The sequence below is a fragment of the Zingiber officinale genome, chromosome 6B (assembly GCF_018446385.1).
Source record: "Zingiber officinale cultivar Zhangliang chromosome 6B, Zo_v1.1, whole genome shotgun sequence".
Taxonomy (NCBI): domain Eukaryota; kingdom Viridiplantae; phylum Streptophyta; class Magnoliopsida; order Zingiberales; family Zingiberaceae; genus Zingiber; species Zingiber officinale.
This window is the reverse complement of record NC_055996.1, coordinates 10868960-10941048: the sequence shown is the minus strand read 5'-3', so window position 1 is coordinate 10941048 and position 72089 is coordinate 10868960. Positions and strand designations below refer to the sequence as shown.

General features: G+C 37.1%; 4 protein-coding genes and 1 long non-coding RNA gene across 10 annotated transcripts; 3 read left to right on the top strand and 2 right to left on the bottom strand.

Moving 5' to 3' along the window:
- Positions 1–23866: 23866 nt before the first annotated feature.
- LOC121991955 (putative F-box protein PP2-B12) lies at positions 23867–25444 on the top strand. Its single transcript, XM_042546040.1, has 3 exons — positions 23867–24273; positions 24448–24566; positions 24828–25444. Exons 1-3 carry the CDS (start codon positions 23998–24000, stop codon positions 25282–25284), a joined length of 852 nt encoding a protein of 283 aa, XP_042401974.1. The 5' UTR covers positions 23867–23997; the 3' UTR covers positions 25285–25444.
- A 13262-nt stretch (positions 25445–38706) lies between these two features.
- Positions 38707–39699, bottom strand: LOC121989934 (protein PROTON GRADIENT REGULATION 5, chloroplastic-like). Its single transcript, XM_042544235.1, has 2 exons — positions 39250–39699; positions 38707–39015 (listed from the first exon to the last, which is right to left on the bottom strand). Exons 1-2 carry the CDS (start codon positions 39514–39516, stop codon positions 38911–38913), a joined length of 372 nt encoding a protein of 123 aa, XP_042400169.1. The 5' UTR covers positions 39517–39699; the 3' UTR covers positions 38707–38910.
- Positions 39700–39814: 115 nt separating this feature from the next.
- Positions 39815–46919, bottom strand: LOC121991954. The gene is made up of 23 exons (XM_042546039.1): positions 46496–46919; positions 46316–46421; positions 46124–46225; positions 45924–45983; positions 45772–45850; positions 45476–45623; positions 44654–44777; positions 44332–44512; positions 44055–44083; positions 43801–43949; positions 43243–43345; positions 43053–43148; positions 42922–42962; positions 42676–42799; positions 42480–42542; positions 42309–42368; positions 42070–42231; positions 41435–41508; positions 41277–41370; positions 40893–41029; positions 40735–40815; positions 40101–40206; positions 39815–40006 (listed from the first exon to the last, which is right to left on the bottom strand). The coding sequence occupies exons 1-23, from the start codon at positions 46897–46899 to the stop codon at positions 39932–39934; spliced, it is 2598 nt and encodes an 865-aa protein (XP_042401973.1). The 5' UTR covers positions 46900–46919; the 3' UTR covers positions 39815–39931.
- A 7132-nt stretch (positions 46920–54051) lies between these two features.
- LOC121991953 lies at positions 54052–69382 on the top strand. 6 transcript variants are annotated; one of them, XR_006114781.1, is made up of 4 exons: positions 54052–54162; positions 54250–54310; positions 54436–54517; positions 69349–69379. It is a non-coding gene; the product is annotated as an uncharacterized LOC121991953 (long non-coding RNA). The 6 variants fall into 6 exon arrangements; XR_006114779.1 differs by having other exon boundaries at positions 54054–54162; positions 54455–54517; positions 69349–69371; XR_006114780.1 differs by lacking the exon at positions 54436–54517 and having other exon boundaries at positions 54061–54162; positions 69349–69382.
- On the top strand, positions 68338–69038 carry LOC121991952. Its single transcript, XM_042546037.1, has 3 exons — positions 68338–68436; positions 68508–68609; positions 68699–69038. Exons 1-3 carry the CDS (start codon positions 68386–68388, stop codon positions 68909–68911), a joined length of 366 nt encoding a protein of 121 aa, XP_042401971.1. The 5' UTR covers positions 68338–68385; the 3' UTR covers positions 68912–69038.
- Positions 69383–72089: the final 2707 nt, after the last annotated feature.

The window sequence follows — 72089 nt, the reverse complement described above, 5'->3', positions numbered from 1 at the left end:
AAAATCAGTCATTGATGCTAACAATGACCTTCTGATTTTTAATACTATAAACCTTCTTTTGTTTATCTAGGATAACTTACAAACAAGTGAACTCCTATCCAACTTATCATTGTCTCTCTTTAACATATGTGCTGGATTACCCGAATCCGAATATGCTTCAAAAATAGGTTTTCACCTATTCAGCAATTCTATATGAGTAGAGAGTTCTAACTTGGAAGGTACTATGTTCACTTTCGTTTTCAGAGTTTATCCTTAAAACAAATTTGGTAATTTTCTGAATAACTCATCATCTATCTAATTATTCCATAAGAGTCCTTTACCTTCTTTCTACTACACCATTCTGTTGGGGTGTACCAGATGCAGTTAGTTGGGATTGAAATCCAACTTCTGATAAGTGACTCCTAAAATCTCTCAAGAGGTACTTGCCACTACGATCTTCCATAGTGACTTTTTACTTTAACATTTCTCCGCATCAACCTTGTACTCTTTGAACTAATCAAAGTACTTAGTCTTGCGGTACATTAAGTAAATTTATTTGTATCTTGAATAGTTGTCTATAGACAAAATATTCAATACTACCTCTTGTCTGTATAGTCATAGGATCACACAAATCAGAATGAACCGATTTCAACATATCTTTGACTCCATACCCCTTGGACTTAAAAGCTTCTTGGTTATTTTCCTTCCAAGTAAGACTCGTAGGTTGGAAAGATTTCCACTACTAATGAACCCAAAAGTTCATCAGCTACCAATGAATCCTACTCAAGTATAACCTAGCTTTTAGATGTCAAAGATATAATTGGTTCATTTCCGAAGGTTGCTTTCTCTTAAAATTAGAAGATGTGTTACTAATTTCCATTTGTTGCATCGTGGGAGTTATTGGATTATAAATTGTCAACCACCATACCAGAATAGATAACTTCCCTATTTTTCTTGATAACAACTTTGTTATCAAAATAGACACAATATCTATAATAGTTTAGAAACTGAAGTCAGGTTCTTTCTAAACTTGGTACGTAAAGACAATTACTTAAAATCCATATTTTATTCTTATCAAAGGATAAACATCTCCCACTGCAATAGCTACCACTTTTACAGTAGTGCCCATGTGGACGGTGATTTACCTTTCATTTAGTTGTCGGGTTTCCTGGAACCCTGCAATGAATTGCAGACATGATTAATGACATCTTGTATCTACACTCCAGGTTCTGGTAGATAACACCACTAGACATGTTTCAACTAATGAATTAAATACACCTAAATTGTTCTTAGTTCTAAGAAGACAGTCTACCTTAATGTCCAAGTCCTATTTCCAATCATTACAATTGGGACTACTAAGTCTTTTTCTATAGTATGACTACTAGGGATTGACAAACATCCTAAGAATCATAAAAATATTTGGTCAAGATCAACTTCTTAAAATCTCCATAAATTTTGCGTATACAAAATTGAAGAGGAGATTTCATTAATTTTATTATCTCGTCAACTTTACTTTATGACGAATAAAATTAATAGTTGGTTTATCTTTAATCAAATATTTGGTCAAGACTCTAAATTTAAAATAATATTGATTCCTCTAACAATACTATTTAAATTTACCAACACCTCAAAACACCGTGAATTTTGCATGCCACGTTAGTGTGAACGTATACAAAATCAACATTTGTAAGAGGAAGGTTTTACCCATTAATTATCTTGTCAACGTAACTTTATGACAAATAAAATTATCTCAAACACCGTTAATTTTGTATGCCACGTTAGTGTGGACGTATACAAAATCAATCATTTGTAAGAGGGTTTTAACCCTTTAATTTTATTATCTTGTCAACCTAGTTTTATGACAAATTAATAGTTGGTTTCATTTGGTCACACAAATAATAGCAAGGACTCATGGGAGGATACTATTAGATGTGTCTAAGTGTATACCATTACTTGACACTAAGTCCATTAATAAGATTATGCCCCTTCCGTTGGGGAAGATCACACGCTCTTAATTAACTTCCTATAGTCATCCAAAAATGGAAGTCTGTTCTAGTGATCCACAAACAAGCTCATCCGTTATGGAGGAAGGCACTCAGAGCCAACGCGCAAGCTTGTTTGCATCACTTACAAACCAGTAATGGAGACCATGGGATTTACTTAAAATCCCTCTCCCACTTAGTTATTTATAAATGAGGAATTTTAACTATGCTAGCCTACTAAACTTGTAAACTAACATGCAAACACAGCATAATATAAAAGCAATAAATAGAAAAATCTAATTTTCAACTATTATGACTTTTATCTCTGGTTATCCTCCGTGTGTTGTCATCCCAAGCTGCTGCCATATTTGGCCAACGCCACCGGGTCTAGCTGTCGCATCCATCTTGCTCCTAGTTCCGCTGCGCCTCTGGTCCTTAGAAGGTTCCACGCTTTGCAAGATTCGATCCGCGACATAAATAGAATTTTACATTTTGATCCTATATTCCATAAAAGGAATGTACATGTATCTAGATCAAAAATAAAATCCTAATAAATCTAAATACAGCTCCTGCTGTATTTTAATACAATCATGCACACACATATAAATGCCCTTGACATGTCCAAGGGTCCAATCACACACATAATAACTAAAAGCCATAATAGTTGGATCCTGCATCCACAAAGTTAGCACATCCTACTATTATCCTGTCTAAATTATGTATGACATGTGCATAATTAAACTAATACCAAATACACAGAGGCAAATCCCTAGCTCTGATACCAATTGTTGGTTGCTACTCGGAAAACCTAGAGGTTCCACTGTATAAAAATTTTGTACAAAGGTCTGAACCTTTTCCTAGCTACCATGTGTTCTTTTAAATTAAATTTTGGATCGCCTGCGGAACTTAACACGTTTGATCCAAAACTTAATCTATTCGTTCTTTTAGGTTTTGACTTGGGTCTCCTGCGGAACTTAACACGTTCGACCCAAATCACCTTAAGTTATTAATTCCATTAAATATTAATTTCCATAATTGGTTCCCAGTACTGACGTGGCGAGGCACATGGCCTTCTTGGATATGGGAGCAACCACCACCGACTAGACAAAACCTTTTATAGAAAGGTAATATTTAATTTCCTAAAATAACTTTAGGTTAACCGAAAAGAACAATCAAATCACAAGGAAAAGAAAAAACAAAAGAACACAACATCGAAAAACATATTCGAAATTCTAGAATCGTAAGCCTCTTGTATTTGGTATTATTTCCATAAATAACTAGCATGATGCAGAAAGGAAAAATTACTAGTTATACCTTCTAAAAGACCTCTTGATCTTCTACCGTATTCCTCTTCTAACCTCGGACGTTGTGTGGACAACGATCTTCCGAGATGAGAACCACCAAGCACCTTCTTCTTCCTTACAAGTTTCGGCCACCACAATTCTCCAAGAGAAGTAGAGGTCCGGCCACCACCACCAAGCTCCAAGGGATGCAAGAAACAAAGCCACCTTTCTCTCCTTCTTCTCCTAGCTAGAACCGACCACCATCAAGAGCTCCAAGAGAGGTTGCCGCCGGCCATAAGAAGAAGAGAAGAAGCTAGGGCCGGCCACCAAGGAGGAAAAGAGAGGAGAAGAATAATAGAGTTGATCACCCATGAAGGCACCTCTACCCCCTCTTTTATAATCCTTGGTCTTGGCAAATAAGGAAATTTAATTAAAAACTTCCTTAATTATTTTGTCATGAAAAAGAAAATTTTATTTAATTAAAAATAATTTCCTTTTTACAAATACAATGGCCGGCCACACCATTCCACAAATCAAGGAAAGTTTTAATTAAAACAAAAATTAAAACTTCCTAATTTGTTTCTAGAAATTTATAAAAATTTCTCCAATAATTTTATCCCTTCATGATTGGTTAATAAAAAGGAAATTTTATAAATTAAAATCTTTCTTTTAAACATGTGGATAAAAAGAAAGTTATCTCTAAAAATTAAAATCTCTTTTAATCTACAAATAAGGAAAGATATCAAATCTTTTCTTAATCTTTTGTAGAAACTTATAAAAGAGAATATTTAATTTTAAACTCTCTTTTAAATCATGAACATGATTAAAAAGGAAATTTTTCTTAAAATTTAAAATCCACCTTTAATCAACAAATAAGGAAAGATTTCAAATTTTAAACTCTCTTTTAAACATGTAGATGATTTACAAATAAGGAAAGCTTTTACCAAAAATTAAAACCATCCTTTTAAACTACAAATAAGGAAAGAGATTAATCTCTTCTCTTAATCTTTTGTAGAAAGTTATAAAAGGAAACTTTTAATTTTTAAACTTTCTTTTAAAACCTTGATATCCACATAAGAAATAATTTTAATAAAAATCCATTTTAATATTCTAGTGGCCGACCACCTAAGCTTGGGACCCAAGCTTTGGCCGGCCACCTTCATGGCTCATCCACTTGGTCTTGGCCGGCCCTAGCTTGGGTTCCAAGCTAGCTTGGTCGGCCCCATTGGATGGGTAAGAAGGTGGGTATGCGGTGGGTATAAATCTCTATATACTAGAGGCTACGATAGGGACCGAGAGGAGGAATTGGTTTTGGTCTCCCGATGAAATTAAGCATCCCGTGTTCGCCCCGAACACACAACTTAATTTCATCAATAATAATTCATTCCACTAAAGAACTATTATTGAACTACCGCACCAATCCCAAATTACATTTTGGGCTCCTTCTTATTATGAGTGTGTTAGTCTCCCTGTGTTTAAGATAACAAATGTCCACTAATTAAGTAAGTTACTGACAACTCACTTAATTAATATCTAGCTCCAAGAGTAGTATCACTCAACTTCATCGTCATGTCGGACTATGTCCACCTGCAGGGTTTAACATGACAATCCTTATGAGCTCCTCTTGAGGACATTCTCAACCTATATCACTAGGACACAGTTTCCTTCTATAATCAACAACACACACTATAAGTGATATCATTTCCCAACTTATCGGGCTTATTGATTCATCGAACTAAATCTCACCCATTGATAAATTAAAGAAATAAATATCAAATATATGTGCTTGTTATTATATTAGGATTAAGAGCGCACACTTCCATAATAACTGAGGTCTTTGTTTCTTTATAAAGTCAGTATAAAAGAAACGACCTCTAATGGTCCTACTCAATACACTCCAAGTGTACTAGTGTAATTATATAGTTAAGATAAACTAATACATAATTACACTACGACCTTCCAATGGTTTCTTCCTTTCCATTTTAGTCGTGAGCTACTGTTTATAATTTATAAGGAAACCGATAACATGATCTTCTGCGTGTGACACCACACACCATGTTATCTGCAATATAAATTAATTGAACAACTACATTTATCATAAATGTAGACATTTGACCAATGTGATTCTTATTTCTAGATAAATGTTTATACCAAAAGCTAGGCTTTTAGTATACACTCTAACAGTTAATCAAAAAATTCAGCATGGAAAATTCAAAAATTATAAATACTCCAATGGCAACCAACATAAACATTGACTCTGACCCTGAAGGAAAACCTGTAGACCCAAAATACTATAGAAGTGTCATAGGTAGTTTACTTTATCTAACTGCAAGTCGACCTGACATACTGTTTGCAGTAGGTATGTGTGCAAGATACCAATCATGTGCAAAAGAGTCACACCTAACATATGTTAAAAGAATACTTAGGTATATTAAAGGAACTCTAAATGTAGGACTTTGGTATCCAAGAACTTGCACCTTTAACCTTTATGGATATTCTGATTCAGACTATGTTGGGTGCAAGTTAGATAGGAAAAGTACAAGTGGTAGTTGTCAAATTCTAGGTCAGTGCCTAGTAAGTTGGTCAAGCAGAAAGCAACATTGTGTTGCTTTATCCACGACAGAAGCTGAATACATAGCTCTAGGAGAATGTGCATCTCAATTGTTATGGATGATGCATACACTAAAAGACTATCAACTAGACTATAAAAATACTAAAATCTTTATTGATAACATCAGCTCGATTAATCTGACCAAAAATCCTATTCACCATTCTAGAACCAAACATATAGAGGTAAAACACCACTTTGTAAGGGATCATGTAGCTAAAGGTGAAATTGCACTCAACCATGTTGAGTCCAAATCAAACCTAGCTGACATCTTTACAAAACCATTACCTGAACTTGAGTTCAGTGGACTTAGAAGGCAAATAGGAATGTGTTGGGTAGAGTAGATGTCTTACCATTATTTCTATTATTGTTTTTCAAATTCTAGGAAAAACAGTTTTCAAAACTCCAATTTTTCCTAGATTTTAAAATTCTGGAATTAACCTAGGATTTCCCCCTAGATATCATGTTCCCCTAGAATTAAGCCAGAGCATCTCACAAGCACCTAGGTTTACCTTGATTGTGATTGACAAACATAGAACGGCGTGAGATGCATAGGGTATAGCCTGGACTCAAGAATGCTTATATCTGTGCATCAATATGAGTTTGGGCGTTAAAAATGCAATAAACATTAATCAAGTTAAATTCTCCAGCTCTAGTCAAGTCTATCTGGACCAAAATAATTTAACTTGACTAACCTAGTGAAAGCTACTGTCCTGTAGACAATCAGCAAGTAACTAAAAGTTAGACAGTTGGCAAAAGATACTCGATTTTTTTTGTTAAGAATGTTTTGTTCTCTGTGGCTCTGATACCTAATATATCAATCTAGTGAACATCACTTGTGCTTGGACTTAAGGACCAACTGAACTTAAATGAATAATCTTGTCCTAAAAACTTAAAATACTAATCCAATTAACCTTAACTTTCAAACCCTGTTGAACATTGCTAACCTTAATCATGTACAATTCATTCAAACACATATTATTGCCCATTTTTGAGTTATGGCAAAGGGGGAGAGTAGCAAAAATGTAAACATAAAATTCAAGTTAAAAATTAAGGGGGAGCCCAAGTTAAGGGGGAGCCAAAGTTAAGGGGGAGCATATAGGGCAATTAGGGCAAATCTGCTTTAGTTACCTTGTTCATCTATACTCAGCAGATTTGCCTATGATAAAAATGTCTATCTATTCGTTTATTTACTTAACTTTGAATTTGAGTTGCCATAATCAAAAAGGGGGAGATTGTTGGTGCGGGAAGCATCCGACGATCGAACTCGTGTTTTGATAATGGCAAAGAATTCAAAGTTAAGATGTTTTGTAGTCTAACAAGTCTACTTGAGAATTTCATGAAAGTCCTAGCTGCGGTTAGGCAAAAGGTAAAACCCTAGGGAGTGGTAACCCTAGGTCATAGGGGGTGGTAACCCTATGCGGAAAGTCTTGGTAGGTCGATGTCTTCAGGCAAAAGTCCTAGGGGGCGGTAACCCTAGGTGGAAAGTCCTGGTGTCGCGAACCAGGTGAAAGACTGGACTAGCCGGGGAAGCGGATGTCCAGCAGAAAGTCCGGAAGCATCGAGTGCTGAGCAAAAGTCCAGTTGATCTGGAGGATCGACTGGCAACAGGTAAATCTCCTGAGTGGAGTAGGTGAGGACGCGTTCCCCGTAGAGGGAACAGTAGGCGTCGGGTCGACCTAGGGTTTCCGGTCGGAAACCCGAAGTCCGGAGACTGTCTATACTTCATTTATCATGTTTATTGTGCTAACTTTGTATTGCAGGATATTGTTTGGGACTAACGTATCTTGCAGTGCAAAGGAGCAACCTAAAGCCTCCATGGAACTTGGAGGCGCCTCGGGTGCAAAAGCTGAGCTGGCTGCGAAAGTTCATCGAAGGCGCCTTGAAGGGAGTATAAGGCGCCTTGGAAGGCGCCTTGAGCAGGGTATAAGGCGCCTCCAAGGGATGAAGTTCGACCAGTTCAGATATGATCCACGCGGAAGACTAGGCAGCATGGAGGCGCCTTGAACAGCCTTCAAGGCGCCTTGAACACCCTTTATAAGGGGGTTTCGACCAGCATCTCAATTAATCAAGTTCTGAGCTTTCCTTCTTCAACGTGCTGCTAACAAAGTCATTCCGAAGTGCTGTTGCAACATTCCGACGACCCGGAGCTTCGTTTTTCTCTTCTTTAAGTTGTCGGTACAAAGTTATTCTAATTGATGTTACATTTTGTAATCTGTAATTCTTATCGAGCTTATAGTTGTTGCCCACCGGAAGCGATCAAGGATCACGGGCCTTCGAGTAGGAGTCGCCTTAGGCTCCGAACGAAGTAAATCCCTTTGTGTCTTTGTGTTTATTTTATTCCGCTGCATTTTAATTACTCCGATAGTTTTCCGATAATCGAACAAATAGCCACGAGCGCTATTCACCCCCCCCTCTAGCGCGTCTCGATCCAACAGTATCAAGAAAAGAATCACATCTAATAAAGTCAATAATTGGTACCTCAATGAAATTTTCTGATGTATCACAAAAATTGCTCACCTTGTCTTGTTGAAAAATACCTGGAGTGGTGATTGTTACCTCCTCTTCATCATGATATGGCTCAAACTATGGTTCTGGTGAATGTACATCCTCATATAGTGATTCTTGGGTGCTTGGCTCCATAGCACAAGTCCCTACACTTACATCTTCAACTTCATCAAATCCAGGTGATTCTTGAGGTAATGCTTCCAGTAAGCATTCCCCTACACTTAAATAATCTTCAACAACATATTCAGAACCTGATTCACTAACAACATCTCCAACAACAAAATCGTTAGGATCAGAAATTTGTATAATTACATCATTATCACAAAAAATATTAGAAAAATCATGTGAAGTAATGGGAGTAGGGTCAGGCCTGACAGAATCGCTACTTTCCATCTCTCCACTGGAATTTTATGCTTGTAGCTGATTGATGGATGATGCAATTTGATCTAACTGTAACTGTATGTTCTGTATCCTTGAGATTTGTTGCTCTTGATGCTCACTCATTTGTTGCATAATCTCCTTGAGTCTTCATGTTGACTCATCCATCTGAAGATCATTTTGTTGAAAAGGTTGTGGCATAAAATTTGTTAAAACTTCTTGAAATCCATATGAATTCTGGAAAGCTGGATATGACTCAATAAATGGTCCTTGTGTATTTTCATACCTGAAACATGAATTATCCACCCAATTAGCATTTAAACCATTATGAAATGATTCATACATATTTTGTTGATCCATGTTTGGGTAAAACTGATACTCAGGTTGAAAACACTGATAACTCTCCATTCCACCTCCATAATTCTGAAAATATGGATCCATGCTAAGGAATCTCCTATTCTTCACTACAACACTAAAAATCAAGATTAGAAGACTCTAGAGCATAAAGTTTCAATCACATGAAAACATGAACAGTAAAAGCACTTTAAAATTCAAGAATAAACCAACATGAAAATACAAAAAGAATAAGCAATCAAATCAATCAAGATGCTAACAAAATAAACCAATCAATGCATCAATCTAAAATAAAACACACACTACTAGTTAGTTGCTCCCCGGCAATGGCGCCAAAATTTGGTGTCAGCCATTTTCATATCACGTGACACATCAAATTAATTAAAATTGAAACTCATTAAAATTAATACAAGTGTTGTAGCAACGAGTCCCAAGTCGTATTTTTTCTTTCAAGGGTAACTAATAAATCGTGTGAGTACTCTAGAATTGATTCAACTCAAATTATTACATCAACAAGATTCGTATAGCAATTCCATTTGATTCACATCATAAATTGAATTTATCTAATAAAATCAAGTTCAGAACCAAAGCAGGATGATTCTTTTCTTAACATGATCCAATATCTTCCCATTCATAATTCAATCATAGCATATACAATCACCAATCAAACTTATAGAAGCCAAATTTACATTTCTTTAACACTCGTAATCAAAGTCAACAATTAAACTCAATTGCTCATTCACAATACATTGATCTAAGATAAACAATCAAATCCTCAAGTTAAGCTCTCAACTAGTAAACTAAATCACAGCAACAATTAACCTCAAGAGTTCAACCACAGTGATGTTTAACAAAGACAATACTCAAGAGCTCAAGTTTAATATCCAACATACAAGCAAGTTAATCATCACGAGAATAATTGTATTGAACAAGAAATTGCCAAACTAAATAACCTAACCTACAAACAAACATGCAAAAGTATCAGATCTAAATCAATTCTAATGGATTAGTAAGGTTGGGGTTTCAAAGCATGAAATTGAAATCGGAAATATAAGATTCAAACAAAACTAAATCACAATGTAAAGATCTGAAGATCTGAACAGATTCAAGACAATTCAAAGATAAAAACAAAGAAACCTAAACCCTAATCATTCCACATCCCAAAACCGAAACCAATTCTCTCCAATCTGCTGAAAAACAAATGTGCTATCGGAAACCTCCCCTCAAGCACCCAACAGCTATCTCTAAACTTCCAACTATTACCAGTAGATGCTCATCGTCCTTGGAAACCTCCCCTCAAACTCCTAATCGCCTGATAATCCCAACAACCGAAGAAACAGAGCTTGACTCTGTGAATGTGCAAACCGGATCAAATGGCCAATTCATCCAAGTTTTGCTGCGGAATGGAGAACGGAAACGGATCTAAGACTCAAAGAAACCTCCCTCTAAGCTCAGTTGGATGCGAAAATCGTTGTCCGAGAAACCTCCCTCAAACAAGATCGCGGCGGTGGAACAGAGCCGAGACGCACCGAGAAACCTCCCTCATCACTCTCTGATCACCGGAAGATGGACGCCGGAAGCTCAGGATCGCCGTCGGAGGAGAAGCTTGCTCATCGGATCTGGAATTAAGGAACTGGACTTCGGTGTCGCAGAGAAGAAGAAAGATGCACAGTAGCAAAATCGCGAGATCGCCGAGCCCACTGTAGCTTCTCACGCGAAGCCCTTTTAAACTCCTCAGATCTGATCGGACGGTCCAGGTCGTTTCTGGCTTGATCAACGGCTGTGATGTCTTCAGATCTGGATCAAAACCTCTGGATCCTCATCTATGGCTCAGATCTATCCCTCATTAGGTTGGATGAGCCGTATCTTCAATGGATGGCTCAGATCTGCTCAATCTTGGATGAACGGCCTATAATGCTCCGAGGCTTGATCGACTTCATTAGCCCTTGATTTGAGCCCAAATGTAGCCTGATCAGATCGGATCCATGACCCTTTTGATGCCTACAAAATAAGAATCAAATATTAGCACCAAATACCATGAAAATTAGCTAATTTGCAATTAGGTCCAAAATCAAATGCAATATTGAGATATGATGCTAATGTGAGATTAAACTATGAATAAACCAATAAAAACATGCATTATGATTCAAAATAATATAGCCAAAAGGAAGACTCCGATCGGCCGTCTTCGAGATGAATCTGAACAATGCTGTTATCTGACTGGTCAAGCGTTGTACTTCCCTTAGATTTCTTGGGGGCGGCATGTCTTGTAATGTTTTCACTTTGCTGGGATTGGCCTTGATGCCCCGCTCGGTCACTATATAGCCCAAGAAACGCCCGCATTTTGCCCCGAACATACACTTCTGAGGGTTCAGCTTAACTCCATACTTCCTCAGCGTTCGGAAAGTCTCCTCCATGTCTTTAAAGAGATCGGCCGCTCGGACAGATTTGATGAGAATATCATCCACGTATACTTCCAAATTTCATCCGATCTGCTCCTTGAACACTTTGTTCATCAAGCGATGGTAAGTTGCTCCAGCGTTCTTCAGTCCGAACGACATCACATTGTAGCAGTAAGTGACGTCGGCTGTAACGAAGCTGACCTTCTCTTGATCTTCTCGGGCGAGCGACACTTGATGGTAGCCCTGATAGGCGTCGAGCATGCATATCAACTCGCAGCCGGCTGTGGAGTCCACCAGTTGATCAATCCGGGGTAGAGGATAAAAATCCTTTGGGCATGCTTTATTGAGATCCCGGAAATCGATGCAAACTCTCCACTTGTTGCCCGGCTTGGAAACTAGCACCACGTTCGCCAGCCAGCTCGGGAACTGGACCTCGCGTATGTGGCCGGCCTCCAGGAGCTTCTCAACCTCCGCTCGGATGATGACATTTTGTTCAGCGCTGAAATCCCTCTTCCTTTGCTTCACCGGCCGAGCGTCCGGTCGGACGTGGAGCTCGTGCTACGCTATACTTGGCGAAATTCCGGGCAGCTCATGCGTCGACCAAACGAAGACATCGCAGTTTTTCTGGAGACATTTGATCACTTCCTTTTTCTGGCTTGCCTCCAGATCGGCCGCGATGAAGGTGGTTGCTTCCGGTCGGGTCGGGTGAATCTGCACTTCCTCTTTTTCTTCATAAACCAAAGAGGGTGGGTTTTCGGTTATGGCGTTCACCTCGATCCGTGGCATTTTCCGAGCGGAGTTAGCTTCTGCTCTGACCATCTCGACGTAGCATCGCCGAGCCGCTAGCTGGTCTCCTCGTACTTCTCCTACTTTATCCTCCACCGGGAACTTGATTTTCTGGTGGAAGGTGGAGACGGCCGCTCGGAACTCGCTGAGCGCCGGTCGCCCCAAGATAACATTGTATGCTAAAGGAGAGTCGACCACGACGAAGTTGACAGTCCTCGTCCTTCTGAGCGGCTCCTCTCCCAGCGAAATAGCCAGTCGGACCTGTCCGACTGGCAGAACTTCATTGCCCGTAAACTCGTAGAGGGGGTTGTCATGGGCAGCAGCTCGGCTCGATCAATTTGCAGTTGGTCGAAGACCTTTTTGAATATAATATTGACCGAGCTTCCTGTATCGATGAAAACGCGGTGAATAGTATAGTTAACTATTACCGCTTTGATGAGGAGAGCGTCGTCATGTGGCACTTCGACTCCTTCCAAGTCCCTGGGCCCGAAACTGATTTCGGGACCGCTCGCCCGTTCTTGGCTGCAGCCGACCGCATGGATTTGAAGCTGCCTGACGCTCGCCTTCCTTGCTCTGTTGGAGTTGCCTCCGGTCGGCCCGCCAGCGATGATGTTGATTTCACCTCGGGAAGTGTTACTTCTATTTTCTTCTTCCCGAGCGGACGACCTAGGCCGCTCCCTAGACACCCGGGGATTGTTCTTGTGCCTCTGAGGGTGATACCGCTCAGGAGACTGGCGTCGATCGGCTTCATGGTGTCGTTGTCGCCTGTCAGACGATGGGGATCGACGGTGGCCACCCCGGGGCACGGGGTGGGCGATCAGGGGAAGACTCCGGCAATCTCTTGTATTATGCGTGTCTGTCCGGTGGAATGAGCAAAACATTGGGGGTCCATACCTTCTTTTTAGGTTTGGGTCGCTCGGCGGATACTTCTTGAATGGCGTGAGATCTTGCATGTTGCTGGGGGCGGGCTACTTCAGCTCGCGGTCCTCTGGGCAGCTGATGAGCAGTGTGCGGCTTCCGCTCGGCAGGGGGTGGACGCTCGGTTGGAGCTTCCTTCCTCCGGGCCGCCTGGGCTTCCTCCACATTGATATATTCATTAGCCCAGTGTAACATATGATCATAGTCTCGGGGCGGCTTTCGAATAAGTGAACGGAAGAAGTCACCGTCCACGAGGCCCTGTGTAAACGCATTCATCATCGTTTCTGAGGTGGCCGTTGGAATATCCATGGCCACTCGGTTGAACCGTTGGATATAAGCTCTGAGCGGCTCCATGGGCTCTTGCTTGATGGCAAATAGGCTAACGTTAGTCTTCTGATAACGCCGACTGCTTACAAAATGGTGGAGGAAGGCCGTGCGGAAGTCCTTGAAACTTGTGATGGATCCGTCCGGCAGCCTTCGAAACCACCGTTGCGCCGATCCCGAGAGAGTGGTAAGGAATACCCGACATTTACTCCATTTGTGTATTGATGTAGGGTAGTCGTGTTGTCGAACTTACCCAGATGATCGTTCGGGTCAGTGGTTCTGTTGTATTCACCGATCGCCTGGGGGCACATAGTGCTTTGGCAGAGGGTCCCGCAGGATGATCTCTGAAAATTGTCGGTTGATCCGCTCGGGGGAAGCGTCCGTTCGGGGGGCCTTACCTTTTCTATTGTCTCGCATAGGCGCCTCATCGGATGAAGATCCTCGGTCACGATTGACTGCTGCGGCTTCGAGAGGCGTCTGAAATAGGGCCCGATGAAATGGAACTATGGCGGGGGGTACTTCCGCTCGGCCTCCCGATGCGGATGTTGCTTGTTGCTCGATCCGCTCGGCTTGTGCCTTCTGTTTTTGTTCCACAAGCTTAGCCGCTCTTGTCTCGATCAGAGCGTCGAGCTCCTCCGTGGAGAGCATCACCGTATGCGGTCGTCCAGCTTCGTCCATTTCTTCCGCTCGGATGCAGGTGCGTTCCCACAGACGGCGCCAATTTGATCCTGTCCAAACGCTGAATCAACGGACGCTGGGCACGTGGCGCTCTCCGAACTGATGACGTGGATCTCCGGCCGGTAGTAGGGATCTCTGGCGAACCTGCAAAGAAGTCGAGCCGGGAAGGGGTTCCCGGCGATGACCCTCCGACGCTCAAGTCAGGCAAGAGGAAACTAAGAAGTGGCTCCGAAGATGCGAGAATGCGTACCTCCGGCGAAGTATGAGGACCCTTATATAGAGCTATGAGGAGGCTGATGCACCCATACCAAGGCAAATACGTGTCCTCTTACCATACCTCAGTATGGGCTTGTCAGAGGAGCTTGCCTGACACCATACCGCTACAGTCCAAGCATCTCTCTGATGGGACGTCAGAACCTTCTGTCGTAAGGTTCAGCATAGGGCTTGGTCACTGGACATGCTTGTTGTCAGAAGATGTTTCCCGATGTTACCCTTGTCCTTTTGTCTCTTCTGCTCCTGCGCCGAGCGTCCGGCCGCTCGGCAGTCCCATCTCGTCCGACCGGACGCAGGTACGGATCTGCTCGAGAGATTCCAGGTCAGGTGCTCGGATGAAACTATTCACAACATTACTGCTTTATGCCTCGGCCGAGCGGGCTACTTATACCCGCTCGGCCCGGCGACCTAGCTTATCATGAGCGTCGGAGACCCGACTCCCCGTCGGGTTATCTTCGCTTCTGCTTATACCCCGTTCGGCCCCCTTTTTCGGTCGGCCTTTTGACTTTTGACCTCCACGTGACGTTGACTTCCCTCAAAGGGGGGTCCCCCGTCCTTACTGCCGGATCAATAATAATAATAATAATATGACTTGTTTGAATTGATTGACTTGTCATTATCTTACATATTTTAAATTACCTGTTATATACTATGTCATGCATTCTATCCTTATACTATCCATTTAGAATAGTTAGTTATAAAAGGTTTAACAAACCCTAATGAAATAGCATCAGAATAGATTGGGATAATAATACGTCAAGGAAACTTTGTTAAAGACATATCTAAACTGAATCATGTGTATATATTCTATCTGATGCACTAAACCTAGTGGATCTAACCGAAGCTACTCTAGTCAAACATAAGCTAATTAGACCAAAACCTAATATTAAGTTCTTTGGGTAGGACTATTTTGGGAAGTATTCAGAAAATGATCAACCGTTAATACATAAGAAGATCATATGCCTCACGACTAACTGAAAACTTACCCTTAGGAAGATTGTTTGATTAACCTAAAACTAAGTTTGAATCTAACCTAGGTTAAACAATTTTTTTGATAAATTTTTAATAACTCGAATCAATTAAAATAATAAAAACTTTAATCAAACAATCATATTATTTAATTAAAATCTAAAACTGATTAATTAACAAAAGTCTAAATCTTAATTTATAACTCAATTAAAAGTTAACTCATAATTAATGAATCAATAAATAATATACCAAAACTAAATTACAATTTAATTAAAATAAATAAAATTTAATTTGAAATTAATAAATAAATTTTAATACCTTAAACAAATTAAACCTAATTAAGAATTAAATTTAATTAAAACTTAAATTAAAATTAAATGAAAACTTAATTAAAAATGCTAACTAAAATAAAAAATTTAAAATTAATTAAAACTTAACTGAACTTAATAACTTAATTAAAACTAAAATTAAAACTTAATCAATCAATTAAAACTTAAATTTAAATTTAATTTGAAACTTAAAAATATAAACTTAAACTTAAATTAAATTAATTCAAGTGTAATTTAAAGGCAAATGAAATCAACTTTAAATTAAAACTAAATTCATTGTTAATAAATCTAATTAAACTTGAAATCAATAACTAAATAAGTTTAACTTAATTAAATTAATAATTAATTTTAAAATTTAACTTAATACACATGATTAATCTTTAATGAATTTCAACTTGAATCTCTACTATACTAAACAAATAAAGTACTTTAAACTTAAACAAAATTAAATTAAATTTTAAAATTAATAAAATTAATTATTAAATCTTTACCTAATTAATTCCGACGAAACTAATTAAAATAATCCTTAATAAATAATAATTCATAATAAATTAATTCATAACTAATTAACTATGAAACTTTAATCAATAATTAAAATAATAATTAACCTTAACTGAAATAAACAATAATTAATCTATCAATTATATTAATTAATTAATTAATCTAAACTTAAATTTTTAATGTTTAATTAATTAAAATAAAAATAACCATGATAATACTAAACAAATTTAACTCAAAATAATAATTAATAAATTACATCTATTGAAACTAACTTTAATTTATTCCAAATTAAGTTTAACTCAAATAATCATTAATCTAAAAATCTACCTATAAAATTTAACATAACAAATTAATTTACAATTAATTATTAATATAATTAATAATCATTAAATTATAAATCAACTTAATTAACTATAAATTAATCCTTAATTATTTAGTTAATTATCTTTAACAATTAAACTTAAAATTTCTAAACTAAACATAAATTAATAAACAAAATTAATTCATTTAATTCACAAAATAATAATAATAATAATAATACAATTAATATTAACTTAATTAATCTTAATTTAAATAATCCAATTTAATCAAAACTTAACTTAAAATAATCCAAGTTCAACTAAAATTCAAACTTAATTTTAACTCAATTCAAATTACAACAAACTCAAAATAAGTAAAGTCAGCTCACATAGGTATAGGATTACCATATTTGAAAATTTAGAATGAGTGAGATACTAAGAAAAGTAAATTAAAAATATTTTTGGAAAGTTTTTTGAAAACTTATAAATCTATTTTTAAAATTTTGATTGATTGAGTGCATTATATATAAATTATTGTTGATCATCGCCCAAGTCTTTAGATTTTTAAGTCAATCATGACTCTTAAACACATATAGGGTTGTCTTCCTTGTGAGTAACAAGGATATCCAAATGAGTATCTGGTTAAAGGTGAGAGATTCTATTGAAAATATATTTTAAAAAAAAGAGGTTCAAAATGAAATATTTTTGAAAATTTATCTTCAACAAGGATTTGAAAAGTTTTGAGTTCAAAATAAATTCTCTCTTAAAAAAATATTTTCAACATTCTTTTAAATTATTCTTCAAAATCATACTTTTGAAAATATTTTGAAAAATCATAGTTTAAAAATAAAAATTCCTTTGAAAATTTATGTTTCATACTTTGAAAAACTCTTTGAAAAGGATGCTTGATAAAAACTCTTGTTTTATCTTTGCAAGTCTTTTTGAAAAATATTTTTAAGAAACTCTTATTCCTTGACAAATATTTTTAAAAATCACTCTTACAAAATTACTTGAAAATTTATTTTGGAAGCATCTTGGTTTTGTAAAAATATTCTTGAAATATCTTTTTCAAAAATATTCTTGAAATTTTTACTTTGAAAATTCCTTGAAAACATTTATGAAATTAGCTTGGAAATATTTTTGAAGCATCTTGAAAATGATATTGCAAAATGTTTAAAAATTTCTTCAAAAGAATTTTTGGAGAAGAAGGGTTTAAGCTAGAAATCTAAAATAGTAATTACCCCTAACTTAAACATATTTGTCAAACATCAAAAAGGGAGAGATTGTTGGTACAATAGACCTCTAAGGTGTTAATATCCGACAAATATATTTAATGGAGCTTGACCAAGGAAAATTTTAGTTGCAGCTAGACAAAGGTGAGAAGTCAACCAAGTGACTAGTCCTAACTGCGGTTAGGCAAGAGAAGTCCTAGTTGTGGCTAAACAAACAAGGGAAATCTTAGTAGATCGTGGAAGTCGGGTAGAAGGATTCGATAGGTCTAATTCTTGGTGGGTCGATCTAATGCTGAGTCTTAGTGAGTGAAGCCAAGTGGAGAAAACCCTATGGGGAGGTAACCTTAGGTCTTAGTGAGTGAAGCTAGGTGGAGAAAACCTTAGAGGAAGATAACTCTAGGTTCTGGTGAGTGAAGCCAGATGGAGAAAATCCTAAGGGGAGATAACCTTAGGTAATGGGAAGTCTTGGAAGAGTGAACTCCAAGTAAGGTTGTGTTGGTGCAATATCCCTCAGGTCAAGGGTGACCTGGTTAACCAAGCTGAGTCTTGGTTAGGGTTTAGATGTTTGACAATAAGATATTGATTGAAGAAGAGTCAAGTAGGTCAAGGTTGACTGGATACTTGACTGGGAAGTCCTAACTGGAATGTCAGGCAGAAGGAAAGTCCTAGTGAGTGAAGCTAGGCAGAAGAAAGTCCTAGTGAGTGAAGCTAGGCAGAAGAAAGTCCTAGTGAGTGAAGCTAGGCAGAAGAAAGTCCTAGTGAGTGAAGCTAGGCAGAAGAAAGTCCTAGTGAGTGAAGCTAGGTAGAAGGAAGTCCTAGTGAGTGAAGCTAGGCAGATGGAAAGTCCTAGTGAGTGAAGCTAGGCAGAAGGAAGTCCTAGTGAGTGAAGCTAGGCAGAAGGAAGTCCTAGTGAGTGAAGCTAGGCAGACGAAAAACCCTAGTGAGTGAAGCTAGGTGAAAGTCCTGGTGAGTGAAGCCAGGCAAGGAAGGAAATCCAGATGGATCAAGGATGATCGGACATCTGGTGTTGGGAAGTCCAAGTAGGTCAAAGGATTGACCGGATACTTGGCACGACGAGTAAAAGTCCAAGTGGGTCAAAAGGATTGACCGGACACTTGGTGGGGAGTCCTGGCAGGTCAAGGGAGTGACCAGATGCGAGGCATGATGTACCAACAGGTCAAGGTTGACCGGATGTTGGTTAGGGAGGTTTGGGACTTGGTTTTGGGCAAAATAGCGTCGGATCGATCCGTGGATCGATTCAGTGTGCGACCGTGGATCGATCGAATTCTTCCAATCAGAAGCTCGGATCGATCCGTGGATCGATCGAGGTCCCGATCGATCACCGATCGATCGGACGATCGCGCGATAAGCGCCGGATCGATCCGTGGATCGATCCAGCGCTTCTCGAGCAGGCGCTCCGGATCGATCCGTGGATCGATCCAGCCTCCCGATCGATTCGAACATTCGAATCGATCGGGATCCGACCGCTGCGTCGTGTTTAAGCCGCCGAGCGTGGTCTTCGGTATCTCTTCACGAGCTCTTCTCAGATTCATTCCAGCTCCTCCACAGCTCTCTACAAGCACGTGATCGCCAGTTCTTGAAGGTTCTTGGAGGCTTTCCAAGTCAAGAGGCGGATCTATTGCAAGAGGAAGAAGTTAGGGTTAGGGTTTTTACTGCACATTTTGTGAGCTTTTGCTTAACTTGTACTTCCCTTTCTTCTTCTTGTATTGAGAGTGTTGTAGGGCTTCTCCGCCTTTGGTAGTTACCATAAAGGAGTGTTACTCATAGTGGAGGGTGTGTGCGTTGGTGTGGATCCTTGGATTAGTCACCTCTTGTGAGGTGGATACCAAGTAAAATCCTAGTGTTAGCGTGTTTGTGTTTGTTTCTGTATTTTCCGCTGCACATCCAAGAAGAAACAAGCAACGCCAAGCAACGAAGCGCATCGAGCGAACGCGACGAGCTATTCACCCCCCCCCCCCCCCTCTAGCTACTTTTGGTCCTAACAGGTTGATCGGATGATTTTCAATCGATCACGCACGGTCGACTGGACCAGCGGATCTCGATAAATTTAAGTTTAGTTTTACCATAGTATTCTGTATTATTATTATTGTTGCTGGCTAATGTAGTATTGCAGGAAAAGTCTTAGTGGATCAGGTGATCAGACAATGAGTAGAGAAAGTCCAAATAGATCTGGAGGACCAAATGTTTGGTAAGTTGAGGTAACAATAGAAAAGAACAAAATTGAGGAAATAAGAACAATGTAATAGGATAACAATAGAAAAAAATTATGCCCCATGCTCAACTCATCATTATCCACAAAGCACAAAAAATAAATAAATAAAAAATGCATGTACAAAATGACAAAACTTAATACAATCTTTAGGAAATAAATATGAGCAAACCAGCTATTATCATTTATCAAAAACTAAATGAGATTTTTTTTAGGCATAAAGCAAAAGAAATAATAAATCATATTTTTCATCACCTAAACTAGAACAGTTGTAAATAATATAATGGAGACAAAGGGGAAATAAAATAATTTATGATTGTAAATACATCTAAATAAAAGCTAAACTTAATGTCTATCAAGGAAGTGAAATAGTAGATGTATCTAACTCATTATTGCTAAAACATAATAAAATCTTCCATTTCGATCAAACACGATATGGATGAATGCATCAACATTTGAATTTAATCAAGCAAAGAGCATAATAACACTAACAGGATCAACGTGATAGTGTTAGATGTGGTTTCTCTTTCCCAATCTCAATGAGAAAGAGTAGCACAGAGAGGAGGAGTTGGAAAAGGGGAAAAGGGGAAAAGGGGGAACTAAATAAAACTAGCATTTTTATTTTGCATTGTATGGATAGGATAAAAAAATTTTAATTCATATTCTTATTGATCAAAGGAGAAAGCGTGACCAATGAAAGAGAAATGTAATGAGAGAAGGTTAGGATTGAGAGATATTAAAAAGGAATAAATTAGATCTTATAAAATAATATGTATAATTAAAAATAAATTTAAAATGTTAAAAACGAGCTTCTTTATGACTCTATATATCTGTTGGAACCATAATGAGATCTATGTGAAATTCGTAGCTTTATTATAAAATGAGATTATACAAATCTTTAATCTTGTGATCCTATTCTATTTCATTCTCTTAAAATTATATATATAAAAATATATTTAATATATTAAAAATACGACCCTAATTTTTAGAAAATAAGATCATGTACATCTTTTATCATGTGGACCCTAATTTTTCCATTCTCTTAAAAAAAATACATAAAAATATATTAAAAAATAATGGGCCCAATAAAAAAATGAGGCCCTAGGCATAGGCCTTAATGGTCGATGCCTAAAGTTGCCCCTGCATCTGAAAGATGAGGAGCTGTGCAAGAGTACACCAGCGGATGAGAAGGATGTGAGCGACGGTTTTGAGGGATGAGAAGCCGGGGAGGAAAACTTCGAGGAGAAGATCGGAGTTAAGTTCATATAAACTCAACTCTTAATAGCTAAATGATCACCCAAGTGAATGGACGAAAAATTGATCAACCTTGAATTGAGGTAATCTTAAAATTTTTCATTTTTACCAAAAAATATAGTTTTATTTTTTGAGAATTGCCCCAACTTTTATTTTTTTTTAGTGAAGTAAGACTCTAATAATTTTATAATTGTATACACCTCTAAGGGTTACAAAAAATTAAGGTGGGACAACTGCCCCACCAACTCCCCCCTGCTTGCCCGTGTAAATTAATTTAATTCTTTATATTAGATATTAAACTGATAAGAATAAATACTACACTTAATATTAACCAAAATACCATCCATAAATTAGGTAAGAGTGCACCATACTCATAACAGACTCTCCCTTATAAAAAGTTAATTTAATATCACATTTGATCTTAGCCAAAAAGCTAAGAAAATTATATTTTTTAACATCGCCAACCCAAGGTATTTATAGAATCTTCTCTGCTTGTAGATTATTAATTATAAGATGTGAAACTAAAGAGAATTCTAGATTTCTAATTGATTAATGAGAAAAATTCTTAATAATATTTCGTAATTGAGTCTCGAACTCTAAATCACTGATTGATACATTTATAGAAATTACTAAACTTTAGAATTATTTTTTATATAAATAGTAAAAAAGATATTAACATATTTTTATTTTAGGTTTCATCGTAATTAATTAATAAAGGGGAAGATTCTGAATAAAATAGTAAAATTATTATGTTAAACAAAAAATTTAATATTCTACATATGATATATAGGTAGAAAAATAAGCGTGAAATGATAAAAGCTTGTAGGCTTTAAAGTCTTTTGTTGAAAGAATAATTTATCAAATTATCGATCCTTCTCAAATTTTACGAGCATATTTTTCATATTATCTAAAAAATATCTATATACATATTTTAGAAGAGTTATTTAAATTGTCATTTGTCATCTTTTCCTTAACCACCTGTCATTTGTTCTAGTTTCTAATAATTTGAAAGCTCCCACGGGCTGGATCAGCTGGAAGGATGTCTGATATTTACAATGAAGGTTCAGGGGTCAAGGGTCATCAGTTGCACATGAGAGTAAAATCTCGGCCTATTGCACTTTAAATTCCACTCGACCCCCAGTCACCCCTCCTGCCCAGCTTAACCGTGATTTACCCCCTCTGGATATCTGTGGGGCCGGACCCAGGGGGCCGCTAAGGTGGCGGTTCCACCTTTTTGCAATGTTTCTAATAACTTTGAAATATAATTTATATATGCCCCCAGGGCGTAGCGCAGATGGTGGGCGCATGATATCTCTGGCGTAATGGCCAGGGGTCGATTCTCAGGAATTGACGACCTGGGGTTTACCCCGCCATGCGCCTATGGCCTGTGTACTTGTATGAACCTCTCTCCATATCCATGGGGCCGGTACTAGGGGACCGCTAAGGTAACGGATCTACCTTTGAAATATAATTTATACATATTTGTAGTCAACATCTAAAATGTACATTCCTAACAAAATCTTTTATTTATATTGATATGGAGATAAAGATAGATCGAAAAAGCAGGTTGATATAGGAATCAAAGTTATCTAGGACTATAGGTAAGGCGAGATTGATCGAGTGAGTCTTCAATGCTGATCGGATGTGATCGTCTGAACGATCGTGCTCCGCAACTTGCGGCCGAGATTAAGAGATAAATAGTAAATTTCCCGATCCACTATCTTTACGGGTCAAACCTTATATCCGATGGGATGCAAGGCAACCCTCCGACAACAAGAAAGTAGAGTGAAAGACAGGTTAATAGCTTATTCTGTATTGCCGAGTTGGCGATACCCTGACCAAGTGGTGACCGGTTGGCCTACAGCAGGACCTACAAGAACGTCTTATTGTATTCTTTTAGAAATTTGTGCGGTCGATAATGAAGAATGCCCTGCAGACAAATCGTATTTTAAAAACTTCTAGTCTGTCACATCATAGATTTGAGTGCTCATTTAAGGAAAAGTGTTAGAGACACTTTTTAACTTGTCTTTTCTTAGGTTGTTTTAGAAAATGTGCACATACTTTTGGGATGTATGTACAAATGCTACAGTGATATTATAAAAAGAGGTCTCGACGAAGATATATAATACTTCATTTTTAAATGTGCTCATTACTATAAATTTTTTACCATTCTTCTTCTCCTCATATACACAGATCACTATTTTGAATATCGAAAGGTCAATACCAAAGATCCCTTCCCTTGTTCGGTACCAAAGCTCCTAATTTTATAAGACAATGAAAATTCTCTTTTTCTAATCAACCGTAAAATCACGTTCTCAATTAGCCGTAGATCACACATTTAAAGTACAAATATTTATCTGAATTCTTTCGTCTATTTTCTTTACCTGAGAAAGTAGTTAAAAATATTGAATAATTTTTCTTTTATTGATAATAAATAATATTAATATAAAGATCACTGGGGCCCACAGCATTTCCACTCCCCTTAAGAAAAGGCAACCTCACAAATTCACGACATATTTTTGAAAAGAACAAAGCCTTGGCGGCTAAGCTTCCTCCCTTGCCCCTTATGCGCGTACTCACCGCATGAAACCCCTCTGCGGACAAAAATTATACATCCCCTTCTTCGTCATCGTGTTTTTATAGATATCTGGCAAAGAGATAGAGAAAGGCGTAGTTAGTTCATCATCGCGCACGCTGCTTCTACATCGAGATGGGGAAGGAAAAGGAGGATTCGGGGATCGAGAAGCTTCCGGAGGGCTGCATCGCCCACGCCATCGCCCACACGTCGCCCCTCGACGCCTGCCGCTCCTCCGCCGTCTCCACCACCTTCCGCGCCGCCGCCGATTCCGACCTCGTCTGGCACCGGTTCCTCCCCGCCGACACCCCCTCCATCCTCTCGAGCGCTCTCCGTCCCTTCGAGTACTCCTCCAAGCGCGATCTCTTCTTCCGACTCTGCGACCCGATCCTCATCGACGGCGGCAAGATGGTACCGATCCGATCATATCCCTTCCCCTTTTTTTAATCTCTTCCTCACTTTCTCCTCTTCCGATCCATTCGATTCGACTCGTCACTTTTTTTTTCTAATCCTCTTCCCTTTCATCCTCGATCGTTGCATCTAGATGGTAACGACTGGTGCGTGTTGGGTTTGGTTTTGTTGCAGAGTATGTGGCTGGAGAGATCGACCGGTGCCAAGTGCTACATGATCTCCGCCCGGGAACTCACGATCGTGTGGGGCGAAACGCCTGAGTACTGGCGGTGGATCTCTTTGCCCGACTCCAGGTAATGTCAATCTCTATGTATCTATTTGTCGCAAATTTCAACTCATTTTCTTCTTCATGCGCATCTCATTTTCCTCTGTTTTTTTGTTCTATCTCCGAGTTGTGCTTAATATCTTAATTTCGTTTATGTTTGGGAGGGGTGTGAGGGAAGGGTAAGCAAAGGGAAAGTAATTTTTACCCTAATAAGAAGGGAGAGAAATGAACGTAACATGTCTTCACAATTCTTACTTTGTCTCATTCCCCTGTTGGCTCACGTTGTCAGATTCCCAGAGGTGGCAGTCAGATTCCCAGAGGTGGCCGAACTGATGAACGTATGCTGGCTGGAGATTCGTGGCAGCATCCAAAGCAAATTGCTGACCCCCAAAACAACCTACGCTGCATATCTCGTCTTCAAGCTCGCCTACCGGTCCCGCGGCCTCGACGACCCCCCTCAACAAGCCTCTGTCAAAGTCGGCCTCCGCTCATCCACCACACTTGTCTGCTTGCAGCCTCGCAGTGCCGCCGCGCGGGAGCGGAGAATTCGGATGGGAGAGAGTGATCCTCCAACGCTGCCTCTGGCGAGGGATAATGGGTGGATGGAAGTGGCAATAGGGGAGTTTTACAACGAGGAGGGGGAAGATGGGGAGGTCGCCATAAGCTTCACGGAGATCAAGGGTGGGCATTGGAAGAAGGGTCTCATCGTCGAGGGAATTGAGATCAGGCCCAAACACAGGAAGTAGTAGCTAGTAGTTATGCTTAGCTATGTTTCTTGAAGTAGTAGTCGCATGTTCTTGATTGATCTCCTGTAGTCTATTGTAGCTTCAACTGCTTGTGTTTGGAGAACTCGAACCCAGAATTTCTTAGAGGCTCCATTCTTCATTAACATGAACATTTTGGGCATCAGATAAGTACGCTTCCCACTGTGAAAGATCCTTATAATTGCTCTTATTTGTTACACAAATGTATTCGTCGATGAGTCATGCTGAGAAAATGATGAAACGATAGGCGAAGAAATATATTCAATTGAGAGAGTGGAAGAAGATGATGCCACTGTACTCATATTAAGTAGAAGTATATTCTGATTTAGCACTAGTGGAGTTTAGATGATCAAATTATTAATTCGGTGAAACTCTTGAGTTTAGAAATTAACAGTTCACACTTATTCTAATAATATTATCACATAAGAGCATTTTCACAATCAGATTTAAATATTTATCTTAAATTTTTAATTCTTTGATTTTGTAGGTCATAGAATATTTCTGATTGGAATAGATTAAGACAAGTTTCTAAAATAGAAACTCTGGATTCTAATAGAGTATTACTCTTTCGGACAGACATGTTGTGTTTGGGGAATAGTGATTGGGAAGAGAATGTTCAGACATAAATTGCAACATTGTTTAGGATAAAGTTTACAAGTCCCTTGTTGAGATAAAGAAGTATAATATCCACAAGCAAAGAGGGACTTATAAACTTTGTCGTAAACAATGTTGCAATTTATGTCTAAACACTCTCTTCCCAATCACTATTCCCCAAACACAATTTGTCCGAAAGAGTACACGTAATACTCTATTAGAATCCAGAGTTTCTATTTTAGAAACTCGTCTTAATCTATTAGAAACTGAATTTGTCCTTCTAAAGGAAGGTTGTTATCCACCTGATGAATCTAGTCCATCATCCTATTTGCAGGATCCTTATTTAGATAAAGGTAAGAGTCTCCTAATTGAGGAATCTCTTCCAAACCTTGAATTTGTTTTAATTCAAACATCTAGTATTTGTAATACTAGGATTACATTAGATATTCGTGTACAATGTACCCTGAATATTCAAGGCCATGAACTTACTTTTCATGTTTTTTTAGATAGTGGAGCCACTACCTCTACTATTAATGAAGCTTTACTTCTTTCCTTTCTGCCCCTTCTCTTATTAAAACGACGAATACTCCTCTCCTTAGTACGCAGTTTGATGGTCAACAATTAAGTTGTAACAAATTTGTTAAAAATGTCCATCTTCCTTTCTTTACAAACTGTGGTATTTTTAGTCCTCCTTTAACTTAAACATATCCAAATACATATACAAGCTAAAGGATATGGACAATTTCAAGGAGATACTCTTCAATTAGATATTATCTTTTAAAGAAAAACCATGAACCATATGCATAATCACTTTAAAATCTCTGTTACATATATGATAGAAACCTTAACAACAAAAGACATACACTTTTTGAAACCAAGAGAATACACTTCTGAGACCTTAGTTGGTTTAGAATGAAATATCAATCTACAAAACCATGATGCTACTTTAAAACCAACTACATCACTAATGTATAAAGACAGTAATAATCAACTTTCTGTAAGATTTTCTGGCTATCAACCCACTTCAATGATAGCTGAAATAAAAATAGAAGAAGAATCAGTATCTCATTTAAACTTAATGCATAAAACAATGATAAAACAAACACACTTAGAAAAACAACTACAACTACTTAAACATATGTATCAAATACATTTAAGTCTGATACATAACTTAGGACCAGTTAACTTAATGAACCCTGCAGAATCTTCAGCTACTTCTAAACCGTATGAAGTAAGGCTACCTGAAAGTACCATGAAAATCATGGATTATGGTCAAGGTCATCCACCCAGAACTAGGATAGTACCTTATACTAATAATAACCCTTTAGTCAGAACAACAGGAAAACGTAGACCACCCGAGTTGACTTTCTTTGGCAAAGATGTTGCATTACTTAATATTACAGAATGTGACCCACAACTATATGATACTTACTTAAAACAATGGATAGTTTTTGTTAAACGAGACTACCAAGCTAAACATGAAATGAACATAGAATCAGGTGAAGCCATGATTAGGGTAGGAGAGAATTACTTAGGAGATGCAACCAGAGCAGCGTGGGAAGATTTTAAAACTCATTTTCCTGAAGAAATAGCTCAAATTGCCTCTCCAAGCAATAATATACTTAATTTTTGTTATGCTATTTATAGACTCTTAACTGTCAGAGATGCTAATACTGGTTTAGATATTAGGCAAAAAGAAGCTATGAGAGACTTAGAACAATTACAATTATTTAACTGGAATTACATTAAACCTTTTTGTAATGACTTTTTAGCTCTTACAGTAGTTTCAGAAAATTATTGGAATCCTGAATTAGGAGAAATGCTTTTTAGTAAATTACTTGGTGAATTGGGGAAAGAAATTCATAAGTCTTGGATTGACTTACAAGTACCTCCTTTATATGATAATATTGGAGTTCATATTCAACATATATTAACAACACTTAAAACGAAATGTACTTATATTCAAATCCAAAAACAACTAAAAAACCAACAATATGGGTTTTGCAGCCAAATATATACACCCCAACAATATGGGACACAACAACAACAGACTAGAAAAAGACATTTTAAACAACACAAACGTTTGCCTCCTCCAAAACCTAAATATACTCCCAAAAAGACTTATTATATCAGAAAAAGCAAGGAACAAAAACCCTTTTTAAATAAAGATAAACATGTACGTAAATTTAAGCCGAAGAAAACTTATTCTAATACTATTACATGTTTTGCATGTCACAAACCAGGACATTTATCTTCTGCTTGTCCAAAACGAAAAAACTTATACAATAGAGAAGCTGAAGTAGTAGGAAATACTAATTTTGACTTAATTGATATACAAGATGACGTTTCTAGTACTTCTTCTATTCATTCAATTCTCTCAGTATTAGATCTAAAAGATTTACCCTCACCAGTACAAAAAGATTATTTTTTTAATCAATTCCTTTTTAGACCCTACTTATAGTTCTGAATCTGATGATGAGTTTTTCTTTGATCCTCTTTTTAAGGACACTCTTCTAGACTTTCAAAACCTAGCACTTATGTATCATCACCTTATTCCACAAAATCTGACTGATATTCGATCTGATCAACAAACTTGCACTCATGAGTGGCAACTAAAGAGGGCTCTGATCATATCACCTGCTTTGCTTGTGGATATTATCCTTCTTTATCTCAACGAGGGACTTGTAAACTTTGTCGTAAACAATGTTGCAATTTATGTCTGAACACTCTCTTCCAAATCACTGTTCCTCAAACACAACCTGTTCGAAAGAGTACACGTAATACTCTATTAGATTCCAGAGTTTCTATTTTAGAAACTCGTCTTAATCTATTAAAAATAGAACTTGCCCTTCTAAAGGAAGGTTGTTATCCACCTGACGAACCTAGTCCATCATCCTATTTGCAGGATCCTTATTTAGATAAAGGTAAGAGTCCCCTAATTGAGCAATCTCTTCCAAACCCTGAATTTATTTTTATTCAAACACCTAGTATTTGTAATACTGGGATTACATTAGATATTTGTGTACAATGTACCCTGAATATTCAAGGCCATGAACTTACTCTTCATGCTTTCTTAGATAGTGGAGCCACTACCTCTACTATTGATGAAGCTTTACTTCTTTCCTTTCTGCCCCGTTCTCTTATTAAAATGACGAATACTCCTCTCCTTAGTACACAGCATAGTTTGTAGAATCGCGATCCTACGCAGAATCGATTTAGGGTCAGGATCGGATCGGTCATGATCTGATCGGTCAGGATCGGATCGTAGAATCGTACGATCCTACCAAAAACCCTTAAAATCTGATCATACGTGATTAATAATTAGAAAAATACCTAAAAACTCATTTACATATAAATAAATAACTAATTTTGTATATATATGCAATCATTTACACTCAACACCTCAAATTACATTACTACATGTACAAATTTAAATTAACTTGTAATTCAACTATCATTCTCGCATAGTAATAATATTTATATTTTCATATCATAAAATGAAAGAATATATAATTTCTATTAACACAATAATAATAACACATTCAATGTCAAAAATATTTCCTTGGTTTATAAGATAATTCAATTTAAAGGCAATAAAGCACCTAACGTATATAACAGAAGCTATTGAATCCTTTAATTTAAATATGAATGTCATAAATAATCTTCTAAAGACTGGTTGATGACCACAATACTAGACAATAGACATCCAAAAATTCATTATTTTGGGGAAAGAAATGACAGAATATTATTGATAAAAAACTAAAAAAAAATAATTAAACATATGTTTAAATAATTTAAAACCTTAATAAGATGAAAAAAAGATAATAAAAAAAAAGATAAAGTTTTCTAAACATCCGAAAAGGATTTAATGATATTTTTTGGGTTTGAAATATGGTGGTTAAGGATAAACTTTGAAATTTATTAAAGATCTCTGAAAGAGCTTTGATTTGATATATTATAGGGCACGTGGTTCAATCCGAGTCAAAAGTTATGACCTCTCAAAGCTTCCACCCATCCTGCTCCGATTCTGCTTAGATCCTGTTCCGATCCTACCGATTCTGTTCCGATCCTGCTGCGATCCTACTGCAAAAAGTGATTATGCACGATCCTGGATCAATTTTGGGGTTCCAGATCGTAGAATCATACGATCCTGCCATCCGGATCGTGATTTTGCAAACTATGGTACACAGTTTGATGGTCAACAATTAAGTTGTAACAAATTTGTTAAAAATGTCCATCTTCGTTTCTTTACAAACTGTGGTATTTTTAGTCCTCCTTTAACTTTATCTCAACTATGGGCGAGGCCTATGCCTCATAAGTCCATTTCTCTGATCCTTGATCTCAATTTTCTTATTTCTCCTGATCGTGCTCTTTTACTAACGAAAGATTACGCCATTTTCCTTTCCACTCCCATTATTTCTCCTATTCTCTCTGCTTTTCCAATCAGAAGTTCACCCTGGGATGTGTGGTGGAGCCCCTCCCATTGAATCTTGCAATCCTACGTCCTCTTCTTCCCCTTGCCCATGTACACCCAAAATCCCTAAAGTAACACTTTCCTTACAGGAAAACTAGAAATATTTGGCTCTTGGAGCCCTGATACCTCAGATATAGAAGATTCTGAGCCCGAAATTTACTATCAAGATTGTTTGAAACCTTCTTATTTAAACACATTACTTAGTAAACAAGCTACTCTAGATGATGTTATTTCTAGATTAGAAAAACTTGAAATTATAGGGGGAAATCCTACTAAATACTGGGAAAAAGATAAAGTCTATTGTAAACTTAATACTATTAATCCATATTTAACTATTAAAGCACAAGATTTAAAATACTCCAATTGGGAAACAGGAGAATGTTAAATGCATATTACTCAACTCTTGGCATTAAAAGTCATACAACGCTCTGAGTCTAGACATAGAAGTCTAGCTTTTATTATTAATAAATGAGCTGAACAAAAACGAGGTCAGTCTAGAATGATATTTAATTATAAACGACTTAATGACAACTATCATGAAAATGGATACAAAATACCTGATAAGGATCAACTAATTAATAAAATACAAAAATCAAAATGGTATTCTAAATTTGACATGAAATCATGCTTTTGGCAAGTTAAAATGCATCCTGACTCCATTCCCTGGACAACTTTTTCTTATCCTGAAGGTCATTTTGAATGGCTAGTTATGCCTTTCGGTTTGAAAGTAGCTCCTCAAATCTTTCAACGAAAAATGGATGATATTTTTAGACCAGTGATCGACTTTACTTGTGTTTATATAGATGATGTTTTAGTTTTTCTAAAACTAAAGAAGAGCATTATGCACACTTACATATGATTTTTAATCTATTTGAAAAACATGGATTAATAGTTTCTCGTGGAAAAATGAAACTTGCAATCTCTTACATTGAATTTTTAGGTAGTCTTATTGGCCAAGGAAAAAATAACACTTCAAGCACAAATCTCTAGTAAAATTTTAAATTTTCCTGATAAAATGAAAGATATAAAAACACTTAGATCTTTCTTAGGATTACTTAATTACGCAAGATCATACTTAAAAGACATTGAAAAAATTAATGGCCCGTTATATAACAAAACATCCCAAACAAGACAAAGATATTTTAACCAACAAGATATTGACTTAGTTAAACAAATTAAAGCCATGGTTCAACAATTACCTCATCTAACTCTACCATTGGATACTGATTGCTTAGTAATTGAAACTGATGGTTGTGAAACAGGATGGGGAGGAGCTTTATACAGAAAAAGATTAAAATACGTCCCTAAGACTTCTGAACAATTATGTAGATATGCTTCAGGCAAATATAAAGAAAAAGGGAGATATAAAGAAAAAGGGAGACTTACTTCCTTAGACTTCGAATTACTAGCTGTAATTTATTGTTTGGAAGCTTTCTTTTTATTTATTTGTAATAAGTCTGAAATTACAATCAGAACTGACTGTGAAGCTATAGTAAAATTCAGCCAACAAACTAAAGAAGTTAGAAGAGATTTAGGTTCTAAGAGATGGATAAAATTTACAGATGTCATTTTAAATAAAGGACTTAAAATACAATGGGAACATATTAAAGGTAGTGCTAATTCACTTGCTGACACTTTATCTAGATTACTTAATTTTCTTTTCAGCAAATGGATTTCCAAAAACGAGTACGAACTTATGGGTATCAAAAGATCATGAAGTTTGGCAATCAAGAACTTCCACAATACTCAATAAAAGGAGATATTTTTGATTTCCCACTTAGAGCCCAACTTGATAACGTTCAGCAATGCTTAATTGATAATATCTGGAACATTCCCACTTCCCCAGGAACAACTAGTCAGAAAATTACTATTATCAATGCTCCCTTTAATTACTTCATGACAACACTTCAGAGACCACTTGGAAAGAAGTTCTCTTGTTATGCCATTTTCTCTGGACCATATGCTAGTCTTTACTCCACTTGGGAAGAAGTTAAAGCTCTACTTCTAGAAGAAGATAAACCTTCTTATAAAGGTTTTTATTCAATTAATGAAGCCTATGACCTATTAAGAGATAAATTGGGCCCCAATTTTACCATAAGCCCAACACTTCACTTATAGAGTCCCAGTAAACTTCAAGAAGATAAAACTTATTTGATGACAGCTACTTCTTCTGAGCAACAACAAGATACTGATCTACTTTCAGTTCCACTTAAACCACTTAATTACTAATCTCTTGAAATACTTCAAGGGCAAAAGAAAAGAGATAATCTCTTCTCCCTCAATGCACTTCCAGAGGATATTACTTTATACTTACGAACTTTAGGGGATACTTCCTCTTACAAAACTTTCTTAGAGCTAGCAGATGCTCTAAACTGGTTTCATCAAAATCCTACTTCAAGAATAATGATCACGTATACTGAATAATATTCTGATAAACTTCCTTATACAAACCAATTTCCACAATGTACTCATCCTACTAAATTAAGTTGCAGATGTCAATTATTATATTCGATAAGACAAGCCAACAAACAACTTGAGAACTTTTAAAGAAGAAATTATCGTGGATGACTTATTACACCTGACTCATTAATGACTTGTGAACTTCTTCATCAAGTATGGAATCAAGAATTAGACTCTATTCCATTATTACCACAAGTACTTGGAAAACTTATTCAACATCTACTTGAAGAAAGAGAAACTTTTGTCTTAGCCACGTTTGATAGCTCGCCACCAGAATGACTTCCTACTCAAACAGAACCAGCAAGACACTTAATCAAACTTGATGTTCAAGGCCTCAATATCCACTTATCACCTTTTGAAGAATATCCCTCACATCCAGACAAAGAATGACTCTCACCTAAACCATTATCCGAACAACTAAAACATTGGAGGGCTTCTCTTCAAGGGAGTTCTTGGTTATGGGATCCATATCAAGATCTTACAGACTATGTTCTTGTAGGAGAAACATTTATTGAGAAAATTACTGGCCTACAAAATGTGACACAGTTCATTTTCCTTTTCAATATACAACGCAACATCAAAATCTATGCCAATTTTATCAAAAGAAAATTTTGGCATGGTTAAAATAGAAGACTACTTCAATTGCTTCTACTACAACTCTTCCACCGTCCATGGGATCAATAGAAGAAGCAAATTTAATCAATATGATGGAAATATAATCTCTGAAGAAAGACATGACAGCCGCTCACTTATGACGTAAGCCATGAAGTCAGCAGTACTTATACAGAAGCAGTGGCCTCATCAATTTTCTGACATATGTGCTGACCTCATACAACATTCACTTATTTGCCATGTAGCTCTTCTAGTTCCTTCTCTTTTCTCTATAAATAGAGACCTTCTCTTCATGCAATAAGCATAGAAGCAGTTGTAAGCATCAAGTGTGCCTAAGCTTGTAATCCCTTTCTCCCGCTCTTTGTAGTAGCAATTTTTCTTGTAAGTATTTAAGTTACTCTGTTGTAATAAGAATTGTTCATATTATCAATCATCTCGTTATGGCTGAGTAAATCTCTTTCTAAACCTTATGGTTTTTATTTTACTGTTCTTAACAATAGTCCTCAGTCCTTATCAGATGCTTTCATCTGTAACTAGCTAAGAGAGAAGACAGAACTATATTTCTTGATTCTATAAATCCTGTGCTGGCTAAGTAAGGCAAGATAACTGGTATGCTAAGTAAGACCTGAAGTGTCGGGGTAAGAAATCAAGAATTATACAATAGTTCTAGAGGCTCTCTACTAGGTGAGGCTCTCTGGTGAGTTATAGAACAATAAAACAATTACCTAAGGGTTAGATCTTTCAAACAGCTAAGAAAACCATCTACACACTAGTAAAAAAAAAAGCCAAGTATCCAAAGCCAATTAAAATAGTTGAATCTAATTATGGTATCAGAGCCAAGTTCTTGTTAGACCTATATGTGTTCACCCTCTACTCCCTTTAAGCAACTTGACTATTTAGATCTTGCATTACAACCCAGAAATATAATAACTTTAGATCATAATAAACATACTTATTACGTTAGAAGTAAACAACTTAGACATCTTTTACATTCTGAACAACCACACTTAAATACTTTAACTAATCTACTCTATGGCGTAATCTTTCGTTAGTAAAAGAGCACGATCAGGAGAAATAAGAAAATTGAGACCAAGGATCAGAGGAATGGACTTATGAGGCATAGGCCTCGTCCATAGTTGAGATAAAGTTAAAGGAGGACTAAAAATACCATAGTTTATAAAGAAACGAAGATGGAGATTTTTAACAAATTTGTTACAACTTAATTGTTGACCATCAAACTATGTATTAAGGAGAGGAGTATTCGTCGTTTTAATAAGAGAAGGGGGCAGAAAGGAAAAAAGTAAAGCTTCATCAATAGTAGAGGTAGTGGCTCCACTATCTAAGAAAGCATGAAGAGTAAGTTCATGACCTTGAATATTCAAGGTACATTGTACACGAATATCTAATGTAATCCCAGTATTACAAATACTAGGTGTTTGAATATAAACAAATTCAGGGTTTGGAAGAGATTGCTCAATTAGGGGACTCTTAGCTTTATCTAAATAAGGATCTTGCAAATAGGATGATGGACTAGGTTCGTCAGGTGGATAACAACCTTCCTTTAGAAGGACAAGTTCTATTTCTAATAGATTAAGACGAGTTTCTAAAATAGAAACTCTGGAATCTAATAGAGTATTACGTGTACTCTTTCGAACAGGTTGTGTTTGAGGAACAGTGATTTGGAAGAGAGTGTTCAGACATAAATTGCAACATTGTTTACGACAAAGTTTACAAGTCCCTCGTTGAGATAAAGAAGGATAATATCTATTGGTTAGTCCTAGGAAAACGTACCGGTTCCACTGTACAAAAATTTTTGTACAAGTATCGAACATTTTCTTAAATAACCTATTGTGTTCTTTAGAAGTTAAATTAGGAATCGCAGACGGAACTTAACATCATTGATTCCAAATTTAACTTATCTGTTCTTAATGGTTTAGATTTGAATCGCAAACGGAACTTAACACTATTGATTCAAATCCACCTATGTTATTAATTCCATTAAATATTAATTTCCAAAATTGGCTTCCAGGACTGTATGGCGAGGCACATGACCTTCTTGGATATGGGAGCAACCACCACCGCCTAGACAAAGCCTTTTAAGGAAAGCTAATATTTAATTTCCTTAAATAACTCTAGGTTAACCAAAAAGAACAATCGAATCACGAATTCGAAAAAGAAGAAAACACAAACTCGAAAAACTAATTCAAAAAACTAGATCTAATGCCTCTTGTGTTTGGAATTCTTACAAAAAGAAATAACTAACATGATGCGGAAAACAAATGCTAATTATACTTTCTCTTTGTAAACTAATGACCTCGAGATCTTCTGCCGTATTCCTCGCCTCGCCTTGGACGTCGTGTGGGCGACGATCCTCCAAGATGAACACCACCCAAAAGCTTTCTTCTTCCTCTAAAATCCGGCCACCACCACCACCACCACCAAGGAGAAGAGAGCAAAGGGAAAGGAGAAGGAGAAGGGGTCGACCACACCAAGATCTCCAAGCAAGAGAATAAGAGTTGTCTCATGAAGCCTCCTCACCCCTTCTTTTATAATACTTGCCCAAGGCAAATAAGGGAAGAATTTTTACAAAAATTAAAATCTTCCTCTAGTTTTTCCTTTTCCCTTTAAATTTCCCTTTTCTTTCCTCTTGATTGAATCAATCACCAAATCAATTTGGATGATGATTTATTTTATTTTCTTTTTGGCCGACCACCTTGCTTGGGCACCAAGCAAGGGTGGCCGACCCCCATAAGAGGAAAGGAATATTATTTTTTTTATAAAATTTTACAAGAAGAAAAACTCTTATAAAATTTTACAAGCTCTCTTTCCTAAAGTAGTAGTTAAAAAAAGGAAAGTTCTAAAAATTAAAACCATGTTTTAAAATTTAAAACTTCTCTTATAAAATTTCATTTTTTAACATGGTGATAGAAAATTTAAATTTTAAAACTTCTCTTCCTTTTTTTTCTAAACCATGAGGATGGTTAAAAAAGGAAAGTTTTAAAAATCTTTTAAACTTTCTTTTAAAACATGTAACCTAATTCAAATAAGGAAAGTTTTTGAAATTAAAATCTCTCTTTTAAAACTTATAGTTTTCTACAAAGGGAAGATTTTAAAAATTCAAAACAACCCTCCTTGTTTAATTAATGTGGTCGGCCCCTACTAGTTTGTTCACCAAACAATAGGGCCGACCCCATTGGAAGAGGATGTGGTCGGCCCTTGCTTGGTCACCAAGCATTGGACCGGCCTCCTTCTTGGACACCAAGATGAGCTTATATTTGGATGGACTTGAGACTATAATGAGGCTACGACAGGGACCTAGAGGAGAAATTGGTTTTGGCCTTCCGATGAGCTTGAGTATTCCGTGTTCGCCCCGAACACACAACTCAAGTTCATCGATAATAACTCATTCCACTAGAGAGTTATTATCGCACTACCGCACCAATCCCAAATTACATTATGAGCTTCTTCTTATCATGAGTGTGTTAGTCTCACTGTGTTTAAGATAATAAATGTCCACTAATTAAGTAAGTTACTGACAACTCACTTAATTAATATCTAGCACCAAGAGTAGTACCACTCAACTTCATTGTCATGTTGGAGTAAGTCCACCTGCAGGGTTTAACATGTCAATCCTTATGAGCTCCTCTTGGGGACATTCTCAACCTAGATAACTTGGACACAGATTCCTTCTATAATCAACAACACACACTATAAATAATATTATTTCTCAACTTATCGGGCTTATTGACTTATCGAGTTAAATCTCACCCATTGATAAGTCAAAGAAATAAATACTAAATATATGTGTTCGTTATTATATTAGGATTAAGAGCACACACTTCCATAATAACTAAGGTCTAGTTCTTTTATAAAGTCAGTACAAAAAGAACTTACCTAAAATGGTCCTACTCAATACACTTGGAGTGTATCAATGTAATTTATTAGTTAAGATAAACTAATACTTAATTACTCTACGACTACTTCAACGGTTTGTTCCTTTCCATCTTAGTCGCGAACAACTATTTATAATTTATAAAGAACCGACAACATGATCTTCTGTGTGTGACACCACACACCATGTTGTCTACTATATAAATTAATTGAACAAATTACATTTAACAAATAAATGTAGATATTGACCACTGTGATTCTTTATTTTTAAATAAATATTTATACAAAAGCTAGGCTTTTAGTATACACTCTAACAATATCCATAAGCAAAGCAGGGGATATGATCAGAGCCCTCTTTTAGCTGCCACTCATGAATGCAAGTTCGTTGATTAGATCAAAGATTAGTCAAATTTTGTGGAATAAAGTGATGATATATAGAAGTGCTTTGAGGGAGAAGAGATTATCTCTTTTCTTTTGCCTTTGAAGTATTTCAAGAGATTGGTAATTAAGTGGTTTAAGTGGAACTGAAAGTAGATCAGTATCTTGTTGTTGCTTAGAAGAAGTAACTGTCATCAAATAAGTTTTATCTTCTTGAAAGGACTCTGTAAGTGAAGTGCTGGGCTTATGGTAAAATTGGAGCTCAATTTATCTCTTAATAGGTCATAGGCTTCATTAATTGAATAAAAACCTTTATAAGAAGGTTTATCTTCTTCTGGAAGTAGAGCTTTAACTTCTTCCCAAGTGGAGTAAAGACCGGCATATGATCCAGAGGAAATGGCATAACAAGATAACTTCTTTCCAAGTGGTCTCTGAAGTGTTGTCATGAAGTAATTAAATAAAGCATTGATAATAGCAATTTTCTAACTAGCTGTTCTTGGGGAAATGGGAATGTTCCAGATATTATCAATTAAGCATTGCTGAACGTTATCAAGTTGGGCTCTAACTGGGAAATCAAAAATATCTCCTTTTCTTGAGTATTGTGGAAGTTCTTGATTGTCAAATTTCATGATCTTTTGATACCCATAAGTTCGTACTCATTTTAGGAAATCCATTTACTGAAAAGAAAATTAAATAAGTAATCTAGATAAAGTGTCAGCAAGTGAATTAGTATGCACACAAACCTCTAGTTCAAAAATGCAGACACTCTTGGACAAGTATCCAAAAGCATTCAGGTGTCTGATATGGATTTTCTGCTTCAAGTTTTCACAGCCCCGAGATCATTCAGCTCAGCAGTCTGATTAGAGATACTTTATTTCACAATATGTAGATCCTCCATCACCAGAACTAAACAAACCTATGGCTGTGAAAATAGAATCACTCCCAAACGAACCAACATAGTAGGGTTAAGTAATAGATAATCAAATTTCTGTAGCTAGTAGTCGAGAAGGAATTGAACCTTCCTGTTGCTAGAATATTTCGCGACCAGAGACAAAGTTTCATCTTTGATGGACGACTCATCCAATCCGAATATTATACATGGCCCTATATATTTAAACGAAAACTTTTGCAACAAAAGTTAATTTCATACGACTTCAATTACATGCATCTCCTGATCTTGAGATCGATGTTGTGCGATATCATGCCAGAAATCCAAGCTTTTCTCCATTCTTTTTGGCCAACCTGATCAATCCTTGCCTCTGTTTATTGTCCGCCCCTACGGTCTTGCAGAACTCATTGATCACCTGATCATAAAAGTTCATTCTTTTTAACACGCACACACAATTAATGTTGAAGCTATCTTATCTTATCTTTCTCTAATTCATTATTTAGCACTGCTAATTTGTTCTAATGCTTAAGTAATGTGTAGAGCAGTTATAAAGTATATATACAATTTACGTTTATAAAATCTAAACTAAATTTTGTAGATGGAGTTATTAATCTATAATAGTAAGAGTTAGCTATTAATTAATTGTGACCTGGGAGTGGAGAGCGATGGCCTTGCCCCGGAGCTGGTTGAACCGCTTGCGGCCGACGATGTTGCGCACCAACACCACTGCCGGAGCGAACAGCCCCTTCCCTTCGTTCACGTTCCCCATCCTCGGCCACGACCGCTGCGGCCTTGCCACCCGCACCGATGCCACCGACCGCGACAACTCGGCCATGCCGCATTCGCCGGTGGCCCAGCTGCCGCAGAAGGAGGAGCGCGGGAGGGAGCCGCACCCGGCCGTCAAAGTGGTGGCCATGGACGATCTAGGCAGTGCGAGCTCTCGCCGCCGGCGGCAGGCCGCTCGGTCAGTTAAGTTAATTAGCTGGTGAAGGGGGAGAGGAATGGGAGAGGCGCGGCGGAGTAGGAGGAAGTAGAATTAGAACGGTAAGGAGAGGAGCGAGAGCCACAGGAGCCAAATCCGAAGAGCAGGCGAGTTGATTGGCTGTGATGACTTGGCGTCAGCTCTTGGCTACAAGGCAACTTCAATGTAACACGATTTGGGCTTTCATTGGCCCAATTGAATGTATATCTATCTAGCTTTTGAAGATATGCAATTTCTGCTCATTTATTGAGGTAGCAAATAGATACAGCAAATACTAGATACGATAGCAAGTCTGTCGTCGTCAATCCAACCAATGCCATTCAAAAGTACATGCAACTACAATGCAAGCTCAAACATAATGGCGGTGGGGGAGCTTGAATGGGTCGCCAAAAGCTCCAACGTTGCCGGGACGAGAGAGCACAATCTGCATCATTCAAACATGAACAAGAATCAGTGATTTGTAACTTAAAGCGACTCTTTTTTAGTTTCCAAGCATTTGTATATATGATTTCAAATACCTGATAAAGTTCCAACGTGCACGATTGAAAACCAGCAGCACAGTAGATGAAATAGTACTCCCAGGTACGCACGAACTTCTCGTCGAATCCCAGAGCAATAATTTTGCTGAAAAACAGAGTGCCAGGAAAGTATCTATACTAAATGATATGCCGCGAAGATTAGATAGAAGAAAAAACTAGCCAGCTATCTGATGAATCCAGAACTTTGTCCTCTATATACTGTGTGTTTTCGGTCGATTGAATAGTTATGTTTAGTTTACTCTGGAGAACAGATGATAAATGGATGAAGGAAGATCAAGATTTTAGGCCAAAAAGTAACTGCAAATGATAATCTATCCTTCTTCGGTCATTTTCACCCCTTTAATGATCTATCCTCCCGAGTAAAGTGAGCATTAGTGCTTTTATTCATCCTTTGTTTAGGTTCATAAAGCAACTAATCCATCTCCATTTTGGCTTTGATGATAGAATCAGTTACAAGATTTTGCTCCTCACAAGATATGGTAGTACATTAGTGATTGTTAAAGTGTGTAGGTGGGGTACTTAACTTGAGATATTCTACTCTTGACCTCTTACTCTAATTCTCCCAGAATCATGAGTTGTAGTAAAGGTATTGTTAACACTGATAAACACTTACTCCTTATTTGCAAGTAAATTGTTCCTCCAGCTTGCGAGTGTTTGATAGTACTGGTTGCCAATGTTCTCAACATGTTCGATGCTACAAGATGAAGACACATGAAAACCCAAAGGGATACTGAAATCGCTACACATAAATCCATTTGTGAAACTTGTTACCAGAATTTAGATGAAGCCATCATAGATGTTGTTATTCTGTTCAAACTAGGAACACATAGTCCAGGAAACACGTACTCCTTGAGGAACTCAGAGCTTCTCCTGTATTCATCGTAGCGTTGATCTGGAATACTGCTGAACTGCAGTGCGATCGTAATCAAACACATTAGATCAAAAATGAGTTGATCTATTTTATATGATTAGCTCGATAAAAATTATTATTGTTGATCTATTTTTTATATGATGAGCTTGATAAACTAGATCAAAAATGTCTAACAATGAGGATAACTAAACAGTTCAATGATCATACTTTGTATCGAATGCATAAGATCAAACATATAACTAAGGCAGTCATGATAAATTAAAAATAATAGCCATTCAGTGAACCTGGAGCACAAATATGCCATCTTCAGCCAGAACTGAATTGCAGCAGCTGAAAAATTCATCCATGAATTCGTGACCTATTGCTTCAACCATCTCACTGTAACTAGTATTAGTAGGAGTCATACGATATGTCAAAATAGTAAGTTCTGAGTGATCAGTACCAAGAGATGATACGGTCGTATTTATGATTTTTTGGCAGATGACGATAATCCATCAGCATGAAATTAATGCGACCCTGAAAGTAGGCCACTGCTTTTGTAAAGAATATGTATTAATTCTAAGGAATCTATATGCTATAAAGTTCTAACAAAGACCGGAATCATGATTGTTTGCCTAAAAGAACATTTTCTATAATCTTCACATAGATCCTGTAGAGAAAGTCTTCATCACAAATGAATTAGCAAGTTAAAATAATCTGTTGATGTGTAAAAATGAGTTAGCTGTATTAAAGCAAACACCCATTAGTTCCATAAGATAGCAGTAGAGACCACCTCTTATGCCATGAATACTTTTCGGTTTATACTTTGGGACTATTGTCTACTTTGGTTTTTGTCTTCCTTAATTACATTTACACCTAGTGTTCATTTGAGAAGCTTTACTATAAAAATCATATCATCCTGGACTAGTAACTGAACAAAGCATACACTAGTACAAGTTGATGCTGTGAACCATTTACCATCTTATTGGCTGCCTTTGTAAACCTTAGCTTATCTCATCTCCCAAGTAGAATGCCATGATACCCCCAATACGAATCTTGTGTCAAATATTTACAAGTGCCAAGATGAAGAATACAAACCTCGAGTCCTTCGTCTTTAGCTCTTTTCTTTGCAAACTCCAGTTGCTTAACAGATAAGGTGATGCCTGTGTATCTGCAGCCAGTTTGCTTAACAACCTCGATTGCAAGACCTCCCCAACCACAACCAATCTCCAAAACCTCATGTATTCCATCAATTTGAGCCTTGATGTTAAAGTAGAGCAATAAGAATTGAGCTAACAATGAAATGAGACACCAAAGTGCTCTAACAACATGCTCACCTTTTTAATTAAAAGAGAGATTTTGTGAAGCTGTGCTGTTTTCAGGTCCTCATTCAGTGTCTGAAAAATTGTTTGGGAGGGAATCTTAGAATCTAATAAATGAACCGCAAGTTGTATATAATGTTAGAAAGAATAATGCAAAGTAAACCAAGCAAAATAGAAGTTCTGAACCTTGAAAATGGCACAGGAGTAGCTCATTGTCTCATCCAAAATCAGAGAAAAGAAATCATTACTCTGTCATGAGATGAAGTTAATTACCAGATTAAACCAAAAAAGAGATTCCACTTAGTATAGATTTTCATTCAATTATTAGACTTACAATAATGAAAAAGTTTACAAGGAGTTTGCATAGCAGCTGAAGTCTAACCAGATCATAATGATTGGAGATGTTCTGAATTGCTTGTTTTATAGTGTTTTGTCTCCACATATGCTTAAAAAAGTATCTTGCTGATGCAAATCCTGCTGTTGCAAACATTGGTGTCCACCAACCTCTGGTTATTTTGTTAGAAAATTTTTAGCAGTAGAAACAAGTTTCATATTTGTGCATAGTATCAGTAATGCATTCAGCAAAACAAAAAAAAAAATCAATGAAAGGAGACACCTAAAAAAATACCTTCCAAAAAAGTTCCTCAGTTCCCTGTTAGCAATAAGAATCTACCAAAAAAAAAAAGAAGAAAAACATTAATTAAAATTGCAAGTTGAGTGACAGAAACTGGCATCTAATCTTTCAGCTTGCGCACTTACCAAAAGAAGATCCAGAAGACCTTTTTCTTTATCAACAAATGAAAAGTACCCATTTATATATGCATCTGCAAGACCTAAATCAGCTTCAGTGGCAATCTGTCAAGATAGAAATGATGGGTAAGTTTTTGGCCTGGTGCACTTGTACTTGGTATTCAAACTAGGACTTTTCATAAAAGGCAAACAAATGGACCTTCCAATAGAACAAAGGATTATGAACTCTAAGAATAGCCTTTTTCGTGTTTTGCTTTCTCGTTCCCTTGAACTCGTATATATTGCCACCTTCTTCTAGCAATCTGAAATTATGATGTAGCATGGATTCAAAGGAATGTTGCATGTGAAGCCTAAAATTGCTGAGATATTGGACAAGTTAAATAGTTTCTAGAGAGCCTATGCATGACAGATATCCATCTCAATTGCTTGCTCTCAGGTTATATTAAACCATGTATTAGTTAATTGCAGAAAAAGTGATGTTCTAACTTATAAGTATTGGTAATTGTGTGATTTATACCCTTTCTTTTAAATCAGTATCTATAATGTACTCCACATTGTTACCATTGTACTATGATCACAACTTACAGTCTTGGTCTTTTGTTAATTTAACTATATTGACTTTATTGGTGGCATTCAAAACCGTGTGTTTATTTCCCAAGAAATGCAAGATTATTCTTTCTTCACTTATTAAAAAAAAAAAGACAAAATGATCTTTTCCATGGTGAATCTAAATATGCAAGCAAATCAACACACTTACGTTAAGGAACCAGTTGAGATATAACTCTCAAGAAATCTAATCACAAAATATCTTGCTCCACGTTCCATTAATGATGGTACCATATGTATTGGGTTTCTCAATAGAATAGAATCTTTTCCAAGCACATTGTTGGCAGCAATAATGCCTGCCTGTAAAAGAATTGCGATTTGCAAACATCAAGCATTTCATATCGTTTCTGTTTAATGATTATAAAGCATTCTGTGTTTAAATCCAAATGCAAGTAGTTCTATCACCTTCAGTCCATCCTCATGGGAGCCATAACCTGTGAATCACCATCCAAATAATTGAGAATTTCAATTTCAATTTCAATTTCTATTTGAAGTTTGATTCGATTCGAAATTTAGCCCTTTCAGTTAAATTTTTCTCAACTTGGCTTTGTCAATTCATGTTTTTTGGTTTCAGTTAGCTCTTTTCGCGCAACACTCGCTAAAAGGTTGGAATGAAATGGTACCAGAAGAAGACTCTCAATTTGACACCTAACTCTTGATTGCTACAACTTCCACAGCTTACCTTGGTACGCTCCAGAAAACCATATTGCTCTTTTTCCCTGTATGTCTTCTAGCTCTAAGGCAGCTTTTGAGGCAGCAACAGATGGAAAAGAATGGCTGGTGCACCATTTAAGTAAGGTGTGTTTTGGAACACGTGGAGGGTTCAGAGTTACAAGAAACGGTAGCTTGGTCGAACCTAGATTCTGCAGACATATTTGCACCATAAGCTTTTTCACTGACAGTTAGTAATCTTTCTAGAGATATTCTTCCTAACAAACCAAATTCAAAGAATGCATGATGTTAAACTAATGATATGTGCTTAAAAACTAAAAGGCACAGCAAACCTGCAACACATTTAGCCAATATGTGACACACACTCTATCGTCTGTTGCCGCAAGATAATTACAAGCACTCCATGCTGCTGGATTTTTAGGCATCAAACTTTTGTCATGATGAAGATAAATATCACTGTACACAGAAACACACTATACTGTTGGTGAGGAATGAGAAAATATGAAGTAATAATATTTTAAGGACATGTATGTGTGAGCTTTCCTCAAGTTTAATATTTGAATTGAATTTGATAACATTATTATCCAACAAGACTATATTCATGAAAAACTAAAGAAAAGGTTGTTTCATGTTCAAGAAGCTTCACTCTCCAGCTCAATATAGACCTCATTTTCTTACAACTTAGTGGTAAATTAAATATCTAATTCAGCTGCAATTTCTATATCAAATGAACAAGAAGTATTATGCAGAGATAAGCCTGATTTAATGACTCTTGAGCATATAATCAGATGTGACATCTATGAATTGGTTAGATGCATTTAAATGATAACCCAAGTAATCAAAAGTCATAACTGAAATCATAGTTAAAACTAATAACTATAGCTATATGTACTAATCTCTTAAACTAAGAGGTAGAGTTTAATATTCTCTTTCTCACTTGTTACGCCCAACATTGATTCTAATATCATGTTAAAGTCATCGTCGAAGTCCAATCCTACCCAAAATGCCAAGGCACTCCAATCAGCGACATGTTGGTATTTAAATACGATTAATAAGTCTCACTAAACAATACAAGACTTGAAGGTGGAGCTTCATGTCTCCATCTTACTTCCTACTCTGTTTAGCATGTCTGTTATTCAACAACAGCAACATACCTATGTACATATTGGAAGGCACCAAGTATCCTTGCCTCCTCAAAGGTTGCTTGTTCTCCTAAAAGCTTCAAAGCATCCGGGGCATGGGCGCTAATTATGCACTGATCATACATCTCTTTCGAGCAATCTGCTCCTACCACACAGCATCCTGCCAAAAAGCCCTATCATTGTATTTAACCAAAGATGATCATAAAAAAAATCTTGATCTGTGAGTTTATCAAAATAAATTTGATCAAGAGGATCCAATTGATACCTCTGGTCAATGATCAACAATCATATACAAGAAATCACTTTACCTCCGTCAGTACTAAAAACTGATTGCACAGCATATCCTGTTCTAATTGTGCATGATCTTCTCTCCAGTTCTTCTCTTACCTGCTTATAATAAGCATCGAGTTAAAAATATAGCTCTGACCAAATTTATAGATACACAAGTTTACAAGGTTACCCTGCCAATATAGCTCTGTGAACGTGACTTGACAGTATGCCACTGTGGGCCACCAGAGAGCTGACATGTGGTATGGAGTAAAAAGTGCTAACTTAATAATACTAAAGAGGCTTGTAGAGCACTAGTTAGAATGAATAACAAGATGGATGATCACAACCAAAGTAGAAATAACAGCAAAGTTAAGGCAGAAGAATATTAACCTGAAGAAGGTGACTATTACGGAAAAAGGAAAGGACATAATAAGCTGGGAAATGCAGTACTGCATTGGGAGGGCATGACCAGAAAGTGGCACAAATTGGAATCTGTGAACTCGCAAAATTGTTTGTACAAACCAAACATCAGTTACTACAATAACATCGAAAAAGAATATAGATTCTAGTGATTAATCTCACAAGATGACCCTTCTGGAACAACTCAGAATAGCCATGAGATTTGATGAAGTGCTCCAGCGTCTCATTGCGATCTACATCTGGATCGCCTTCCAGCTTCTCGAGGTACCTTTCAGAATTAATGGTTGGTTTTCTCCAAACATATCGAGAGCAATATTAAGGGTCCAGCGAAATTAAGCTTACTTGAGGACATCTCCCTTGAATTTGACAAGTTCTTGAATCATTCGCCAAAAGTATGGATTGAGTAGATTGGCCTTTTGCGAAAATAAGCTAGAGAAGCCATTGCGGCTTCCCCATTCATAACCTTTGCCGTCATCCAAGCTTACAGCAAACGACATGTCTGAAACCTCCGTCTCCACGCCAAGGCTCTCGAACAACTCCATCATATTGGGATACGTCACTCGATTGAAGACCATGAAGCCGAGGTCAAGGAGAATGCCATCGAAAGAGACCGTCTTAGCATGGCCGCCCAAGTAGCCTTCCTTCTCGTAGACCACTACCTCTGCACCGGCCTTGGCCAATGTGTAGGCCGCAGCCAGCCCAGTGATCCCCGCGCCCACCACCGCTACCCGCATAGCGACCGGCATGCTGCCGCCGATCGACGTGAGAGCCCCCGGCCGATTGGAGTGAGTGGAGAAGGGAGCGGGAGGAGATGGTTAAATAATGGATCATTGGGCTGAGGAGTGAATAAAATACGAGCTCGTTTTTGATTTTCCATGTTTCTTTTTCCTTCATTGAGTTCGTGTTTCATTTATTGTCCATTGATTTTGTTAATATTTATAGCACGTAAAAATATATAATGCATCCTCGCGTTTCATTCGTTCTTCATTATTATTTTTTTTATTAATTGTCAACGAAACAATCACTTCTTGAGCTGTTTATGTGGGTCTACCTTAGTAGCAGCTGATTACATTGGATGAGTGTTTATGTAAATAATATAGCTAATCCTGTCCAAATTGGAAAGTCGGGATGAGATGATCATTGATGGAATGAATACTTCAATCATGGAAAATAAAATTAAACTAGGGCAGGGGTCGTTAGTGTTGACCCTTCGACACTCAAGTCCAAATCAAGAAGAAAGAATGAGTAATCAAGAAAATGATTAATCTTGCCTTTTCTCGTACCTAGCATATCCTTTTATACCTTTCTTTATGATCGTTCATCTGTCCTTATTTAATTATATTAATTGCCAGAGAAAGTTTCTTTGTCTTGACTTCTGTACATTAATGATAAATGAAGTGTTCTTCTTGATCTTGACTTCTTCATATTTAATGATGATAGACAGAATGTTCTCTTTTGTTTTCTCGTCTCCTCTTATGTAGTGTCATTCTTGCATCATATATATGGGCAGTCTGAAAAGGTTGGTTTTCCTGTCGGGCAGGCGGTCCGAGCGGCTCGTTTTCCTGCCGACCGAAACAACCAATTACGAGTTGTCTATTTGCCCGATCGACCCATGATGTCCATTTGTTTGACCGGTCGGGTAATCCACTCAGCCACTTCTTTGATGACCGAGATAATCAGACAACCACCTATGGTCGAGACTCTTTCCGTAAGCTCCGACATTTAATTGACCCGTGACAGGTAGACTTCCCTTTATCGCCGCATCAATAACAATAGCGTTAAACATGAACAATGCAAGTCATTTACTCTGAAGATCGTACTTAATTAAGCTTATACTCGACGACAGATATTTCAGCCGGCTCGATTTTTCTTCGATCAACCGACGACAAGCATGTTCATGTAACTGTTGGAAGTTTATTCCACAATTACGTTACATTGTTGGAGATATAAAGAGTGGAGTCTAAATTGAAATTATAATATACATCATTCAGATTTATCTATCGAGATGCGTTAAACAAATCATCTCAACCGGTCTATGCATATTTCAAGTGGCATTTTCAAATAAGACATTTCGTATAGCCGAATGTCAAGGTAATACTGAGTCCTACAATGATACAGTCTCTTTAAAACAAATTCATCTCGGTAGTGCTATGATATTACGTTAGACATCTGTTTTCCACTATAAATTGATGAAATCACGATCACAATCTAACATAGGTTGTCATGACAAACTGAATGTTTATCTGAACACTGATAAGAGAATTACATGGTAGAAAGAAAGAAGACAAAACAAGAGAATCAAGGTGGAAAGATCTCTACTCTTTGAAGTCCAAGAACAATTTTTCTTACAATCTCTCTCTCAAGAACATTCTCTTCCTTAACCACTTGCTTGAGAATGCTTTCTTCCTCAAGCCCAACTCTCCTTATATGGAGAGCTTTTTCTTGAGAAGATCAAAGACTTGAATAAACAAAGCAATGAAAAAGGAAACCTCCTTGAACAATAAGTTTTTCCATTTGCTTAAGTAACAAATCTTGATCAAAGACTTGAGCAATAAAATGATGTGACAAACACTAGCTTGTCCATGTGGAACCGATTGGTCTGCTACATTCGGTAGCGTTCACACATAAGTGAGTTATAAAAATCTGGGCTCTGGATTTGAATATCAACAACTATGTCTCAATCATAATTTCACGCAACTCCCAATGTAGAACTAATATCTCATTCACATCAATGTCTATTTCCATCCATCATTTTGTTTGATTTATATTTTTCCAACAGTTTTGTAAAAGGTCATACGCTGACCTCGAGCGCTCCACACAGTTAACCTCACAGTCATATGTAGAGAGGTAAATTAGGAAATCGAGTAAGTCACCATGTAAGTGGGTATTTTATATCGGCTTCATCGAGAATTGCTCCTTGCTCAATTCTATAAATTTACCACGTGGTTGCTAGAGAATGCCCGATATGGTTGTGTGCTAAAACACGTTTCAGAAAATATGCACAGCGGAAATAAAAATATAATAATTCTTAATTATTGCATCATACATACCACATGCATGCAAGGATACAATACAGCAAGACATGATCATAACATAAAATTTTCTAAAATAACTTTTACACTAGGTATACCTGACGGATGATGCGAAGTTGAAAGAGCATTAACTAGCAAACCCAACGGAGTTTGCTTCTACTCGTATCCACATCGAGTTTCATTGAGACGGCTTCACAAAGCCACAAGTTGTTCGTCTCCGATCGGTACTAGCTGTTGGGACCTTTGTGCCCGCTAGAGGGGGGTGAATAGCGGTTCATTGCGCTTGCGTCGGTTTGCTTCGTCTTGATGATGATATGCAGTGGAAATAATGTACAAGACTCACACAACGCTAACAAGTAGATTTACTTGGTATCCACCTCAAGAAGAGGTGACTAATCCAAGGATCCACACACGACACGCTATCTCCACTATGAAAATCTCCTTCTCGATCGCAGCCGGAGGCGGAGAAGCCTCGTACAAACTCACACTACAACACAACCCTCACACAAGAAAGAGAAATACAAATACAAATGAATACACTCTCTTCTTGCTTACTTATGCTTGTTGTTGCCTCTTGAACCTTGAGAGAACACTCTCAAGAGCCTTTAAGAACTGACGGTGAAGATCGGAGAAAGTCGCTGAAGATCGCAGCAAAATCACAGGAAGAAAGCTCGCAAAGACCTACGGAGAAAACGATCCGCCAAGGCTTTAAACAGTGCTCCCAATCGATCCAATCCATCCTCAATCGATTGCCACGTCAGCACCGCTCCATCGCAGTCGTCCATCGCTCGTTTCCTGCCCAACGGTCACTTCCCAATCGATCGATCGATCGATTGGGACTGCCTAAATCGATCGCCTGATCGATTCAGAGTCTTTCTGTGCTCTCGCGATCGCACGAGAGCTTCTGCTGCCCAATCGATCGATTGGCAGCTCCCAATCGATCGCCCGATCGATTGGCAGCTCCCAATCGATCGCCCGATCGATTGGGAACGCTTCTGTGCTCGTGATTTCACATCCTAATCGATCGATTGAGCATTCCCATAATCGCAGCACACTCCAATCGATCTATTGATCGATTGGACCCTGGTTCAATTGATCGCCCGATCGATTGACCAGCCTGGACTTGACTCAAATTCACGTCCAAAATCTCCAACCCAACTCCTGGTCAACCGTGACCTGTTGGGTCTCCGTGCCTAGCATTTGGTCATACCTGACCAACCTCGAACTAGCCTTCTAGTCTCCTCCATCAGCCGTGCGTCTCTCGGATATCTCCCATCCTTCACGCCTTGCCTTCAAGAGCTTCCTTCGGCCTCATCCTAGTTATCGAGTTTTCCTTGCCAAGTCACACTAGGACTTACCTTGCCAAGACCACATGCTTGGACTTACAATCTTTGACAAGATCACACTTGGACTTTCCGTTGCCTAGTTTCTCACCAGGACTTCTCAATTGCCTGACTCCTCACCAGGACTTCCTCCTTTGCCAATATCACACTTGGACTTCCAGTTGTCTGGCTCCTCACCAGGATTTCCCAAATGTCTGGCTCCTCACTAGGACTTCCTCCTTTGCCAAGATCACACTTGGATTTTCAGTTGCCTGGCTCCTCGCCAGGACTTTCTCCTTTGCCAAGATCACACTTGGACTTTCCAATTTACCTAACCTCCAGTTAGAACTTCCACCACTGCCTAAACTCCAGTTAGGACTTCCAATTTGCCTAACCTCCAGTTAGGACTTCCACCACTGCCTAAACTCCAGTTAGGACTTCCATACGCCTAACCTCCAGTTAGGAATTCCATACGCCTAACCTCCAGTTAGGTCTTCCATACGCCTAACCTCCAGTTAGGACTTTCCATACGCCTAACCTCCAGTTAGGACTTTCCCAGTCAAGTCTCTTGTCAACCTTGACCTACTTGACTTGTATTCTCATCAATCTGGTCAACCCTTTGACCATCTCCATAACCGGACGATTGCTCCAGCAATCTTCTTATATTGTCAAACATCAAAACTCAAATCCCGACTCAAGCTTGACTCAACTCAAGCTTAGTCAACTTGTCAAACTTGACCTAGGGAAATTGCCCCAACACTAGCTAAGCGTGAAAACGAAGTAATCAAAGATAACTCACACAACACGATTTGGTAAGCAGCGCGACATCGAAATCGTCGACATTGAAATCATCGGCACCGAAATCGTGGGCATCGAATTCGTTAGCACTGAAATCGTCGACGTTGAATTTAGTGGCAAGAAATGACTGACGGTAACTCTTGGGAAGCAAGAGCTTGGGTGGCGGCTAGAGAGAGGGAGAGGGAGAGGGAGAAGAGGATGAGAAGAAGTCATAATTAAATTAGAGTTTTACTTCAAATAATAAAAAATATTCATCTCTTCTCCTCATAGAGAGATATTTATACACCTCTGCATGACTCGGGGAACAAGTGATCTCCCAAACTTAATAAGCAAAGTCAACCTGATTAATTACTATTAAAATTAAGTTTAGTTCGAAACTAAATAACTTGGTTCATAATTAAACCAAACTCTGTTGGTTTATTATTAAACCAATTTGTTTCATAACTAAACCAAATCCCTTTTGGTTTATTATCAAATCATAATAAATCCATATCTCCTATAATAGTCATTATCCATCCACGCTTTCGTTTTGACAAATATCTTTCTATATTTGTCTTTTGTTTAGTCCAACCAAACTTTGTCTCTCTCTCGTTTGAGAATCTAATTCTCAAACTCGTTTTAAGTCTCTAAGATAAACTCATAGTACGTGTGACCTTATACATTTCTGGTTATGTTGGTCGCCCATAATTAATCATTAATTATGGAATGATCATGAGTGACACCTAGTAGTACATCATGATCCTCAATTGACTAAAAAAATACAGTTGATTCCAGAACTATTTCTGAACCCCTCAGCAACTACGTCAGTCATGTCTCATTCCTTTCACTCGTCTTATACTCACTTTGTTCAGAACATGATCTATGTATCAATCCCCACTAGGCTGATTATGTCACACTTAGCCCAAAAAATACTTCCTCGTCTTATGAATTCAAATTACTCGTACATGTCTCCAAGAGTACAATACTCTTAACATGTAATGCTTTGGTCAAAGACTTTGAATAATAATCTTGACAAGCAGCCATAAGATATACATCTTCTCGCAAGGAGCGATGAATCCTCTTTGAGCTATTCAAACACTTTCATATACTTCGACTTATACTCAATCATCCCGAGTCCATATCTCTATGGAGATTCTTACTTAAGATGTCAAAGTATAAGTCTCCATAATCAAGGTGACTTGAATACCTTAAGTCGAAGGAAACTTGCACTCGAGTTGTAATGAAATCTTCATTGACATATCTATATATGTAGAGAATCGTATGAAGTCTCATAGCAGATCACTCCAATGAACTAGTTACTATAACTAGCATCCACGTTTAACTTTCAACATCCTTATGTCTCCAGCCGGTGAGGAACAACTGCTTGGTTAGACTAAGGAGTATAACTCGTACTAATCTCACAAAATCAATGATGTCCGAACTCATCAATTCATCGATTATGGATTGTTTCAATACATTTATAATTATACATGTATAGATGCTCACAAGTTGTGATCCAATTACAGGTTCTCTCATGTTATGAATCGTATTACGGACATTCAGTAAATGAGTTTAAGATTAAATAATGCACATAGAGAATGTATACTCAATTAGTAAAACTTTATTTATCCAATAAATAAGTACAAATCATAACACGATTGCCTTAGGACACCTCTCAAATATAATATACTTGCACTTGACCTAATGGCAATCGCTATGGTATCTAATACCATATGTTTGGATACGACTCTCAAACTTACATTGTGATAGAGTCTTTGTTAAAGAATCCGCAAGGTTCCTTTCAGTGGGAATCTTCTCAATTTGTATTTCTGTCCTACTAATAATCTCTCTGATCAAATGATAGTGGCGAACCACATGTTTAGATCACTGGTGAGATTTGGGTTCCTTAGCTTGCGCTATGACTCCATTGTTGTCATAGTGAACTAGTAATGTATCAACAATGCTCCGAACCACTCTAAGTTTAGTGATGAACTTCTTAATCCAAACTGCTTCCTTTACTGCTTCTGAAACCGCAATGTATTCCGCATTAGTCATCGAATCAACGAAGGTGTCTTGCTTGGTTCTCTTCCAACTTATTGCACCTCCATTTAATATGAATATGTATCTAGATTGAAACTTGGAATCATCCTTGTCCATCTGGAAGTTGGCATCAGTATATCCGCGTGTTATCATATCACCTTCTCCATATACTAAGAACACATCCTTAGTTTTTCTTAAGTTCTCACTATTAGAAATATAGCCTATTACGATATTTTCTTCATGACATTTAAATTTAAATGTCACTATAAATATTTTTTAATGACATTTATAAAAAAAAATTATTTTAAATATAAAAATATCATATTAGATAATATATAGTGACATATTTCACCAAATGTCACCAAATTAGTAACCTAATAATCACTTAATAATTAAGTTTTTTTGTTTTTTTTCCTGCCCTAACGCTAACCCGGCCCTTTCTCTCATCACACGCCGAATTTCTTTCTCCTCTGTACTCGCTCGCCGCTCCCCCACCCTAAGCGCCACTCCCCCACCCTAAGCGCCGCTCCGATCCTCTCCCTTTCTCTTCCGTTAGCTGCTCTCGTCATCGCTGCTTTTCTCCTTGCTCCTCCCTAATCTGCTCTCAGCGGCGCTCCTCTCCCTTTCTCCTCCCTCTGCTCTCGTTCGTTGCCGCTCCTCTCCCTAATCTGCTCTCACTGTCGCTGGGATCTTAACCCACGCTCACTCATACCTGTGCCGCTGCCGACCTCCACCACGATTCCTCCACAGCACTGCCTACACGCTGTGATTCTGTCTTTATCCTCCCAAACTCATTCTTATCATCGCTGCTCCTAATCTGCGGATCTCACCGTGATTTGTAATTTTTTTTTTAATGTTGTGGATTGGAAGTTTTGCATTGTATATGCTCCTAACTAATTTCTTGCTAATTTCTTGTTTTTTTTAGGTTGTGGATTGGAAGAATTTAATAGTCACCTTGCTCCTTTCTACCTAATCGAATCAAACAGGTAAATATAATAATAGTTTTAAGTTTCAGTCCTTATCTAACAAGCTTCACTTGTATATGTGTTTGGTCTTTTTTCTTTGAATTTTGATGGATAGGTTTCTTTCTTATGTAACATTTTAATCTTAGTGAGTGTTATGAGATCTAGGGATTCTTTAGTTTGCTCCACTTGGCTAATGATGTCAGCTATGACCTTGCTCATCACCTAAAGGTACTTCATTAGCAATAACAATTGTTATACTTAATTTGTCTATAAGTATGACCTTCCTTTATCACACAGATCCTCTATTTCACATGTAACGACCACCCTTCTTACTACTACTACACTCTAAGGATGACCGTTACTTGACTACTAACTCTACTTAACCGGTATGATAAAAAAATCACATGGAAACCCTACCGAAAAATTTCGACAGAGTCTCCCCTGTACCGGTGACCATATCCGTAAATACATACAGAGTATACTCAGCCACAGGCGGCTGGAACATATATTTTCACAACCACGCAGTTTAATAAATCAAAACATGCAGGTAATGAAAAGCGGAAACATAACTTCTTACTACAAAATTTTCTTATCAACTTATTAAGAAATTAAACTAAACAAATTCTTAAACTAAGTGAGTTCTTTAGCTAAGTCCAAAGGATCTCCATAGTCCACACATCACACACCGTCACAGCATCTCCTTGTCGCCTTCTTCCTTATACTTTAGCTTTTCCTTTATCTGCAGTAGGAGGAAAATAGTATCTATAAGCTAAAAGCTTAGTGAGCGCTATCCTACTCACAAAAACTCGATATGCATGTATATAAATAAAAACATGCTAAAACTGAATGCTAACATGTAAAGCTACTCATGCTCATAAATAGCAAAGAAATCAACTAACTGAAAAGTTAACATGTATAGCTACTCATGCTCATAAATAGTAAAGGAATTATGCTAACTGAAATACTAAACATGTATATCTAATCATGCTCATAAATAGCAAAGGAATCATACTAACTGAAATACTAAACATGTATAGCTAATTATGCTCATAAATAGCAAAGAAATCAACTAACTGAAATACTAAACATGTATAGCTAATCATGCTCATAAATAGCAAAGAAATCAACTAACTGAAATACTAAACATGTATAGCTAATCATGCTCATAAATAGCAAAGAAATCAACTAACTGAAATACTAAACATGTATAGCTAATCATGCTCATAAATAGCGAAGGAACTAACTGAAAAGCTAACATGTAAAGCTAATCATAGAACTATCATGTGTATCAATAAGAAACTGAATTAATACCTAAGCTAAACTAATTAATGTTAAACTGAGTCTAACTTGTATTCACATAACTAATTTGTGAAGTTTTGAAAACTATTTACATAATAGATTAAAATAATAATCATGCTGATGGTCAACTGTACTTGCTGTGCGCGCATCCCTAACTAAACCCAGGATTGCAAGTTCCGAGTCTAGTAGGGTTTACTAGGTTATCTAAACCTAGGGACGACTGTGGGAGCCCAACCCAATGGATATCTAATCCAGTACAATGATACTGCTGAAAATAAAATACTGATTTCATAGCTAATTTTCTTACCTTGCTTTAACTAGGTTATCTGAACCTAGAACTAGGTTATCTGAACCTAGAGGCGACTGTGGGAGCCCACCCATTGGACCGTAGTCCCATATAAGCTGAAGCAAGACTAAATAAGTTATTTTAAATGCTTCTACTGCATTAACTGAGCTATTAAAATGCCTACTGTAGCATTATATTGAGCTAAGCATTTTATCAAGCACTTGGTGTGCACTAGAACACACCCTACGTACTGAAAATCTGTATACAAAGCTTAACATAAATCTGCATGCAAAGCTTAACAAAAATCTGCATATTAAGCCTATCACAAATCTGCGCCAAAATGCTTAATAAATCTATGACAAACTAAACTGAATGCTTTAAATCTAAAACTGCAATACATTTGGAAAACTGCAATGCCAAACAAAACTAAAACTGGAATACTAAACATAACTAAAACCAAAACAGTAAACTCCAAGGCTGTTCATGTCCCCTTTTGTGGCACAAACTAATTTGAAACTTGTTGGCATTTAAGCCTTTGTGAAGCTTGCTGGAATCTTAAACAAACCTATGTAAAACTGGTTCAAGCTTGTACTTTTATAGAGCAACAGAAACAAAACTGCAGGTCTAATTACTCTACTAACTAATTACTCTATTAAAGGTTCTAACCGAATGCTAACCGTGAGGAAGAAAACAACTACAAGCTCAAAATTTATCCCAAGCTATCTCATGTTCATCGCCTACTGCATATACCAATAAGACTAACACACTTCTGTTCAGTATTGTGGCAAGGAACCAAAAACCTAGCTATTCTGTATACCCAGTGCCACGGCAGGGAAAACTCAGACCATATGCCAACACTATGAAATTCGTTTCCCTTCTTTGAAAGTCACAGCATATCTTATTAGGTCAAGGAGGTGTAAAACAATATCAAGAAACATTTTGAAACTCTTTTCCATATCTGTACCGAGACCCAAAGAAAAACTCACGGCAATAGCATAAAACCAAAATCCTTAAATCACGGCAGCAAGGAAAACAAATCTCGGAGCTATCCTACTGCAGGTGAGTAGCAACTCACCGGGATTTGCTTGGACTTACAACCAAAGGAGAGGAAGAAGATCTAGGGCTCGGAGGCTTGAAATACTCGGCTTCTTCTTGTGCTCGCGTGCTTCCCCTGACAAGGCGACCTTAAGGAGTTGAAGAGAGCCCCTCGGGAAGCTTTGGCCGGCCGCCGGAATCTCCTAGGTGTGCCTGCGATTTTCGCCCGAGGGAGAGGAGGCGCCGTCGCGAGGGAGAAGGAGAGGGATTTTTTTGAGAGAAATTGTTTTGGTTTTTCGGAAATGAAAACCTAATTTCCTTTCTTATATTCGGCTTTAATCACAACTATGCTTTAATATCAATTTTCTCCATATTGGATTGACAAAGTCCGTGTAGCTCAGCTGGTTGGGCCGGATTTGGTTGGGTCAGTCCGACCCGAGGTCGTAGGTTCGAACCTCGCCTTTAACGGTTTTTGTCAAAATTCCTTTCTTTTTTTGTAAACATACTAAACGACCTCCAAAAATTACGTAAAAATACTCTAAAAATTCCTAAAAATCTCTAGAATTTTTATAAGGACTTTTAAAACTCGAAATAGGGAAAATTGGGTCGTTATAATTCTCCCTCCCTTATAAAAAGTTCGTCCTCGAACTTAGAATAATTCTGGATATATTTCTGTCTCATGCTGTCTCCACGCTCCCCTAGTAACTTCCTCGTGCTTCTGGTTCTACCAGATGACTTTTACTAATGACACTTCTCTGTTTCCTAGTCTCTTGTCTACTCTGTCCACTATCTGTGTCTGCTCTCATAGCTAATATCCTCTTGGATCTACACTGTCTGAGGCTGAATCACTTGGCTAAGGTCGTGAATACACTTCTTTAGCATGGAGACATGAAATACATTGTGTATTGCTGACATATCTTGAGGTAAGTCTAGCTTGTAAGCTACCTTCCCAATTCTCTCTGTGATCGGGGTAGGGTCCTACGTATCGAGGACTTAACTTGCCCTTTTTCTCTTGGGTTCTCCGATGTACTCGAACTGTGCTTCTGCTTCAGGTTGGAATACGACTTTCTGTTTACGGCACTCTATGGAGGCACCGTATCTGATCAGGAAGTTCATTCCAAATATGACATCGTAGTCAGTCATGTCTAGCACTATCAGATCACAAAAGAGTTCTCTGTCTGCTATCATGACGGGCACTGTTCTGAGCCAGTGCGTGGATGCCATAACTTCTCCCGAAGGTAATGTTGTTAGAAACTGACTACTGAGTACCTCTGGGGGTATTGCTAACTTTTCGGCGAATGCCCTGGCTATATAAGAATGGGTTGCCCCAGTATCAAATAGAACAGTAGCACTATACTGAAAAATACTAATCTGACCTGTGACAACTGTCGAGGCGTTGGCTACGTCCTCTCTGGTGAGTGAGTAGATCCTCGCATTCGCCATAGCTGGAGGGGCTTCTAATCTGCCCTGGCTGATAAGTGGACCTTCTAGAGCGGACTGCATCTGATATAACTGAGCTGGCTGGCCTGCATACTGAATCTGCTGTGGCTGAGGAAGACCGGTCTTGTTCGGGCACTGCTTGGCCATGTGCCCTTCTTGTCCACATTCAAAGCATCCTCGTGTGCCCTTGCGACAAACCCCTGGGTGGAATTTCCCACAAGTAGCACACTTGGGATAACTTGGCTGCTTGCTAGCTGGTCCTCCTTTTGGGTAATTCCCTGGTTTGCGCTTGTTGCTGGAGTTCCCTTTCCAGTTAGAGCTGTGGCCTTGAGATTTCTGAGTATCTGAACTTCCTTGGCCTTTGGAATCTGAGGAGGTTTGCTTCTGCTGCTTGATGCTGTTCTGGTAGTGCTCGGTGATCAGAGCACTACTCACTAGTTCTTCTGTGGTTTGTGGCCTATGGATGCCACCGACCACATTCATCGCTATTTCCGGCCTCAACATTTTGAGCATAAGCCGAACTCGTTCCTTTTCTGTGCTGACTAATTCGGGACATAGACGAGCCAGTCTGTTGAATTTCTTCACGGCTTCCTCAACTGATAGGTTGCCCTGACGAAACTCCGTGAACTCGTCGTAGTGGCGGTTTGTGACCCGCATGTGAAAGAACTCCTCGAAGAATTCTTTCTCGAAGTCAGCCCATGTCATCTAATTCACTGGGCGCTTCGCTCTGACTCTCTCCCACCACATACGTGTGTCTCCTGTCAGGCAGAAGGAGGCACACTTCACCTTCTCCTGTTCTGGCCAGTCCAGAAGCTCCATCGTGCTCTCCAGTGTTTTGAACCAGGCTTGAGCATCCCATGGTTTGCTGGTGCCTGAGAAGTTCTCGGGCTTGATTCGCTGCCACTGGATCAGGTAAGCCTCTCTCCTTGCTTCCGCTGCTGGAGCTACTGGTGCTATGGGCTGGACTGGTGGAACCTCTATAAATGCTGGGGTCGCTAGGTTAGGTTCCGGGGTGACTGTGGGAGTATTCTGCTGATTAGCCTTTAAGGTGGCTATCTCCTGTTGCTGTTCAGCTAGCTGCTGCTGTAACTGAGCCACTAATGCTGTAAGGTCTGGGGGAGGCACTGAACTGCCTGCCTCTTGCTGGGGCTCAGTAGCTGGTGCTTGCTTAGCTGGGCATCCTCGTGCCATTTCTAAAGACATAGAGGATGTACATAACTAATATAATCACGTTTAACTAGCTACTATAAACATGTTAGAGGCTATCACACATAAGCATGCTATAATTATTCCTAAACATGAAAGCAAGAACATAAATAGAGTAGAGGTATTCTTACTTGGAAGAAGGCAAGGTTGATGTTGATGTGTGTGATGCTGGAGAATGGGAACTGTTCTGATACCAACTGTAACGACCACCCTTCTTACTACTACTACACTCTAAGGATGACCATTACTTGACTACTAACTCTACTTAACCGGTATGATAAAAAAATCACATGGAAACCCTACCGAAAAATTTCGACAGAGTCTCCCCTGTACCGGTGACCATATCCGTAAATACATACAGAGTATACTCAGCCACAGGCGGCTGGAACATATATTTTCACAACCACGCAGTTTAATAAATCAAAACATGCAGGTAATGAAAAGCGGAAACATAACTTCTTACTACAAAATTTTCTTATCAACTTATTAAGAAATTAAACTAAACAAATTCTTAAACTAAGTGAGTTCTTTAGCTAAGTCTCAAGGATCTCCATAGTCCACACATCACACACCGTCACAGCATCTCCTTGTCGCCTTCTTCCCTATACTTTAGCTTTTCCTTTATCTGCAGTAGGAGGAAAATAGTATCTATAAGCTAAAAGCTTAGTGAGCGCTATCCTACTCACAAAAACTCGATGTGCATGTATATAAATAAAAACATGCTAAAACTGAATGCTAACATGTAAAGCTACTCATGCTCATAAATAGCAAAGAAATCAACTAACTGAAAAGCTAACATGTATAGCTACTCATGCTCATAAATAGTAAAGAAATCAACTAACTGAAAAACTAAACATGTACAGCTAATCATGCTCATAAATAGCAAAGAAATCATACTAACTGAAATACTAAACATGTATAGCTAATCATGCTCATAAATAGCAAAGAAATCATACTAACTAAAATACTAAACATGTATAGCTAATCATGCTCATAAATAGCAAAGAAATCATACTAACTAAAATACTAAACATGTATAGCTAATCATGCTCAAAAATAGCGAAGGAACTAACTGAAAGGCTAACATGTAAAGCTAATCATAGAACTATCATGTGTATCAATAGGAAACTGAACTGATACATTAGCTGAACTAATTAATGCTAAACTGAGTCTAACTTGTATTCACATAACTAATTTGTGAAGTTTTGAAAACTATTTACATAATAGATTAAAATAATAATCATGCTGCACTGTACTTATTTTGCGCGCATCCCTAACTAAACCTGGGATTGCAAGTTCGAGTCTAGTAGGGTTTACTAGGTTATCTAAACCTAGGGACGATTTGGAGCCCAACCCAATGGATATCTAATCCAATACCGTGAAATAAAATACCGATTTCATAGCTAATTTTCTTACCTTGCTTTAACTAGGTTATCTGAACCTAGAACTAGGTTATCTGAACCTAGAGGCGACTGTGGGAGCCCACCCATTGGACCGTAGTCCCATATAAGCTGAATCAAGACTAAATAAGTTATTTTAAATGCTTCTACTGCATTAACTGAGCTATTAAAATGCCTACTGTAGCATTATATTGAGCTAAGCATTTTATCAAGCACTTGGTGTGCACTAGAACACACCCTACGTACTGAAAATCTGTATACAAAGCTTAACATAAATCTGCATGCAAAGCTTAACAAAAATCTGCATATTAAGCCTATCACAAATCTGCGCCAAAATGCTTAATAAATCTATGACAAACTAAACTGAATGCTTTAAATCTAAAACTGCAATACACTTGGAAAACTGCAATGCCAAACAAAACTAAAACTGGAATACTAAACATAACTAAAACCAAAACAGTAAACTCCAAGGCTGTTCATGTCCCCTTTTGTGGCACAAACTAATTTGAAACTTGTTGGCATTTAAGCCTTTGTGAAGCTTGCTGGAATCTTAAACAAACCTATGTAAAACTGGTTCAAGCTTGTACTTTTATAGAGCAACAGAAACAAAACTGCAGGTCTAATTACTCTACTAACTAATTACTCTATTAAAGGTTCTAACCGAATGCTAACCGTGAGGAAGAAAACAACTACAAGCTCAAAATTTATCCCAAGCTATCTCATGTTCATCGCCTACTGCATATACCAATAAGACTAACACACTTCGGTTCAGTATTGTGGCAAGGAACCAAAAACCTAGCTATTCTGTATACCCAGTGCCACGGTAGGGAAAACTCAGACCATATGCCAACACTATGAAATTCGTTTCCCTTCTTTGAAAGTCACAGCATATCTTATTAGGTCAAGGAGGTGTAAAACAATATCAAGAAACATTTTGAAACTCTTTTCCATATCTGTATCGAGACCCAAAGAAAAACTCACGGCAATAGCATAAAACCAAAATCCTTAAATCACGGCAGCAAGGAAAACAAATCTCGGAGCTATCCTACTGCAGGTGAGTAGCAACTCACCGGGATTTGCTTGGACTTACAACCGAAGGAGAGGAAGAAGATCTAGGGCTCGGAGGCTTGAAATACTCGGCTTCTTCTTGTGCTCGCGTGCTTCCCCTGACAAGGCGACCTTAAGGAGTTGAAGAGAGCCCCTCGGGAAGCTTTGGCCGGCCGCCGGAATCTCCTAGGTGTGCCTGCGATTTTCGCCCGAGGGAGAGGAGGCGTCGTCGCGAGGGAGAAGGAGAGGGATTTTTTTGAGAGAAATTGTTTTGGTTTTTCGGAAATGAAAACCTAATTTCCTTTCTTATATTCGGCTTTAATCACAACTATGCTTTAATATCAATTTTCTCCATATTGGATTGACAAAGTCTGTGTAGCTCATCTGGTTGGGCTGGATTTGGTTGGGTCAGTCCGACCCGAGGTCGTAGGTTCAAACCTCGCCTTTAACGCTTTTTGTCAAAATTCCTTTCTTTTTTTGTAAACATACTAAACGACCTCCAAAAATTACGTAAAAATACTCTAAAAATCTCTAGAATTTTTATAAGGACTTTTAAAACTCGAAATAGGGAAAATTGGGTCGTTACATCACACAGCTATATTGTTAGTACCGATTAGTGCCCTTTTAAAATTGCTCATCACCTAAAGGTACTTCATTAGCAAAATCTCCTATGTCTTATATCTTGTGCTTTGCACAAAACATAACTAGCTTAAAGACATCCTTTGAAAGGTTCGACAATAGAGCCATGGACTGGTTGTATCCCTTGTAGTTGTAATCATAATTTAGTTGCTTTGCACAAGAAGCGTACAAATGTTTGATCTTGTGAGACTTTTAGAGATTCTTAATTTCTTGAACTTGGTCACCTCTACATCTCATGTTTATTCTCAATATAATATAGAGGTGTTGGTTCTATGAAATTACCTTATTATTATGGCTGAGTTGGAGACTTCTACTAAGTAAGTTTTCTACTCATCCTAATTGTCAAAACTTACAAAATCATGGGAGTTGATTCCTCAATAGTTGAGGTAAAACTCCACACTCACTTGCATGCAACATGAGAGCATGCAAGATACCAACCATCATCACAGTAAAATAACCAAGGTGCAAACACAATTCCAACATGCGGATTTGTGTTCACACTTACACCTCACCAACATCACGGCCAGCTCCATCTTGCCTTCATCAAACAGATAGCAGCTTCAAGCAAATCCAGCACGGTGACAATTCCAGCATATCAAGAACACATCAAAATCGGACAGCAATTCCAAACTCAGCTTCACACGGACAGCAGCTTTACTCAGCACGGTGACAATTCCAGCACATCAGAATTCCAGCACACACAGTAATGGATTGGAGCAAAGTACCTAAAATAGAATGAAAAGAATTAAGAGAAGCATAAATGAGATTGATCGATCCACCTTGTAGAGCAGGAGATTTGAAACCATAGTATAGATTGTTGATTGCTATGTTTGCACTTATATTTGACTTAACAACTCGAGAGTTGTAGAAATGAGATCCTCTCATGCAATACCTTATCCTTTTGTCCTAAAAACTTTGATTATGTATTTCACAAACTATGTACAGCCAAGCATGGTTGCATGTGTTTAAGAGCAAAGAAAAATGAATAATTTTATTCCACATCAGATATCTAGCAATTTGCACTTAGGACATGATAAAAAAAAATACCATATTGAGTTATTTTTTTGTACTGTTGATTTTTATTAGGTGAGATAAATTATGCAGATGCTATAGATTGTTATGTTGTAGCCTCTTGAGTCCTTGTGTTATAAAGATTTATCTATATCTTGAGTTCTCTAACTTGTGAATTTTATTTGTGATACAGTTCTTTATTTATAAGTGTTAAATTTAGTATACATGCATTTTAAAATTTAACAATATATCATAATGTTAAATTAATTTTAATAAGTTTTTTTTTAGGATCATTATGGATAAGAGTTGGATGTTTTTACCAAGACAAACTAAGGAGTATAGAAATGGTGTTCAAAGTTTCTTACTATATATGTTTGGATGATATGTGCTGATATGTATTTCCTTTACATTTTTAACTATTGACCTTTTATTATTTATAATCTGTTAATAACTATTATTTGTTGTAGGAATGGCTCTTAAGCGTCGAACTAAGAGGAAATCTCGTTTTAAACTACAAGCTGAGTTAGATATGCAACCGCCAAGTATAAGTAAAAATCACACTGTTCATGAACAAGGTAATATCTAGGACAAATTTAATAACTGATTGCGTTTGTTCATATTTATCTTCTTTTTTTTAATGAAAGCAATACTTTTACAGATAGTCAAAACATAGAAGGTACCTTGAATGACCAAAGAGATGTAGTTTCAAATCAACTACATGTTGATGTGCAAGGTAATGCCCCACTTGTTAAAAAGTAGAGACTATTGTTGCATAACATCCACAGTGAGGATATGCTACTGTACTATTGTTGTTACTGCTATGTTTGGTATACCATCCTTCATATTTATCTTCCATGGATGCTGCTGTACTATTGTTGTTAATGCTATGCTTAGTATAATTTAACATCACGCTGCAGTACTATTTATATGAACTTAGTATTATTTACTAATGCTATGCTTAGTATATGTGCCGATATGTATTTCCTTTCCATTTTTAACTATTGACCTTTTATTATTTATAATCTGTTAATAACTATTATTTGTTGTAGGAATGACTCTTAAGCGTCGAACTAAGAGAAAATCTTGTTTTAAACTTCAAGCTGAGTTAGATATGCAACCATCAAGTATAAGTAAAAATCACACAAATCATGAACAAGGTAATATCTCTTTTTATGCATGACAAATTTAATAACTGATTGCGTTTATTCATATTTATCTTTTTTTTTATGAAATCAATACTTTTATAGATGGTCAAAACTGTTAGAGTGTATATATACTAAAAGCCTAGCTTTTGGTATAAACATTTATCTAGAAATAAGAATCACATTGGTCAAATGTTTACATTTATGATAAATATAGTTGTTCAATTAATTTATATTGTAGATAACATGGTGTGTGGTGTCACACACAGAGGATCATGTTATCAGTATCTTATAAATTATAAACAGTAGCTCACGACCATAATGGAAAGGAACAAACCATTGGAAGGTCGTAGTGTAATTAGGTATTAGTTTATCTTAACTATATAATTACACTAGTACACTTAGAGTGTATTGAGTAGGATCATTAGAGGTCGTTTCTTTTATACTGACTTTATAAAGAAATAAAGACCTCAGTTATTATGGAAGTGTGTGCTCTTAATCCTAATATAATAACAAGCACATATATTTGATATTTATTTCTTTAATTTATCAATGGGTGAGATTTAGTTCGATAAATCAATAAGCCCGATAAGTTGGGAAATGATATCACTTATAGTGTGTGTTGTTGATTATAGAAGTAAACTGTGTCCTAGTGATCTAGGTTGAGAATGTCCCCTAGAGGAGCTCATAAGGATTGTCATGTTAAACCCTGCAGGTGGACTTAGTCCGACATGACGATGAAGTTGAGTGGTACTACTCTTGGAGCTAGATATTAATTAAGTGAGTTGTCAGTAACTTACTTAATTAGTGGACATTCGACATCTTAAACACAGGGAGACTAATACACTCATAATAAGAAGGAGCCCAAAATGTAATTTGGGATTGGTGCGGTAATCCAATAATAGTTCTCTACTGGAATGAATTATTATTGATAAAATTAAGTTGTGTGTTCGGGGCGAACACGGGATGCTTAATTTTATCGGGAGACCAAAACCAATTCCTCCTCTCGGTCCCTATCGTAGCCTCTTAATTATAGAGTACTATACCCACCTATACCCACCTTCTTACCCATCCTATAGGGGCCGACCAAGCTAGCTTGGAGACCAAGCTAGGGCCGGCCATGGGTATGTTCATGGGTGAATTCATGTGGCCGTCCCTATTAAAATAAAAAGGAATTTTAATTTTAAATTTTTCTTATGTGGATAATATAATTTAAAAGAGAGTTTAAAAATTTAAATCCTTCCTTTTATAAGATTCTACAAAAGATTAAGAGAAGAGTTAAAATCTCTTTCCTTATTTGTAGATTAAAAGGTTGATTTTAATTTTGGTAAAAACTTTCCTTTTAATTATATTCATGATTTAAAAGAAAGTTTAAAAATTAAAAATTCTCTTTTATTAGTTTCTACAAAAGATTAAGAAAAGATTTAATATCTTTCCTTATTTGTAGATTGAAAGGAGATTTTAATTTTTAGAGATAACTTTCCTTTTGGAAAATTTCCACATGTTTAAAAAAAAGATTTTAATTTATAAAATTTCCTTTTTATTAACCAATCATGAAGGATTAAAATTATTGGAGAAATTTTATAAATTTCTAGAAACAAATTAGGAAGTTTTAATTTTGTTTTAATTAAAACTCTCCTTATTTTGGGAGAAGAGTGGCACCATTATAATTTGAAAAGAGAAAATTATTTTAATTAAATAAATTTTCCTTTTCAATGGCAAAAGAATTAAGGAAGTTTTATTAAATTTTCCTTATTTGCCAAGACCAAGGATTATAAAAGAGGGGTAGAGGAAGCTTCAAGGTGAGCGACTCTATTCTATTTTCTCTCTTTTCTCCTTGGGTGTGGCCGGCCCTTTCTTTCCTCTCCTCTCCTTTGTGTGGCCGAAACCTTCTCATGGTGGAGATATCTTTGGTGGCAGGATCTAAGAAGGAGAAGAAGGAGAGAAAAGAAGCCTCTTTTCTAGCATCCCTTGGAGCATGGTGGTGGTGGCCGAACCTCTTCATCCTAGGAGATGTTTTGATGGCCGAAACTTGTAAGGAAGAAGAAGGTGCTTGGTGGTTCTCATCTCGGAAGATCGTTGCCCACACAACGTCCGAGGTTAGAAGAGGAATACGGTAGAAGATCAAGAGGTCTTTCTAAAAGGTATAACTAGTAATTTTTGTTTCCGCATCATACTAGTTATTTTTGGAAATAATACTAAATACAAGAGGCATACGATTCTAGAGTTTCGAATTTGTTTTCGATATAGTGTTCTTTTGTTTTTCTTTCCCTTGTGATTTGATTGTTCTTTTCGGTTAACCTAAAGTTATTTTAGGAAATTAAATATTAGCTTTCTATAAAAGGTTTTGTCTAGTCGGTGGTGGTTGCTCCCATATCCAAGAAGGCCATGTGCCTCGCCACGTTAGTACTGGGAACCAATTATGGAAATTAATATTTAATGGAATTAATAACTTAAGGTGGCTTGGGTCGAACGTGTTAAGTTCCGCAAGAGATCCAAGTCAAAACCTAAAAGAGCAAATAGATTAAGTTTTGGATCAAACGTGTTAAGTTCCGCAGGCGATCCAAAATTTAATTTAAAAGAACACATGGTAGCTAGGAAAAGGTTCAGACCTTTGTACAAAATTTTTGTACAGTGGAACCTCTAGGTTTTCCGAGTAGCAACCAACATATTTATCTTTTTTTTATGAAATCAATACTTTTATAGATGGTCAAAACATAGAAGGTACCTTGAATGACCAAAGAGATGTAGTTTCAAATCAACTACATGTTGATGTGCAAGGTAATGTCCCACTTGTTGAAAACATGTCTTCATTTCCAGACCAGAATGATGATATGAACCAGGAATATAATGAAGGTAACATATATCAAGAATGCAATAATTTAATTGAATCATTATTTTAAAATTGTATTATAACTTTTGTTTTTGTACAGCTAGTGATCATAATGTTAAGAGGAAAAAAGAGGTCCTACATTTCTCAAAGAAATTTGGGGCCGACCAAGTACACAACCACGCATTAAAATTCTATGTGATGATATGGGACGTCCTATAGGAACCAAAAAAAATAAATTTATTGATTTCTTAGGTTCTTTAGCAAGGAATGGTAAGTATTGTCCAATTGATATAGAAGATTGGCACAAAATGCCAATGGACAAAAAGAAAGACATGTTAAATGTTATAAAGGTAACTGAATTACTTTGTATAATTTTAGGATTTAAAAATTATAATTTATGCAATAATAATTTGTCTATATATTTTTTTTACAGGATAAGTATGACTTCCTTTAGGGACGGAAATTAGACATTATGCTCAACAGCAAAAAAAATGAAGAAATTGGAAGTCTGAACTAAAAAGAAAGTACTATGATCCTGAGTTGTCAATTCAAATTCTTTTACAACAAAGAGATGAAAGAGCTCAAGTAGAACAATATATGCGACTAGTTTCTTTTTGGAACACAGAAAAATCAAAGATGTGTATTTTATTTATTTAAAATATAATGTTAATTAGTAGACTTTTATTTTATGTATTATGTGTAATTTAATATATTAGGAAAGAAGTGAAAAGAATAAAAATGCAAGAAAGCAAAGGATAATGAATCAAACCACGGGAAGGACATCTTTTTCTCAAGTGCAACAAACATTGGTAGATCTTTTTATCATATTATAATTTTATGTGCATTTGATTATAGAAATTAGTAACCAAATATATTTCAGGAAAAAGAAAAGGGGCATCCTCCAACACGAGTTGAATTATTTCATGCATGTTTTACGCATGCTAATGGAACTCCCTCAAGTAATATTGTAAAAGAAAGATTGGTAAGATGCTTTATACTCTTCATTTATTTTATTTTAAAGTATTTTTTAATTATCATTATGTATTAACTAAATCTTAACATGTCTTGAAGGCTGCAATGAAAGAACTAGAAAATCAACTTCCTGAAGATTACAATAATCAAGTGAGCCCGAATGATATATTTGCTCAAATCATGGGACCAGACAGACTTGGTCGAGTACATATGCTTGGTGATGGAATTAGCCCATCTGATTTATGGGGAGTAGTTCCTAGTCGTGGCACATGCAATCGATTAGTTATGGAACAGAATGCAAAGTTAGAATAGATGAATGAACAAATCAAAAAGCAAGGTCAACATATTACAATGTTAGAAACAAAGATTTCTGAACAATCAAGCACAAATCCTCTTTCAAATTGTAATAATAGTCGACACACTTCATCAAGTAGCAATCCGCAAGGTTCTATTCCATCTCGTCCAACCTTACAAGTAAGATTTTTTTTAAAAAAAATTCTATTTTATTATATATTCTACACATCTTGAAAAATTGTTATATCTTTCACTTTCATGTAGATTGGAAGTTCTGTCTTGATCAAAAGTTTATTTGATTCAACAAAAACTGTAGCAAAAGGATTGCTCCTTGACATGGATCCAAATAATATAGTAGGGAGACAAAAACTAGGACCAAATTGGTGTGAAGTACAAGTACTAGTTGTCCTAGAACCCGAAGAAAATTTAATTAGACCTTATGATCTTTTACAAAGGTTTGAGGATGCACTTGGAGGACTGATAGCTTAGCCTTGTCATTTGGTATGATTTAAACATTTGAGAGAAATATTATTAATTTTTTATATTTATCATGTTATTAAAATTTTAAATAAATATGAAATGTATTTGCAGTTGACAATGTGCGAAGATTTCTATTAGTGCATATAGAATAATACTTTATATGTTTCTCATTCGGTATGATTTTCAATCTTTTAAATTATGTTTATTAGGTTTATATTTTCATTGTTTAATTTACTTATACAAATTTATTGATTGTATTTGTAGGTGACAGGTACTTGGATTTTGCATATGATGGTTGAAGATGGTTGATAGTAAATTAGTTGGTTTTTTATTTTATAAGACTTTGTTAGTTTTAAAACTCAATGATTTGTTAGTATTTAGTTAACATTGGATTCAATACTTTTACATTAGTAATGCATTTGTATTTTTGTGATGATGGGATGAATTATATATGATGATATGGCGAATGGATTGGATATTTTGGATATAAAACATTTTTATTCTTATTGTGATGATGGTTAAATTGTGATGATGTGTAACTTTTTCTATTATGTGATGAATGTTTTGTGTTCTGAATAAATATTATTAATTTATTGTGGTGTATTCTAAATGTTTCTATTTAATGTTTTTATAAAATATTATAATTAACATTTCATAATGTCATTATAGATTATATAAGATCACACTTTAAAATATCCTTATAAATTATCATTACTAACATAATTTATTGTCCTTATATAAAAATTTAAAACATTTATAATTGTCAATATAAATTAGTTTAGGTGACATTTATATTTGTCCTTATTTACATAATAAAAAGGCATGCATAAATGTCCATGAAATATGTTTTCGTGACATTTTCGATTGCCATTATATTTCTATATTTAAGACACTTTTGAAGTTAGCATAAATATTATATAATGACATTATACAAATGTCAGGAATGCTAGAGGGTCTATGCTAACACCGCATATCAATACATTTTTTGGTGGTGTCACCATAGCTTTAGTGTCACTAAAAGTATACTATAAGGGCATTTATGTGTGTCCTTAAAGACCTTAATTCTAGTAGTGACTTTAGGATTGTCTTGATAGCTGTCTAATAATCCATTTCTAGATTTACTGGTATCTACTCTGTTAGAGTAGGTTCCCTACAAGCCAACTGTTGGCTAGGGTTTTATTAACTCTTGGCGGATCATTCAGTATATATTCTCTAATATATATCCATGTATCAACCTGATATCTCATATCCATGACTTGTGAGATCAAGTCATCCGTTGACCTACATGCTAGTCTCAATGCATTAATATTGTCCTTGTATATTAATGCTCGACTAGGAATAATTAAGAGTAGTGTTCTCAATAATATCTCACTATCAATTCAACTAATTGATATACTGTAGATAAAAACCTACTACCCAAAGACATTATTATATTTATTCAATTTGCACTGAACTGAAATAAATATAATAACTAACTTTGTCTTTTATTAATAATGATATATGATACAAAATGAACCCTTTACAATCATCTTATAAGTACTAGGGCTAATACTAATAATGTATGTGCGTTAGAAAAGTGAACCCCCCCCCCCCCATGTGGTACCAAAGGTAGGTAGTAATGAAATCGATGGTACTTGGACCCTGCACACACTCAGACAAATACACAGAGCGTTAGAGACTAGAAACTAGGGGAAAAGTTCCCGACGCAGGCCCTCCGACTCTCAAGTCAGATCCTTTTTCCTCAGGAAAGTAGTGTACGAATGAAGGAAGGAAAATAGAACTATTGAAGATGCGTGCAAATGTGTGTGTACTTGGCCAATGAAGAGGATCTCCCTTTTTATATGACTCTGCCTGCCTTTTGAGCCTGACCACTGCTAGAGAATATCGAGTGTCAGGGTATATCGAGGAAGGGAGGATGTTTGGCGACCTCCCATTGGTCGGAGGAAGGTTCCATCTTCAGTGCGTGGCAGACCACTGGAATATTCCCTGACTTATGGCAGTTATTCTCTCACAGGAGGTTATGATTTTCTGATACTATTGTCACTTAGCGTTATCTGCCTTATACAAGTTCAGCTACAGACAGCTCAGGATGACTGCTCAGATGTGCTACAAGGATTTGAGCACTGATGAAGAGGATGAGCTGTGGCGGACCGGCCGGGGCTTATCTGAGACTGTGGCAATGGACTCAGCCTTCATGATTTGGCTGCTAAAGAGCCGATCGGGGGTTATCTCATCTCAGGGCTTAGACCCGGGGACCCACCCTACCTGTGACTGACTAGGAATTATGCGACTAGTGATGTGAGACAGTCTGACTCCCTTCTTCCCTTGACTGGTGACTTCCACGTCCTCTTGATCATTGACCGCCACATCCACTTGACTATTGACTGCCACGTCGTCTTAACCATTAACTGTCTGGCCTTATCGGACCCCTCCTTTACATACCATATCACAATCCAAATAGAAGGTTCATTTAACACAGAAGAGGTGGAAAGGTTGGGCCATTGAGTGAAGGACACTCTTTGAAGAGACAAATCAGCCCTTGACCGGGTTGAAAGGTTGCAGCGTTGAGTAGAGGAAGTCCAGAAAAAAGCTAAAGAAGTAGCGGGGAAGTCAGGGGATGGGACAACAAGAAGACATAAATAACTTTGTACGGGGGCATATCCATCCAAAGGGTGTTTTTCTCACAATAAAATTCTTATATGTTTTATTTTCTATT

Excerpts from the sequence above, each read along its gene's own strand:
- LOC121991955 (XM_042546040.1), top strand. The coding sequence starts at position 23,998 with ATGGGGAAGGAAAAGGAGGATTCGGGGATCGAGAAGCTTCCGGAGGGC. Across the intron at positions 24,274-24,447 it reads TCATCGACGGCGGCAAGATG|AGTATGTGGCTGGAGAGATC; the intron begins GTACCGATCCGA and ends GTTTTGTTGCAG. Across the intron at positions 24,567-24,827 it reads ATCTCTTTGCCCGACTCCAG|ATTCCCAGAGGTGGCAGTCA; the intron begins GTAATGTCAATC and ends TCACGTTGTCAG.
- LOC121989934 (XM_042544235.1), bottom strand. The coding sequence starts at position 39,516 with ATGGCCACCACTTTGACGGCCGGGTGCGGCTCCCTCCCGCGCTCCTCC. Across the intron at positions 39,016-39,249 it reads CCATCGCTCTCCACTCCCAG|GTGATCAATGAGTTCTGCAA; the intron begins GTCACAATTAAT and ends TTTTATGATCAG.
- LOC121991954 (XM_042546039.1), bottom strand. The coding sequence starts at position 46,899 with ATGCCGGTCGCTATGCGGGTAGCGGTGGTGGGCGCGGGGATCACTGGG. Across the intron at positions 42,963-43,052 it reads GTCTTCTGGATCTTCTTTTG|ATTCTTATTGCTAACAGGGA; the intron begins GTAAGTGCGCAA and ends TTTTTTTGGTAG. Across the intron at positions 41,030-41,276 it reads ATGGCATATTTGTGCTCCAG|TTCAGCAGTATTCCAGATCA; the intron begins GTTCACTGAATG and ends ATCGCACTGCAG.
- LOC121991952 (XM_042546037.1), top strand. The coding sequence starts at position 68,386 with ATGAATCAAACCACGGGAAGGACATCTTTTTCTCAAGTGCAACAAACA. Across the intron at positions 68,437-68,507 it reads CTCAAGTGCAACAAACATTG|GAAAAAGAAAAGGGGCATCC; the intron begins GTAGATCTTTTT and ends AATATATTTCAG. Across the intron at positions 68,610-68,698 it reads ATATTGTAAAAGAAAGATTG|GCTGCAATGAAAGAACTAGA; the intron begins GTAAGATGCTTT and ends CATGTCTTGAAG.